At 38.6% G+C, this 72,089-nt stretch overlaps 1 non-coding gene across 1 annotated transcript; it reads right to left on the minus strand.

Moving 5' to 3' along the window:
• Positions 1–53,163: 53,163 nt before the first annotated feature.
• Positions 53,164–53,270, minus strand: LOC140870204 (small nucleolar RNA R71). The gene has a single exon (XR_012147176.1). It is a non-coding gene; the product is annotated as a small nucleolar RNA R71 (small nucleolar RNA).
• Positions 53,271–72,089: the final 18,819 nt, after the last annotated feature.

Here is a 72,089-nt window from a genome sequence, read left to right on the forward strand (position 1 = left end):
CATTTATTTCAATGTAAAACATACCCTTTGCAGTTCGCAACTGCTTGGGGTATTCCTTGCAGTTACGTTTCCAATTACCGGGTTTCTTGCAGTGATGGCAAACTTGTTTAGACTTGTCCAATTTTGCATGTAACATTTGGCCTTGAGATCATGGTCCAATCATTTCTCTAATTCGGCCAACCTTTCGGCAGTTACATCAGCCGGGGCTGTTTTCGGAGAAGCCTTTTCTAACACTTAGAAAATCTTTTTCCGAACTTAGGACAATCTTAACTTATGGAATCATTCTGTATTGTTTGCGTCAATAAGTTTGTTTTGTTCGAGGATCGAGAATAAAGGATTTCGCGAATTCATTGTATGAAATACTGAAAAGGAAAAACAGACATATATCAATGATTGTTTAACAATTTACTAAGACATAAAATAGGCGAATTTAATTTTATGAATCTCACTCCCACTATTTTAACGATTTCACCACCCTCTAGTGAAAACGGGAAACTTTTTCCTTAGTGAGAACATGGAGTCCAATTGACAAACTTATGGTCCCGAATAATATCAGCCAACCATAATTCTCAAAAGGTAGAGCCCAATTGCTTCCAAAGCAACCCCCATGTATTTACCTCATGTCCAATAAGGGCCCAATAATATGACGCCGTTTAAAGTGACATGTCAAGATGACCCATCAATATTAAGTTGTGATGGACGGTCGCCATGTGGATCCCCCAATAATATGAGCCGATCCCATGGGAGTTCCACCCAACTTACAACATTTGTCGATCCAATGTACAGCTTTCCGACGGACGGGCCCCCCCAATAATATGAGCCGGACCGTATCCGCGGGTAGCATCACATACATTGACCGTTGATGGAAGGTAGGAACATTTAAACAATATTTAAATTTCCTTTATTTATCTTGATATAAATTTTAAATCATATTTAAAATGAGGGATTTTATTTATAAAAATATTTGTCTCATCATATTTAATTTATTGCATGCATTGCCGGATTCACGCAATTTATGTCTAAACATGCATACAATCATAATATCACATATTATATAGGATGATCGATTCCATTTCTAATTGACCCGTGGTTGCCAATCACGGGTCTTAGTCCAATCCTAGGTAATATGCAGTATGCAAATGCAATCCTATTACATATGCTTCCAATTTACATTTCTTCAGTCTTCATTGTCTGCTGGGCCCACCATCTTCAAATCTTGATCTCCCACTAAATCTAATGTATTTATAATAAATAACAATGACAAGTAGGGGATACATTTTTAGGGGGTGGGAACGGGCTATAAACCAAGCCCACTTTTATTACATATGACATTCATATCGGGCCATAAACCAGGCCCATTAATAAAACCAACAACAATAAAGACAAAATGTAAATTCCTAACATACACCTACAAAATTGGTCATGGCAATCGATCATCATTATCCAATAACATTTAATTCAAAATTAATTTATTGGATAACATGCTGTGGCAATTCAAATTTAAACAAGATAAAATCATATTTTATATATAAAATCACATTTCACATATAAAATCATATTTTATCTCCATATTAAATAAAATCATATTTTATCTATAAAATCCAATTTTACAAATAAAATCATATTTTACTCAATATATCATAAGATCATATCTTATCATCAATTGTACCAAAATAATTGATTTCAAAATTCAATTTACGGATAAAATATTAAAATTTTCCAAAAATTCAAATTTATCCAAAATCAATTTTAAAATTTACGGACTCGAACAATTCGATCCGAAATCTCGTGAACCAATCAAAAACAATTTTTGACCGGACCAAAAATAAAATTTTAACATATTAAAATTAATTTTTAATAAAATATTAATTTTTCCCGCGGGCCACCCGGGACACTCCCGGGTTGGCCCGCACCCGGGGCGCGGGCCGGGGCAGCCCGGCTGCCCCCTTAGGGCAGCAACGCTTGCTGCCCTGGCGGCGCCTGGCGCCGCCCTGGGCGGCGACGGTCGCCGCCCTGGGCGGCGCCGTGCGCCGCCCCTGGGGGCAGCGACCATCGCTGCCCCTTCCGGGCAGCGATCCAATCGCTGCCCGGGTTTCGCCCCCGAAAAAAAAAATTTTTTTTTTTTATTAAAAATATTTATTTTGTTTCAAAAACCGAGACTCAAAAATTTTGTACAATTGATTAATTCAATCGATTGATCTGAGCAACCTGGCTCTGATACCACTGTTGGAAAACTGGCGAGTTCCCAGACCAATTACGATTGATACCCGGTGCAGCGGAAGTTTAAAAATTTTTTCATGGAACGTTTCCATGGTATGGGTATCAACCGTTCATCAATTGAATTACGTGTGTGTGTAAAATTTAAATAACAATTAAATAAATTTTACCTCAAATCTCGCAACGAGATTAATGGACACCAACAGAACAATTCTGCTCTTGTTGTCTCTCCCTGGAACCGATGAACGCCTTCAATCAGGTCCACGAACAGAGGTTTAATCCCTCTGATAGATTGCACTAGAAAATCTATCAGAAGTTTTCTGCGAAGAGAATACACGAATTTGATTCGCTATTCCAGACTGCAATTCAAAATCACAGACCGGAATTTCTCAGACAGAGAGGGAGGGGGGGCGACGGCCAAGCTTGAGAGAGGGGGCTAGGGTTTCGATTTTTTCTCTCAAAATTATGAGCTATCGTGTGTAATTTCTGTACTGAAATAACTTATTTATAATGCAGGCCACTAACACCTTAGGGCCCATTAGTCATAAGCTGGGGCCCGACAAGCAAAGCCCGCTCGTTCAGAAATTAATATAAAATTCATCGTGACTCCGATTGATGAAACGATTTCACCAATGTGCACAGAAACCATTTCTGCACGTTTTAAAGTCAAAATAAATTTTCCTGAATCCGAATTCAGTGGTTTCCAAAAATGTACATCCCTATGTCATTTTAGGAAATCCTACTCCCTTACTCTTAAGAAGTCCAACTTCTTTATTCATTAAATTTAACTCTTTAAATTTAACTATCTCAACGGGGATTAAAACTCCATTACACTGTGTGACCCTCAATGGTTCAGGGATACAGCTAGCCGTGGGCTCACAACTCCTTGTGACTCGGAACAACACTTTCCGACTTGCCCAACGAATCATGGTAAAGCGCCTAGCAACATCGCCCCATGATTCCCTAGGTATCACTGATAGTGCCTACAAGAACCAGTAGATTTTGGTTAGCGTACAGTACGGTCCCTTCATCCATATATCCCGATCGAATCAACAACCATTGGTATATCGAGAGTCGCTCAAGATCCGATAACTATGCAATGCATCTTGAAGATCAAATTAGTGACATCGCATGTGCTACTAAGAAACCATTTCTTAAATCACATCAAGTACTCTGGCCAGAGATTTGTCACACTAATATCTCCTCAGATCGCATAGGATATCCACACTCGCAAGTATGTGGTGAATCCTTGACAACAATGCATTGACTCCTATATGTGTCGTAACTGTACCCAATCTCGACACCTGATGACCCCCTCAGAGTCGGTAAACGAGTCAAAGCACAGTACTAGCATATAGAGTCTCCATGATGTTTCAAGTCGTAAGGACTAATGGTGTACAACCAAAACCGCGGACTTTATCCACTCGATAAGTGATAACCACTTGGAAAGTCCGGATAGGGTAGTTCGACTATTCATCCTATGAATATCCATTTGCATGCTTCGAACATCTCCATGTTCCCTACCAATGAAACGTGGTACTCCGCATCGCAAATGCTAGTCTCAAACTCGAGCGATCCTTATCCTTATTATCGGACGGCTCAATCGACTAGGAACGGTTTTAGAATATACAGTGACTATAAGATGTATTTCATGATAGACATCTCCATGTTCTACCACATCTTACATACACTATAGTATATTCAAGGTCTTTATCAAAACAACAATAGTATATCACAATATAACAATATGAAGTAATATAAAGTCATTGCCATAAAAGTGTAAATAATATTAAACAAAAGATTGTTTATACAAAGAGTCAACAAAGCCCATAGCCACACAGTTGGCTCACTGGGCACCCACTCTTACAAATATGTTCTTCTGTCTGGACTTAATCTTATGAGACCAGTTCTTATTGATTGAAGAAGAGGTTGATCAGCGCTTTATTATTATTTTATTTCCTCTGTATTGACGACCTTTTGGTGCTTGCACTTATGCTTATTGAGATTGAGGTACATTCTTGTTCAGAAAAATCACTTATAGCATGAGCATCGAAACAGCTGAAGACGCTCGAGACTCAATGTTTGATTCTGGATTTTGAGCTCGTAGCGATCTTATTGATTAGAAGATCTGGTATCTATTTTCTTACGAGGAGATTTCCTAAATCTTCCTGATCTTAGAAGCTATAGTACTGGTTTCGCCATACAGACTGGGTATGAGAAAAAGAAGATGATAAGAGGTACTGAGAATTTCCGATTGGAAATCTTTTCTATCCGAAGTAATTGAATGTAGAAGCTGTTGCTTTGAGCAGAAAGAACTGTGCTTATTTTATCTACTTCGGTAAATCGTTGTGATCGTTGATTGCTGCACTTTTGACCAGAGTTTGAAGCAGATAGGAGGTCTATCAGAACCTTGCTTTTAATAGAAACTTTCTTTTCACGAGCCTTTTAGCTCCACAGAAGAAACAACTATTATTTTTTCGATTAACTCGGTTTCTTTTGTTGTTTCTTTTGAAGTGCTATATCTGCAGCTTACTTTATCCTTAATCATTTATCTTTATACTTCATTGAAAGTGAAGTTGTCAAAAACGTACAAAATTCACCCTTCCATTCTTGAAAAACCTCGTTTCCAATATTCTTAAGGTGATTTTTTAACTGTAGTTATATTTTTTCGACATATTGCCTTAATGATTCCTAAATGACTACCTTAATGATCATCAAACATGCAATTTAATTTCTCATACCTTTCAATCTCCCCCTTTTCAAAAGAGGTACTCTAGTTCATAAAGGTATACTTGAATCAATTTTTATTGCAATATCTTTGATCATTATTCCAAGAACTATCAAGATGTTTACTTTTCCATAACTTGAAGTAACAAGCATCTTTGAAAGTAATAATAAAGTTGATGTGGACAATAAAACTAACAGAAATATTCATATAATAACTGAACAAAAAATTATCAATGAATTCAATATGCTCACAAAAATGCCCAAATAAGTAATATTAAATTCAAATAAAGGAAATTCCCATCTCAAGATACCGGACACTCCATTAATATTTCATCTTTGGACAAATTATTAACTTGTAAATGATATCTTGGTGTAGTAATCAAATACTGATCCTAATAATATATCAAATAATAAATCTTCCTTTGGGCCGATTTATTATTCATATGTAAAACCAAATAATAATCACATATTTATTACCACAACTGCACATGTAATTCTGTTAAATAATAACCTTCCTTTGGGCTGATTAATTATTCACATAAGTTACATGTACAAAACTTTTTTTTATATTCCAAAACAAATTAATTTTCACAATAGAGGGCGACATGATGCTTCAATCAATTTATCCCAAAATATATATACCTTAAAAGTTCCTTTATTCCAATTTAATATCAAAGAAAATTGACCCTTTTCTTAAAAAATAAATTTTAAGTATTTTTGGTCAAATTCAATTATTTAACCATTGATCGTACGACCAATGCTTACTGACGGGAAAATCAGACAATTTACTGGTCATGGGTGATCTTTTCGGGTTGGATTCCCGTATATTCAAAAAATTAACTGACCCATGTATATTGACCTGATAAACTTAATCCATAAAAAATAATCAATTAATTCAAATAATGCAAACCTCATAAGGGATACCGAAAATTGATAGTAAATAACATGTCAAATAATAATCTTCTTTGGGCCGATTATTATTCACATAAAAAACGAATAACTATCACAATTTTACCCTTATATAAACACATATGTAATCATATTAAATATTAATCTTCCTTTGGGCCGATTAATACTCATAAAAATTACATATACAAAACTTTTTATATTTCAAAATAAATTAACATCCACAAGAGATGTCACTTTGGTGACATGTTGTCTCAATTAATTCATTTTAAGATATATAAAATATAATGTTCATTATTTGAATAAATTGAATATTTAAACTTTAAACCCAAAATAAAATATTGGGTTTATAACCAAATCAAACTTTATCCAAAAAATATGTGATGGGTTAGAAAAATTTACCAAAAAAAAAATCTGAATTTTCGTTTCCTTGATTTTAAATTTTTTTTTTATTTAAATTTTCGAAAATTCGAAAATTGGCCAAAAAATGAAAACCCTAACCCATCATCATCTTCATCCAGCCACCGCCGCCGCCCTTCCTTCGGCCGATCACCACCAGCCGACGACATAACACAAGGCTGCGACCACAACTGCTCCATCACCCGTCCTTATTGCCCACTGAACGGCCGGAATTTCGTCCAATATGCTTCGAAGCTCACGACCAGATAAGGCGCGAATGAGGCTTCGAAATCGGACGATTTTTCGTTGAAATACGGCGAGAAACCTGTACTAAGTGAGGCGTCTGGACATGGGCAACAAAAAGCCTCACGTTTTTGTCGATTAGATCGCGGCATGCAGTCGAGCTATAGACTGACTGTAAATTTAGCGCTGACTGGGAGGCAACCCAGTGTTTCTTTCCCTTTTGTTTTTACTTGCTTTTATTGTTTTGGTTTATTTTTGTTTTATTTTTTTTTTCGGAATCTTGGAAATTTCAAAAATAATTTTTTTTTTAGTTTTGTGTGCTCGATCGCATTGAGTTCACGCGATCGAGCGCACGTTTTCCCCCTGTTCTCTGTCCGTAATTCTTTAAAAGGCTCGCTCAATCGCATTGAATTCACACGATCGAGCGCATGTTTTTACCCCAGTTCTCTGCCCTTATTTACGAGGCGCGCTCGATCACGGCGAACTCAATGCGATCGAGCGCGCTCCCCTGTGCCCGTTTACTTAACTCTTTTTCTCCATTTTTTCCTTCACTTTCTCTTCTCCCCTCTCGGTTACTTTAGAACCCTAACCCCCAAAAATTTGAATTTTCCAAATCTTCACCAATTTCTCTTCATCCATTACAGACATCATGAAAGGGAGTGCAATCATCATCCTTCCTCTCTTCTCCACTTCTCAAGTACCCAAATTTGCTCAGAAACGCCGGAATTCTTAGTGCTCGCCAAGTGTTCGATAAATTGCTCCGGTCAAGTTTCTTGCTCTTCTTACACTATTATGGGCCCAAAACGCACTCGAGAGCATGGCGAATCTTCTCGCCAAGGAACCAGAGATACCCACAATTCGCCCAACCTTTCTGGCCGATTCGTCAACCAAGCGGCTCGAGAACGGTACGATTATGCGAAGACCCATCGCTCCCCTATTACTGAAAGGGGTTTTGATATACAGCCCTACGACAGCACTGTGGCTACCCAACTCTTGAATCGTGGATGGGGACCATTTTCTCAACAACCGACCCCGGCTATTGTCCCTATTGTGAGGGAATTCTACGCTAATGCCGCGGAGCGTACTGACAATAAGGCATTCGTTCGAGGCATCTTGGTCTCCTATGCACCCAAGGATTTAAATCGCCTTTTGGAGACGCCCGACGTCGATGATAGTTTGTACCAGAGCATAGCATTCGCTCCAGATTTGCACGAGGTCATTCAGCAACTTTGCATGGCAGGGGCCGCTTGGCACGATCCAGTTACTTTCAAGTTCTTAAAGGAGAAATATCTGTTGATGGATCCAGCAACCTGGTATATTTTTGCAGCCCGCCGCCTCATGCCTATTTCACACACAAGCAAGGTCCATGTTGAAAGAGCCGTCCTACTTTATGCTCTTGATCTTCAGATACCGGTGAATGCGGGGTGCGTGATTCACGCATAGATGCGGCACTCCATCACTACACGGACATCGGGTCTCTTCTTTCCGATGATCATTACGCAGCTATGCTTGCGTGCCGGTGTGCCTCATCGCCCCGACGAGGAATGGCTGCCTCCCATGCGCCCTATTGACGGTGCGACTATCAATTCCAAGCATGCTTATCGGATGAGCCAATTCACGGTGGATGATCAATTCATGTCGGTCCCCGATCCCTTCCGCCCTCCGCCGCTTCCTCGTCAAACCACCACTATCACGGTTCGAGCGTTGGCCAATCAAGCCCAATATTAGAATGCTTTCAATGCGGCGGTGGCCTCGAATTTTCAGGCCTTGTACTATATTTTTCGAGGCATTTCAGAGCGGCTAGGGATCAACCCCACCATGCTACCACCAGCTACCCCATTTCCACAGCCTTTCGACTTTCCCGGCGCCTATCCTGTCCTTCCTCCTGAGCATGAAGAGGAAGACGACGCCGACCATTGAACCAAGGGGAGTTTCGTTTTTCCTTTTTCGCATAGCTTTGTGTTTATGTTGTTTAGTTGTGTTTTGTGTTGGGATGCATTGGGGACAATGCTTAGTTTAAGTGTGTGTGTGTGGGGGGGGGGGGGGGGGTTGCATTACATGCATTTTGTTTCCTTTGTTTGTTTTGCATTTTTTTGGCATGATGTTGTTGTTGTCTTTTGTGTTGTCCAAATGCATGAGTTGAGGATGAAATTGTTAGCCTATGACGAGATAGTTGAAAAATGAATTTTTGAAAAATTTTACTCTTGATTGGATTTGAGAAACCGTAGGTTGATTGTTGAATATTCTTAAGCACACATGTTTAACCGGTGAAGTGTAGCGATGCATTAGATATTGTGGATGTCTGTTGGACCATTGCACAACAATAGGTGTTTGTGGAACTTGATGGTTCTTAAGTCTTGATGATCCTGTTGATTTAGCATTTACTCTCTTGGGTATTTTTTGGAAGTAGGAAAAGAAAAAAAAAATCGGCTTTTATAGCATGTTTATGAAGTAATCAACTCCATCCGGGTTGCAAGCAAGATGTTTGAAATCCTACTCATCTTGTTTATGGCTAAGTCTGCGGAAAAAAATAAAATGGGGTTTAGCCTTGAAAAAATAAATTAGTAAGGCATCAGTTCCATCCGGGCTTGAAATGTGTTTGAAGTCCTATTCACTATTTCATAGCTAAGTATGCGGGTAATTATTGAGAATGCAAAAGAAATCACAAAGTAGTGCTTAGTTAGCTCAAAGAGAGTTGTGTTTTGTTGATGGATTGTTGAGAGGAGAGTTCTTGATTGTAAAGCTTACACTTAATTGTTTTTAGGTCGGCGAACAGTCTTGAAACCTTGTCTTTTGAAGTTGCATGTAACTGGGGTAACATGGAACACACACACGTTCGCATTCGACTGAAGGTGTATCATTGATGATTGAGAGTTGTTATGATCTTGTTTTTTATGAAAGTGGTTTTCTCTGAGTCTATGATATGCGTGATTCATCCTTGCTTATGTGTTTGTTCTGTTTCATTTTGTTTTTGCATGACTTGCTCGAGGGCGAGCAAGGATTAAGTGTGGGGGTATTTGATAGTCGTGTTTTGTTTGCATATTTTGTTGTTATTTTGTTATTAGTTTGCATGCATTTTATTGGTTTGTTCATGTTTTATCTTAGTTTTGTCTTTTGCATGCATTTACATTCATAACATACTCCCGGGTTTAATGTGTAGGAGATTTCAAGTTGAAGAAAATGAAGGCAGAATGTTGGCCGTTTTCCATGCGCTCGAGTGGACAAACTCGAGGCGATCGAGTGCGGGCCGAGGAATTTCAAGGCAGTGAATTGCATATTATTGCACGCTATATCAGACGTAATCAATGCGATCGAGCGCGCTAGCCTATTCGGGAATAATTTTATAATTTTGGAAATTTTGTTATTTTGGACTCTAGGCTTTATTAGACTCTTAATTCCATTTTTGAAGATTATTATCAGATTTTGGAGAATCTCTCTTGGAGGCTAGGTTTTGTTCTTCAATTTTCTCTCATGTTTTCTTCTTTTCTTTTGAATTTTTATTGATTTGGTGATGAATCGTTGTAGCTAAACCTTTTATAATTGGTTGAGGGAGACGAAACCTTGATATATTTTATTCATGAGATTCGATTCATAGTGTTTAATTCTTGTTAAGTATCAATAACTGATTTGGTTTATTTCATGTTTGTATGCGAGATTTTAGGATTGGCCATCTTAGGATTTTGTTTTGCAAGCTATAGCTAAATTAGAATTCAAATCTGTAATTGTTTGAATGAACTAATTTGCGAAGCAACTACGTTTGATATTTTCTGCTGTTGAATTTATTAAATTGTAGGATCAATTATTGACTAGGCTAAATACAACCGTTGGTGTTTGTGTTGTCTAGGTTCGTCAGTTTTACTAGTTTGAATACTACCGTGGATTTAAATCTAGATTGCTGTTATCTGGATTAATTTACTGGTAAGAGTTAATTTAGAATGCTGTTTTCTAATTAACTAAAATTAAGGTGAAACAAAAATTTGATTTTCAATGACGAATATTTAATAGGATTAATTATTTTTAGGGAATCGATGATTGAATGAATGAATATCAAGGGTGTAGTCGACTGATACCAAGTCTTGTCTCTTATTGATTTCTCCAGTTTAATTTTCAATCTTGCATGATAGTGATAATTTGAATATTTAATTTTTTTAATTTTTTAGTAGTTAATCTCAAATCTCAAAATCCCCTTTTGTTTACTTAGGACACACTAAATTTTCCTTTCCTCGTGGAAACGATCCCTACTCACACTACTACATTTTTAGTGATTATCTGATTGAGTTGGGTAATTTGGGCGTGACACGATTAAGCGCTACCAGACACTAACATGAACTAAATGCAACAACGCGACAAAAAACAAATGCAATGCATGAATGCACATGAAATGCAAAATGCATGAAACACCCCCCACACTTAAACTAAGCATTGTCCTCAATGCTCGAGAACGAAACTAAGAAACACAACCAACAAACCAAATAACAAAAATGTAAAAGGAATGCAATGCAAAGAAAAGTAAACAATACTCCCCTAGTTTATCGGTTGACATCGTCCTCCTCTTCATGCTCGGGAGGAAGGACAGGATTGGCGAGTGGAAACTCGAAAGGTGGTGGGAATGGTACAACCGATGGAAGCGTGGTGGGGTCGATTCCTAGCCTCTCGGAGATGCCACGACAAATGTAGTCCAAGGCCTAAATATTCGAAGTTGTAGCTGCTTCGAATGCATTTTGGTGCTGGGCGTAGTTGGCCAATTCCCTAACAGTAACAGTAGTAGTTCGGCGCGGAGGCGGAATAGGGCGTACGGGATCATGGACTGGCACAAACTGATTGTCCACCATTAATTGGGTTCTCGAATACGCTCGTTTGGCATCGATAGTCGCTTTTTTCAATGAGACGCATTGATTGCAACCACTCGTCGTCGGGTCGAGGTTGCACACCGACGCGCAGGCACAGCTGTGTGATGATCATAGGGAAGAAAAGACCCGCTGCCCTGGTAGTGATCGAATGCCGCATCTGATCGTGAATCACTCATCCCACATTGACCGTCAAATTAAGATCGAGAGCGTAGAGTAGCACGACACGGTCAACGTGGACTTCACTCATGTGGGAGATGGGAATCAGACGGCGGGCGACGAAGGTGTACCAAGTGGCCGGATTCAAAAGTAGGTATTTATCCTTAAAGCATTTGAAAGTCACAGGGTCCAGCCAGGCAGCCTTGACAAAACACAATTGATGAAGAACCTCGTGCAAATCCGGAGCGAGGGCGATGCTTTGGTATAAGCTATCATCAACATCCGGCTTCTACAGCAGACTATTCAACTCCTTGGGTGCATAAGAAACCAAAGTGCCTCTGACAAAGGCTTTGCCATCCACCCGTTCCGCAGCGTTAGCATAAAATTCCCTAACAATAGGGACAATGGCCGGAGGAGGTTGATTGCAGAATGTTCCCCACCCACGGTTCAAGATTTGGACAGCCACATCGCTTTTGTTAACTTCAAGATCTAAACCCCTTTCAGTAATAGCGGAGCGATGCTGTTTAGCATGATCATACCTATCCCGAGCCGTTTGGTTGACGAATCGGCCGGCGAGGTATTGTTAAGCGGTTGAGGCCCTTGCGCCCTGGTGAGAAGATTCGTCCACTTCTCTATTGCGTTTCGGAGCCATGATATCGCAAAGATTGCAAGAAAAATTGACAGGGACAATTCGTCGAACACGTGGTGTGCACCAAAAAGTCCGGCGTTCCGAGAAAAATATGGCGGCGAAGATGTGTAGATAAGATAAGAGAAGATGATTTCAAGCCTTAGAATGACGCATGCAAGAGATGAAGAACAATTGGTGAAGATTTGAGAGAATTCAAAATTTGTGGGATTTAGGGTTCTTAGGGCCGAGGGGATGAAGAGTGGAGAATGGGGAAAAGAAGAGAAAAGAAAAGGAAATAAATCGCGTAAAAGGGGCGCGCTCGATCTATTGAGTATGCAGGATCGAGCGCACCCAAAACTTTCGGGGCTGTAAGTTTAAGAATTCTGCGCGCTCGATCGCATGAGTTTGCAGGATCGAGCGTGCCCAAAATATTTTCGGGGCAGTGAGTTGGGGAAAATAGCGCGCTCGATCCTATGAGTTGGTGCGATCGAGCGCGCTCTTGAAAATTTTGGGCAGTGGGTGGAGGATTTTTGTCGCGCTCGATCCTATGAGTTTGCAGGATCGAGCGCGGTGACTCTGCAGTAAAAACCATGTTTTTAAATTTTTCAAAATTTTCCGAAAATCAAACAAAAGCAAAACAAACCAATAATTAAAATCAAACAAAAACAAAAGGGAAAGAAACATTGGGTTGCATCCCAGTCAACGCTAAATTTACAGTCAGTCTATAGCTCGACTGCATGCCGTAATTTACTCGACATTTGGCGGATCATCTAGAGTGAGATCATGCTCGTCCCCTCCTACATTCGCTTGGACTCCTTCATAGTAGTGTTTAAGCCGGTGGTCATTCACCTTGAATGTTTTGGATGTGTTCAAACTCTGAATTTCAATTGCACCATGGGGAAAGACATTAGTGACAACAAATGGACCATTCCAACGTGAACGCAACTTACCTGGAAATAACCGAAGTCGTGAGTGATAGAGTAAAACTTTTTGACCGACTTCGAATTCCCATCTAGAAATAATCTTGTTGTGGAATGTCTTTGTCTTGTCTTTGTAGATCTTAGAACTGACATAAGCATCATTGCAGATCTCTTTTAATTCTTGCAATTGGAGCTTCCGGTGCTCACCACTCTCATCCATCTGCATGTTAAAGTTTTTGATAACCCAATAGGCTCTATGCTCCAATTCTACTGGCAGATGATATGGTTTTCCAAAAATCAGCCGATATGGGGACATTCCAATCGGGGTCTTGAACGCGGTTCTATAAGCCCACAAGACATCATCCAAGCGCAAGCTCCAGTCCTTTCTTGTAGGATTCACGGTCTTTTCTAAGATGGACTTAATCTCTCTATTCGAAACTTCAGCCTAACCATTGGATTGTGGATGGTATGCAGTGGAGATCCTGTGCGTCACATGATATTTTTTAGCAAAGTGGCCACCGTTCGATTGCAGAAGTGCGTTCCTCTGTCACTGATGATGGCTCGTGGAATCCCAAACCTAGAGAAAAGATTGTGCTTGATGAACTCTGCAACAACTTTAGAATCATCAGTACGGGTGGCCTTTGCTTCCACACATTTCGAGACATAGTAAAAAACAAGTAATATATATATATATATATATATATCCATACGAGCTTGGAAAAGGTCCCATGAAGTCGATGCCCCAAACATCAAAGATTTCACAAACTAAAATAGGTTGCTGGGGCATCTCCTTGCGCTGAGATATATTACCTGTTTTCTGGCATTGAGCGCACGACTTACATAAAACGTAAGCATCTCGAAATAAGGATGGCCAGAAAAATCCGCAGTCCAACACCTTTCTTGTTGTCCTTTTCTCTCCAAAATGGCCACCACACGCATAAGAATGACAGAACGTGAGAATAGGGATTACCTCGCTTGCTGGTACACATCGTCGTATGACTTGATAAGCGCAGTGTTTCCACAAGTATGGATCATCCCACACAAAATACTTGGCATCGCTTCTCACTTTGTCCTTTTGCGCCTTTGAAAATTCAGAAGGAAACCCTTTAGTAACTAAATAATTGATGATATTTGCGTACCAGGGTAATTCTGTGCTTGCTGAAAACAGTTGTTCATCTAGAAATTCTTCACGCAAGCTCTGCTCCTCATCGATATGAACTAGAAGGTTCAAATGGTCTGCAACTCGATTCTCTGTTCCTTTCTTGTCCTTTATTTCCACATCGAACTCGCTCAAAAGAAGTATCCACCTTATTAGCCTTGGTTTTTCCTCTTTCTTCGCCATCAGAAAGCGAACAGCTGCATGGTCAGAATAAACAATGACTTTAGCACCAAGTAAATAAGAGCGAAATTTTTCTAATGCAAAAACAACATCCAAGAGATCCTTTTCAGTGGTGGAGTATTTCCGTTGGGCATCGTTCAGGATACGCAAAGCGTAGTAGATAGCATGCGATGCTTTCCCAACTTTTTGGCCCAAAACCGCGCGCACAACATAGTCGCTGGCATCAAACATGATCTCAAATGGTTTGCTCCAGTCCAGTGGTTGGATTATTGGTGCAGATGTCAATGAGTCTTTGAGTTTGTCAAAGGACATTTTGCATGGTTCATCAAACTCAAACGGGACATCTTTCTGCAACAATTTGCACATGGGGGATGCGATCTTGGCGAAGTCCTGAATGTATCTCTTGTAGAAACCTGCATGGCCAAGAAAAGAACGCACTTCCCACACACATGTGGGATAAGGGAGAGACTGGATAATATCAATTTTAGCTTTGTCTACCTCTATTCCCTTAGATGAAACGACATGACCCAACACAACACCTTGCCCAACCATAAAATGACACTTTTCAGAATTTAGGACTAGGTTGGTTTCGACATACCTCTTTAGGACAAGAGCAAGGTTAGACAGACAATTTTCGAATGAATCACCACAGACAGTGAAATCATCCATAAAAAATTCTAAGATATGCTCAATAAAATCCGAAAAAATACTAACCATATACCGTTGGAAAGTGGTCGGTGCATTACAAAGTCCAAAAGGCATCCGTCGATATGCAAAGGTGCCAAATGGGCAAGTGAATGTCGTCTTTTCCTGATCTTCCGGTGCAATAGAAATCTGAAAATAACCAGAATACCCATAAAAAAACAATAATAAGGATGACATGCCAAACGTTCAATCATTTGATCAATAAAGGGTAAAGGGAAATGGTCCTTTCGGGTTCCAGCATTTAATTTCCTATAATCTATACAAACCCTCCACCCATTTTGAATTCGGGTGGGAACCAATTCATCATCCTTGTTTTTCACCACAGTTATCCCGGTTTTCTTGGGCACCACTTGGACTGGACTGACCCACTAACTGTCAGAAATTGGGTAGATGAATCCAACTTCAAGGAGTTTCAGAATTTCAGCCTTCACCACCTCCATCATCGGTGGGTTCAACTTTATTTGCAGCTGGCGTGTGGGATTCGCTCCTTCCTCCATCAAAATTCTGTGCATGCATGTAGAAGGGCTAATTCCCTTGATGTCTGCTATGGTCCACCCAATAGAAGTCTTGTGCTCCTGTAGTACTTTGACTAATTGTTCCTCTTGGTCGGCTTCCAAACTATTGGAGATGATGACTGGTAATGTTTCTCCTTCTCCAAGGAAAACATACTTAAGATTTTTGGGAAGCGTCTTCAGTTAAACCACTGGCGCCTGCAAAACAGATGGAAGACGCCTAGTATTAGAGATTGGTAAAGATACGTAAGAGACATTACCTGGCTGAGGTAGCTCAGAAGCATTGTTCAGAATTCTCTCAATCTCTTTCACTTCTTCACTGAAAACAATTCCATCATCCTGCTGAATAGGTGCAACAATAGCCACATCTAGCTCATATTTTCCTGCATGCTCACAATAATATTGTGCCAAGTAATCCACAAATCAACAGAAAATACACAATCATTACTGTCAGGAAATTTCATGGCATCATAAATATTGAATTTCACAACTTCTCCATCAAATTCCATAGTAAGTGTGCCACTGTGAACATCAATTTTAGTCATGGAGGTTTTCAAGAATGGTCTGCCTAACAAAATAGGACTATTATTGAAACAACTACTACTAATAATAAATGCGAAATTTTTTTTTATTTAATTAAAATATATGTACACACATGCCCATACATATATGCACAGAAAAAAAATAGATTTAAAAATAAATATCTTAAATAAAAAGCAACATTTAATAAATTAAATGTCTGAGTCATGCATTAAATAAAAATATTGTTCTAAACAATTAAATAAAAGTTTGCATGCACTGAAAAAGAATAAAAAGAACAACATGTTTAATATTTCATAAAGACATAATCATAAAACTCAGACGACGACCGCGGGGGATCACTGCATGTCCGCTCATAGGTCCTCGCCTCCGGTGGGTACTACGTCCTCTACGTACTCACCTGCACCATACCAGTGTAGTGAGCCTAGAGGTCCAACATGCTAACATAACAAGGGTTTAAAATAATTTAAATCACTTTAATACTAATACATAACATATACATGAATGAGCATGCTTAAAATAATATCATGACATAACACAACTTAAATTAACTTAAATATCATAATCATACATAATACATAAACATTGTTGAGCAAAGTATTTTCTAACATCGCATGGTTGTATCCATAGTGTAACCTTAAATCATACATCAAATACTGATCAGCGGGGAAACCAACGTACGTGGCGGTGACGAATCACCTCTTAAATTGGCAGTAAACTGCCCTTCAATAGTTCACATATGGGGACGAGTCCCCCTTAAATTGTCACACTACTTCAACTTCCAACATAAAATATTTTCTTTTGCTCAACCTTAAACATTAAATCATGCATAAAAATTATTTCATGAATGCATGTACTTAAATAAACTGTGTGTCCCTCATATATATTTAATTTAATTTCATACTAACATATAAATATTAAAATAACTTCCATGCATAAAAATAATTAAATATATATTCAGGACACATGCAATTTCTCATGGGTTGTACTGAACTGCTGGCCCTAACACTCAAGCCCATTTACTTAAATCTGGCCCATTAACACTGAGACTGGCCCATTAACATACTTAAGCCCAACATTACATTTTTAAGCCCAATTAATTAATTAAAGCCCATTAAAACACTCCTGTCCCAATAACAACCTATTCTGGCCCAATGGGCCCAAAAGCCCAAAGACTGGCCCAATAACTTCCATGGGCTCCCAAGGCCCATAAAAATTAGTGGACTCACTTAATTAATTTAATTAAGCCCAATAATAATTAAATTTAACCCAAATAATTAAATGGAACCCAAATCATTTTATTTCTAATTAATTGGCCCAAAAACAATTAAATCATAAAATACTTTAAAATTAAAAAGACTCGAGCCCGGCCCACCTAACTCGGACCCGGACCAACTTAACCCGACCCACTACACTACTGACCCGACCCGGACCACTCAGACCCGGCCCAGACCACGACCCGTGACCCCCTCCCTTGCTTCCTCTCGGCCGCGAGCAGCAGGCCTTCTTGGCCTGCTGCCGGCCAGCTCCGGCCGCCCCTGGCCAAAGCCCCGCCGCCCAGACGTAGCCCATGTCTGGGCGGTCCAGACCTGGTCCAATCCCTGACCCCATGCACCTCCTAAACCAAACCCGAACCCCACTTCCCTCGAACCCTAGCTGCGCATCCATGGAGGCTGATCTGAACATGGTGGTTTCCTGGGCTCGTTTGGCTCGAACCACTCGAGCTACTCGAGTCCAGGCCACTCACACACACCCTCTGAACACCTACCAGCAGTCGTACAAGGCATGGAGGAAGAAAAACGTGAGCATGATGGAAGGAATACATGAACAAAGTGCATATCAACCAAAAGCAAACGTTTTCTGAAAATTCCTTGGAACAATCTGATGTCTACACATTCACACATATAATCCCTGATATGGCACGAAAATAAAGAGAAAGAATCATGCCTTGCACCGAAGTTTGATCGAAAATATGATACGTGATGCGTATACGATGTCCGGGACGAACAAATCTTTAAACCAAGCCAAAAACTTCAAGGTTTCGGGTATGGAGGCTGCTATAATCTGTTGGAACGTGAAGATGGTGATGGAGAAAGGTTGGAGGCGGCTAAGGGAGAGGGAGACGTGAGTTTAGGGTAGATAGGATAGATTTTTGGTTAATTAGAATTTAATTAGGATAATAACTTATTTAGGAAGATAATATACCCTAAAACAAATATTTAAAAACCCCTAATAATAATAATAATCTGATGGGAAAAGCTAAATCCCGAAATATTAAAATAGGGAATTTTTAAAATTTAATAAAAGTCATTAAAATGACTTATTTTGGCTAAAAATAAACCCCTAAATAAATATATAATTAAATACTAAAATTTTCTTGACAAAGTACCTTAAAATATTATTTTAAGGCTCATAAACTCATAAAATATTTTTGGCTAAGAATTTTGGTATCTCGTCCGTTCACGGTCCCGTCTACGCGATCAAAACAATTAAATTTCCACAAATCATGAAAATCACTAATTATGGGTTAAATGCTTAAAATAACTTAAAACATGCACAAATAATTTCACATAATTATTTAACCCATAATCTAAAATTCTAAATAAATAAATTTCCTAATTATGCATGCGAATTCACGTATTTAAAATACCGGGTGTTACAATTATGATCACCGTTTTCCATGTCTAGCACATAAAAATCTGTAGGAAATACCAAGTCATTTACTTGCACTAACACATCTTCCACTATTCCCCTCGGATATGCATTAGACCTATCAGCTAACTGAATAAAAATTCCAATTTTATTCAATGGACCAAGTTTCAAGAATGCATAGATAGAATATGACATAACATTTATTGATGCTCCTAGATCTAACATGGTCTTCTCAAGTCTAACATTCCCTATAGTGCATGGGATAGAAAACATACCTGGATTCTTGCATTTTGCGGGCAATTTTTGTTGGATCACAACAGATACGTTCTCACCAAGTTCCACTTTTTGACAACCCTTCAGTGTATGTTTCCTCTTTGCTGTGCACAATTCTGTTAGAGAATGCGGCGATCAGATCAATTAGGATTGATACCCGGTGCAGCGGAAGTTTAAAATTTTTGTATGGAACGATTCCATAATAGGTATCAACCTTACGATTAAATTGTGTGTGTGTAAAAATTAAATAACGATTATAAAATTTTTACCTTTAATCTCGAATCGAGATTTTGGACACCAACAGATTGCTCTGCTCTTGTTGTATATCCCTGGAACTGATGGACGAACTGTTCTTCAAACAGGTCGACGAACGGATATTTAATCCCTCTGATAGATTGCACTAGAAAATCTATCAGAAGTTTCTACGAAGAGATTAACGAATTTGATCCGTTAAACCAGACTGTAATTCAAAATTCACAGGCTGGATTTTTCGAGCAGAGGGAGGGAGGGGGCGGCCACTTATTAAAAACGCAGCTAGGGTTTTAAAAATATTTTGTGACCTGTTGTATCTAATTTCTGTACTGCAATAACTTATTTATAATGTAGGCCAATAACAGCTTAGGGCCCATTAGTCATAAGTTCAAGCCCGACAAGCAAAGCCCGCATGTTTAGAAATTAATATAAAATTCATCGTGACTCCGATTGATAAACCGATTTCACCAATGTGCACAGAAACCATTTCTGCACCTTTTAAAGTCAAGATAAATTTTTCTAAATCCGAATTCAGTGATTTCCAAAAATGCCCATCCCTATGTCATTTTAGGAAATCTTACTCCTCTACTCATAATTAAGAAGTCCAACTTCTTTGTTCATTAAATTTAACTCTTTAAATTTAACTATCTCAACGGGGATTAAAAATCCATTACACTGTGTGACCCTCAATGGTTCAGGGATACAGCTAGCCGTGGGCTCACAACTCCTTGTGACTCGGAACAACAATTTCCGACTTGCCCATCGAATCATGGTAAGAGCGCCTAGCAACATCGCCCCATGATTCCCTAGGTATCACTGATAGTGCCTACAAGAACCAATAGATTTTGGTTAGCGTACAGTACGGTCCCTTCATCCATATATCCCGATCGAATCAACAACCATTGGTATATCGAGAGTCGTTCGAGATTCGATAACTATGCAATACATCTTGAAGATCAAATAGTGACATCGCATGTGCTACTAAGAAACCATTTCTTAAACCACATCATGTACTCTGGCCAGAGATTCGTCACACTAATATCTCCTCAGATCGCATAGGATATCCACACTCGCAAGTATGTGGTGAATCCTTGACAACAAAGAATCGACTCCTATATGTGTTGTAGCTGTATCCAATCCCGACACCTGATGACCCCAATAGAGTCGGTAAACTAGTCAAAGCACAGTACTAGCATATAGAGTCTCAATGATGTTTCAAGTAGTAAGGACTAATGGTGTACAACCAAAACCGCGGACTATATCCACTCGATAAGTGATAACCACTTGGAAAGTCCGGATAGGGTAGTTCGATCATTCATCATATGAATATCCATTTGCATGCTTCGAACATCTCTATGTTCCTTACCAATGAAACGTGGTACTCCGCATCGCAAATGCTAGTCTCAAACTCGAGCGATCCTTATCCTTATTATCGGACGGCTCAATCGACTAGGAACAGTTTAGAATATACAGTGACTATAAGATGTGTTTCATGATAGACATCTCCATGTTCTACCACATCTTACATACACTATAGTATATTCAAGGTCTTTATCAAAACAACAATAGTATATCACAATATAACAATATGAAGAAAGATAAAGTCATTGCCATTAATAAAAGTGTAAATAATATTAAACAAAAGATTGTTTATACAAAGAGTCATCAAAGCCCTTAGCCACAAGTTGGCTCACCGGGCACCCACTCTTTCAATCTCCCACTTGCCCTAAAGCCAACTAGTCATACTACGTAGACCCATTGCTTCGCGATGTTTGTCAAATAATGGTCCTGGCAAGGGCTTAGTAAGTGGATCAGCGATATTGTCTGCAGAGGCCACTCTTTCGACAGTGATGTCTCCTCTTTCCACAATCTCCTGGATGATGTGGTATTTCCTCAGTACGTGTTTGGATCTTTGATTAGACCTCGGTTCCTTTGCCTGAGCAACGGCACCCGTGTTGTCACAGTACACCGGGACTGGACCAACAACTTCAGGAATGACGCCCAACTCTTGGACAAAATTCCTCATCCAAACGGCCTCTTTAGCAGCAGCTGATGCTACAATGTATTCTGCTTCAGTGGTGGAATCTGCTGTGGTGTCCTGCTTGGAACTCTTCCAAGAGACAGCACCGCCATTGAGCATGAACACAAATCCAGAGGTTGACTTCGAGTCATCCACGTCACTTTGGAAGCTAGAGTCGGTATAGCCTTCCAATTTTAGTTCTCTTCCTCCATATACCATGAACATATTCTTAGTCCTTCGTAAGTACTTAAGAATGTCCTTCACGGCTTTCCAATGCATTTGACCGGGATTAGCTTGATATCTGCTTGTGACACTCAGAGCAAATGCTACATCCGGTCTGGTAGATATCATCCCATACATGATACTACCTATGGCTGACGCATATGGTACATGTGTCATTTTCTCTATCTCTTCATCCGTCTTGGGACACATAGACTTGGATAGAGAAACTCCATGACACATGGGTAGATGTCCTCTCTTGGACCCATCCATTGAAAACCGTTTCAATATGGTGTTGATGTAGGTTGACTGAGTGAGTCCTATCATTCTCTTAGATCTATCTCTATAGATCTGTATCCCTAGAATATAGGATGCATCACCCAAATCCTTCATCGAGAATCTACCTGATAACCATATCTTTGTTGACTGCAACATCCCTACATCATTCCCAATGAGTAGGATGTCATCAACATAAAGTACTAAAAATGCCACAGCATCCTTAACTACTTTCTTGTACACGCATGGTTCCTCCGGATTCTTGATGAAACCAAAGTCTTTTATTATTTCATCAAATTTCTGGTTCCAACTTCTTGATGCTTGTTTTAGACCATAAATTGATCTCTGAAGCTTGCATACCTTATGCTCGCTTCCCATGGATGTGTACCCCTCAGGCTGCTTCATATAGATTTCTTCCTTAATGTCTCCATTAAGAAAAGCAGTCTTCACATCCATTTGCCATATCTCATAGTCATACCATGCAGCTATGGCAATAAGGATTCTTATGGACTTGAACATTGCAACTGGTGAAAAGGTTTCATCATAGTCAACTCCTTGTCTTTGAGTATAACCTTTTGCCACCAATCGCGCCTTGTAGGTCAATACCTTACCATCAGGCCCAAGCTTTCTCTTGTAGATCCATTTACACCCTATTGGAACAATTCCATCGGGAGGATCTACCTAAGACCAAGCTTGGTTTGTATGCATCGAATCTATTTCCGACTGCATAGCTTCAAGCCATAAATTTGAATCCGCATCAGAAATTGCTTCCTTGAAGTTTCTTGGATCACATCCAACATCGGGTTCATCTTGATCCCCTTCAAGAAGAAGACCATATCGAATAGGAGATCTAGAAGTCCTCTCGGATCTTCTAGGTACAGGCGTGTCTATCAATGGTTCCTGAGGTGTAGGATCGTTATTTTGTATTTCGGGTTCTTCTCGAATTTCTTCGAGTTCCATCATCTCGCCTTTCTTATCCAATAAGAACTCCTTCTCCAAGAAGGTGGCATTCCTTGAAACAAACACCTTTGTTTCAGCAGGATAATAGAAATAATATCCGATTGAATTCTTCGGATACCCTACAAAATAACATAAGCTGGATCGACTATCCAACTTATCTCCCACTGTCCGCTTCACGTAAGCAGGACATCCCCAAATCCTCAAGTACGAATACTTAGGAGCTTTGCCATTCCATAACTCGTATGGTGTTTTGTCCACTGCTTTAGTGTGGATGTTGTTCAACAACAATACCGCCGTTTCAAGCGCATAGCCCCAAAATGAAGGTGGAAGCTCAGTGAAGCTCATCATGGATCGAACCATGTCCAACAAAGTTCGATTACGACGCTCCGATACACCATTAAGCTGTGGTGTCATAGGAGGAGTCCACTGAGAGAGAATCCCATTCTCTTTTAGATAGTCCAAAAACTCGGTACTTAAGTATTCTCCACCTCGATCCGATCGAAGTGCTTTAATACTTTTACCTAGATTGTTTTCTACTTCAGCCTTGAATTCTTTGAACTTTTCAAACGCTTCAGACTTATATTTCATTAAATATAAATACCCATACCTCGAATAATCATCAGTAAAGGTAATGAAGTAGGTGTGGCCATATTGAGTACCAACTCTAAATGGACCACAAACATCTGTATGGATCAAATCCAACAGATTTTGACTACGCTCAGGTTTCCCCTTAAAAGGAGATTTAGTCATTTTTCCTTTTAGGAAGGATTCACAAGTAGGTAGAGAGTTAATATTAGACATATCAAACATGCCCTCTCCCACTAGCTTGTTCATCCTCCTTGAGGAAATATGACCTAGCCTAGCGTGCCAAAGGTTTGCCGGGTTTTGGCTATCGATTTTCCTTTTGTTTGTTGTTGCCGGTTTATCAACATAATTTATTGGAACGTCTTTTAGTTTTAAGTTGTATAGATCGTTTTCAAGTTGTCCATTTCCAATCAAACATTCATTCTTGTAAATATTGCAAATTCCATTCACAAAATTGCAAGAATAACCATCTCTATCAAGCATAGAAACAGAAATAATGTTTTTAATTAAATCCGGAACAAATAAAACATCTCTCAAAAGTAACTTAAAATCATTCTGAAAAATTAAATAAACATCTCCCACGGCTTTAGCTTCAACTCTGGAACCATTTCCGAGCCTCAGCTGGGTCTCACCCATTCTAAGCCTGCGACTTCTTGTCATCACCTGCAAATCATTGCAAATGTGAGATCCACATCCGGTATCCAATACCCAAGAAGTAGTATTAAGTGAAACATTTATTTCAATATAGAACATACCCTTCGCAGTTCGCAACTGCTCTAGATATTCCTTGCAGTTACGCTTCCAATGACCGGGCTTCTTGCAGTAATGACAAACATCCTTAGATTTTTCCATGTTTGAAGCCTTTGTCTTGTACTTCTTCTCGGGTTCGATTTTCTTGGGTGGGGCAGAACGTTTCTTGCCCTTTGTACTTGGCCCCTTCTTAGCATAAGAAGAGGAGCCCACCAAGAAAGCCGGTTTATCCTTCTTTAATGTGGATTCATATGTCACAAGCATATTGACCATCTCTTCAAGGGAGGCCTCTATTTTGTTCATATTGAAATTCACCACAAATCCGTCAAACGAAGAAGGAATAGAGAGAAGTAGTAAGTCCACGTTGAGTTCATGCTCCAACACCAAATCAAGGGTTAACAACTTCTGTATGAGCCAAATCACTCGTACCCCATGATCACGGACCGAAGTCCCTTCACGCATGCGACACGTCATTAGCTCCTTTACAGTAGCGAACCTTTCAGCCCTCGATTGAGCCCCAAAAAGTTCCTTGAGTTGAACGTGAATGTCAGCAGCATTCACGGTGTCCTCAAATCGCCTCTGGAGTTCATCAGACATCGAGGCTTGCATATAGCATTTGGTCTTGATATCATGGTCCCACCATGTATCAAGTTTGGCTAACTCTTCCGGACTTACGTCAGCTGGTGCTTCCTTCGGAGGAGATTTTTCTAACACGTAGAGCATCTTCTCCGAAGTCAAGACAATCTTCAACTTACGGAACCATTCCGTATAGTTTGAGCCAGTCAACTTATTTTGTTCGAGGATCGAGAAAAGTGGATTACGCGAATTCATCTTATGAAATACTGAAAAGAAACAGACAAATATCAGTTGATTGTTTAAGCAATTTACTAAGACATAAAATAGGCGAAATTTATTTTATGAATCTCACTCCCACTATTTTAACGATTTCACTACCCTCTAGTGAAAACGGGAAACTGTTTTCCTTAGTGAGAACATGGAGTCCAATTGACAATCTATGGTCCCGAATAATATCAGCCAACCATAATTTCAAAAGGTAGAGCCCAATTGCTTCCAAAGCAACCTCCATGTTTTTACCTCATGTCCAATAAGGGCCCAATAATATGACGCCGTTTATTGTGACATGTCAAGATGACCCATCAATATTAAGTTGTAATGGACGGTCGCCATGTGGATCCCCCAATAATATGAGCCGATCCCATGGGAGTTCCACCCAACTTACAACATGTGTCGATCCAATGTACAACTTTCCGACGAACGGGCCCCCCCAATAATATGAGCCGGACCGTATCCGCGGGTAGCATCTCATACATTAATCGTTGATGGAAGGTAGGAACATTTAAACAAATTTAAATTTCCTTTATTTATCTTGATATCAATTTTAAATCATATTTAAAATGAGGGATTTTTAATTATAAAATTTGTCTCATCATTTTTAAAATTTTGTATGCTTGTCGGATTCACACAGTTTTGTCTAAAACATGCATACAACTATAATATCACATATTATATAGGATGATCGATTCCATTTCTAATCGACCCGTGGTTGCCAATCACGAGTCTTAGTCCAATCCTAGGTAATATGCAGTATGCAATGCAATCCTATTACATTTGCTTCCAATTTACATTTCTTCTGTCTTTATTGTCTGCTGGGCCCACCACCGTCTTCAAATCTTGATCTCCCACTAAATCTAATGAATTTACAATAAATAACAATGACAAGTAGGGGATACATTTTTAAGGGGTGGGAACGGGCCATAAACCAAGCCCACTTTTATTACATATGACAATTCATATTGGGCCATAAACCAGACCCATTAATAAAACCAACAACAATAAAAACAAATGTAAATTCCTAACATACACCTACAAAATTGGTCATGGCAATCGATCATCCTTATCCAATAACATTTAATTCAAAATTAATTTATTGGATAACATGCAATGACAATTTAAATTTAAAAGGATAAAATCATATTTCATACATAAAATCTTATTTTATATACAAAATCATATTTTATCTTTTTATCAAATAAAATCATATTTTATCTATAAAATCCAATTTTATACATAAAATCATATTTTACTCAATATATCCATAAGATCATATCTTATCATCAATTGTACCAAAAATAATTAATTTCAAAATTCAATTTAATGGATAAAATATTTAAATTTTCCAAAAATTCAAATTTATCCAAAAATCAATTTTAAAATTTTCGGACTCGAACAATTCGATCCGACGCCTCGTGGACCAATCAAAAACAATTTTCGATCGGACCAAAAATAGAATTTTAACATATTAAAATTTAATTTAAAAATTAAAAAATTAATTTTTTCCCAGGGGCCGCCCGGGACATTCCCGGGCTGCCCGCGCCCTAATGGGGTCGGGCCGGGCAGCCCGGCTGCCCTTAGGGTAGCGACGATCGCTGCCCCCCCCGGTGCCCGGGTTTTTGCCCGAAATTTTTTTTTTTTATTTTAAAAATATTTATTTTGTTTCAAAAACCGAGGCCTAAAAATTTTTTTGTACAATCGATTAATTTAATCGCTTGATCTGAGCAACCTGGCTCTGATACCACTGTTGGAGAACGCGGCGATCAGATCAATTAGGATTGATACCCGGTGCAGCGAAAGTTTAAAATTTTTGTATGGAACGATTCCATAATAGGTATCAACCTTACGATTAAATTGTGTGTGTGTAAAAATTAAATAACGATTATAAAATTTTTACCTTTAATCTCGAATCGAGATTTTGGACACCAACAGATTGCTCTGCTCTTGTTGTATATCCCTGGAACTGATGGACGAACTGTTCTTCAATCAGGTCCACGAACGGATATTTAATCCCTCTGATAGATTGCACTAGAAAATCTATCAGAAGTTTCTACGAAGAGATTAACGAATTTGATCCGTTAAACCAGACTGTAATTCAAAATTCACAGGCTAGATTTTTCGAGCAGAGGGAGGGAGGGGGCGGCCACTTATTAAAAACGCAGCTAGGGTTTTAAAAATATTTTGTGACCTGTTGTATCTAATTTCTTTACTGCAATAACTTATTTATAATGTAGGCCAATAACAGCTTAGGGCCCATTAGTCATAAGTTCAAGCCCGACAAGCAAAGCCCGCATGTTCAGAAATTAATATAAAATTCATCGTGACTCCGATTGATAAACCGATTTCACCAATGTGCACAGAAACCATTTCTGCACCTTTTAAAGTCAAGATAAATTTTTCTGAATCCGAATTCAGTGATTTCCAAAAATGCCCATCCCTATGTCATTTTAGGAAATCTTACTCCTCTACTCATAATTAAGAAGTCCAACTTCTTTGTTCATTAAATTTAACTCTTTAAATTTAACTATCTCAACGGGGATTAAAAATCCATTACACTGTGTGACCCTCAATGGTTCAGGGATACAGCTAGCCGTGGGCTCACAACTCCTTGTCACTCGGAACAACAATTTCCGACTTGCCCATCGAATCATGGTAAGAGCGCCTAGCAACATCGCCCCATGATTCCCTAGGTATCACTGATAGTGCCTACAAGAACCAATAGATTTTGGTTAGCGTACAGTACGGTCCCTTCATCCATATATCCCGATCGAATCAACAACCATTGGTATATCGAGAGTCGTTCGAGATTCGATAACTATGCAATACATCTTGAAGATCAAATAGTGACATCGCATGTGCTACTAAGAAACCATTTCTTAAACCACATCATGTACTCTGGCCAGAGATTCGTCACACTAATATCTCCTCAGATCGCATAGGATATCCACACTCGCAAGTATGTGGTGAATCCTTGACAACAAAGCATCGACTCCTATATGTGTTGTAACTGTACCCAATCCGGACACCTGATGACCCCAATAGAGTCGGTAAACGAGTCAAAGCACAGTACTAGCATATAGAGTCTCAATGATGTTTCAAGTAGTAAGGACTAATGGTGTACAACCAAAACCGCGGACTATATCCACTCGATAAGTGATAACCACTTGGAAAGTCCGGATAGGGTAGTTCGATCATTCATCATATGAATATCCATTTGCATGCTTCGAACATCTCTATGTTCCTTACCAATGAAACGTGGTACTCCGCATCGCAAATGCTAGTCTCAAACTCGAGCGATCCTTATCCTTATTATCGGATGGCTCAATCGACTAGGAACAGTTTAAAATATACAGTGACTATAAGATGTGTTTCATGATAGACATCTCCATGTTCTACCACATCTTACATACACTATAGTATATTCAAGGTCTTTATCAAAACAACAATAGTATATCACAATATAACAATATGAAGAAAGATAAAGTCATTGCCATTAATAAAAGTGTAAATAATATTAAACAAAAGATTGTTTATACAAAGAGTCATCAAAGCCCTTAGCCACAAGTTGGCTCACCGGGCACCCACTCTTTCAAATTCTTTCAAGAACTTTGCGTATCGAGGTACCTGCTTAATAACATCTAACAACTGAATATTTACCTCACATCTACGAAAAGTCTCATAAAGTTCCTTTATCCCTTCATCTTTTCTAGACTCCTTAAGTTCTAAGGGAAAAGAGGCAACATGCTTATATTCAGAAAGTGGAGGAAACTTACCTATTGGCGCTTCTTCCTTAGATGCTTGTTCATCAGTCGCCTTTGGTTCTTCTTGTGGTTTTTCTTCTGGCGAAGCCTCAACTTCTTTCTCCTTAATCTTCAACTCCTTTCCATTCCTTAGAGTAATAACACTTGTGTTCTCTCTTGGATTTGGAATTTTTTGAGATGGTAAAGCATTGGAATGTTGTGCTTCCAACTTATTGATTGCAGTGGCGAGCTGTCCCATCTGGGTATTCAAGTTTTGGATACTTGCTCTTGTTTCCCGTTGGAAAGTTACAGTATTAGAAGCAAGATCTTTAACAATATTTTCAAGAAACTCATCTGGATTTGGAATATGAGGACGCTACTGCTATTGAGGATACGGTGGCCTATAAGCTTGATTTTGCGGTGGTGCTTGAGGCCCAGATTGATTTGTCTGAGTGTTCCCATATCTCAGATTTGGATGATCCTTCCAACCAGGATTGTATGTGTTGGAATAGGGATCATATTTCCGCTGTTGTGGTCTAGGAAATCCTCCAGTTGCATTGACCTGTTCAATGGATTCTTCTTGAATTGTGGGACACATATCAGTAGCATGTCCCACTGCATCACAAATCCCACATGCCTTTGCAGTTTGTCCATTCCCTACAGCCATCTGATGCACAAGAGACGTCAATTCAATTAATTGTTGCTCAAGGGAAGAGACATTTACCTCGGTGTTCTGAAAGAGTGGGTGCCCGGTGAGCCAACTTGTGGCTAAGGGCTTTGATGACTCTTTGTATAAACAATCTTTTGTTTAATATTATTTACACTTTTATTAATGGAAATGACTTTATCTTTCTTCATATTGTTATATTGTGATATACTATTGTTGTTTTTATAAAGACCTTGAATATACTATAGTGTATGTAAGATGTGGTAGAACATGGAGATGTCTATCATGAAACACATCTTATAGTCATTGTATATTCTAAACTGTTCCTAGTCGATTGAGCCGTCCGATAATAAGGATAAGGATCGCTCGAGTTTGAGACTAGCATTTGCGATGCGGAGTACCACGTTTCATTGGTAAGGAACATAGAGATGTTCGAAGCATGCAAATGGATATTCATATGATGAATGATCGAACTACCCTATCCGGACTTTCCAAGTGGTTATCACTTATCGAGTGGATATAGTCCGCGGTTTTGGTTGTACACCATTAGTCCTTACTACTTGAAACATCATTGAGACTCTATATGCTAGTACTGTGCTTTGACTCGTTTACCGACTCTATTGGGGTCATCAGGTGTCGGGATTGGGTACAGTTACAACACATATAGGAGTCGATGCTTTGTTGTCAAGGATTCACCACATACTTGCGAGTGTGGATATCCTATGCGATCTGAGGAGATATTAGTGTGACGAATCTCTGGCCAGAGTACATGATGTGATTTAAGAAATGGTTTCTTAGTAGCACATGCGATGTCACTATTTGATCTTCAAGATGTATTTTATAGTTATCGAATCTCGAACGACTCTCGATATACCAATGGTTGTTGAATTGATCGGGATATCTGGATGAAGGGACCGTACTGTACGCTAACCAAAATCTATTGGTTCTTGTAGGCACTATCAGTGATACCTAGGGAATCATGGGGCGATGTTGCTAGGCGCTCTTACCATGATTCAATGGGCAAGTCGGAAATTGTTGTTCCGAGTGAAAAGGAGTTGTGAGCCCACGGCTAGCTGTATCCCTGAACCATTGAGGGTCACACAGTGTAATGGATTTTTAATCCCCGTTGAGATAGTTAAATTTAAAGAGTTAAATTTAATGAACGAAGAAGTTGGACTTCTTATTTAAAGAGTAGAGGAGTAAGATTTCCTAAAATGACATAGGGATGGACATTTTTGGAAATCACTGAATTCGGATTCAGAAAAATTTATCTTGACTTTAAAAGGTGCAGAAATGGTTTCTGTGCACATTGGTGAAATCGGTTTATCAATCGGAGTCACGATGAATTTTATATTAATTTCTGAACATGCGGGCTTTGCTTGTCGGGCTTGAACTTATGACTAAAGGGCCCTAAGCTGTTAGTGGCCTACATTATAAATAAGTTATTGCAGTACAAAAATTACATACAACAGGTCACAATTTTCGAAAACCTAAGTATTTTCTATCAATAGTGGCCGCCCCCCCTCCCTCTCTACTCGGTAAAATCCATCCTGTGATTTTGAATTACAGTCTGGTTTAACGGATCAAATTCGTTAATCTCTTCGTAGAAACTTCTGATAGATTTTCTAGTGCAATCTATCAGAGGGATTAATTATCCGTTCGTGGACCTGATTGAAGAACAGTTCGTCCATCAGTTCCAGGGATATACAACAAGAGCAGAGAAATCTGTTGGTGTCCAAAATCTCGATTCGAGATTAAAGGTAAAAATTTTATAATCGTTATTTAATTTTTACACACACAATTTAATCGTAAGGTTGATACCCATTATGGAATCGTTCCATATAAAAATTTTAAACTTCCGCTGCACCGGGTATCAATCCTAATTGATCTGATCGCCGCGTTTTCCAACAGTGGTATCAGAGCCAGGTTGCTCAGATCAAGCGATTAAATTAATCGATTGTTCAAAAATTTTTTAAGCCTCGGTTTTTGAAACAAAATAAATATTTAAAATTATTTTTTTTTTTTTCGGGCAAAAACCTGGGAAGCGATTGGATCGCTGCCCGGGGTAGGGGCAGCGATCGTCGCTGCCCCGGGCAGCGCAGGGCAGTGCTCGGCGTTGCCCATGGGCAGCGATGTGATCGCTGCCCTAGGGGCAGCCAGGCTGCCCGGCCCGAGCCCTACGGGGCGAGGGCAGCCCGGGAATGTCCCGAGCGGCCCGCGGGAAAAATTATTTTTTTAATTTTTAAATTAAATTTTAATATGTTAAAATTCTATTTTTGGTCCGATCGAAAATTATTTTTGATTGGTCCACGAGACGTCGGATCGAATTGTTCGAGTCCGAAAATTTTAAAATTGATTTTTGGATAAATTTGAATTTTTGGAAAATTTAAATATTTTATCCGTTAAATTGAATTTTGAAATTAATTATTTTTTTACAATTGATGATAAGATATGATCTTATGGATATATTGAGTAAAATATGATTTTATGTATAAAATTGGATTTTATAGATAAAATATGATTTTATTTGATAAAAAGATAAAATATGATTTTGTATATAAAATAATATTTTATGTATGAAATATGATTTTATCCTTTTAAATTTAAATTGTCATTGCATGTTATCCAATAAATTAATTTTGAATTAAATGTTATTGGATAAGGATGATCGATTGCCATGACCAATTTTGTAGGTGTATGTTAGGAATTTACATTTGTTTTTATTGTTGTTGGTTTTATTAATGGGTCTGGTTTATGACCCAATATGATTGTCATATGTAATAAAAGTGGGCTTGGTTTATGGCCCGTTCCCACCCCTTAAAATGTATCCCCTACTTGTCATTGTTATTTATTGTAAATACATTAGATTTAGTGGGAGATCAAGATTTGAAGATGGAGGTGGGCCCAGCAGACAATAAAGACAGAAGAAATGTAAATTGGAAGCAAATGTAATAGGATTGCATTGCATACTGCATATTACCTAGGATTGGACTAAGACTCGTGATTGGCAACCACGGGTCGATTAGAAATGGAATCGATCATCCTATATAATATGTGATATTATAGTTGTATGCATGTTTTAGACAAAATTGTGTGAATCCGACAAGCATACAAAATTTTAAAAATGATGAGACAAATTTTATAATTAAAAATCCCTCATTTTAAATATGATTTAAAATTGATATCAAGATAAATAAAGGAAATTTAAATTTGTTTAAATGTTCCTACCTTCCATCAACGATCAATGTATGAGATGCTACCCGCGGATACGGTCCGGCTCATATTATTGGGGGGGCCCGTTCGTCGGAAAGCTGTACATTGGATCGACACATATTGTAAGTTGGGTGGAACTCCCATGGGATCGGCTCATATTATTGGGGGATCCACATGGCGACCGTCCATCACAACTTAATATTGATGGGTCATCTTGACATATCACAATAAACGGCGTCATATTATTGGGCCCTTATTGGATATGAGGTAAAAACATGGAGGTTGCTTTGGAAGCAATTGGGCTCTACCTTTTGAAATTATGGTTGGCTGATATTATTCGGGACCATAGATTGTCAATTGGACTCCATGTTCTCACTAAGGAAAACAGTTTCCCGTTTTCACTAGAGGGTAGTGAAATCGTTAAAATAGTGGGAGTGAGATTCATAAAATAAATTTCGCCTATTTTATGTCTTAGTAAATTGCTTAAACAATCACTGATATTTGTCTGTTTCTTTTTAGTATTTCATAAGATGAATTCGCGTAATCCACTTTTCTCGATCCTCGAACAAAATAAGTTGACTGGCGCAAACTATACGGAATGGTTCCGTAAGTTGAAGATTGTCTTGAATTCGGAGAAGATGCTCTACGTGTTAGAAAAATCTCCTCCGAAGGAAGCACCAGCTGACGTAAGTTCGGAGGAGTTAGCCAAACTTATACATGGTGGGACCAGGATATCAAGACCAAATGCTATATGCAAGCCTCAATGTCTGATGAACTCCAGAGGCGATTTGAGGACACCGTGAATGCTGCTGACATTCACGTTCAACTCAAGGAACTTTTTGGCGCTCAATCGAGGGCTGAAAGGTTCTCTACTGTAAAGGAGCTAATGATGTGTCGCATGCGTGAAGGGACTTCGGTCCGTGATCATGGGGTACGAGTGATTTGGATCATACAGAAGTTGGTAACCCTTGATTTGGTGTTGGAGCATGAACTCAACGTGGACTTACTACTTCTGTCTCTTCCTTCTTCGTTTGACGGATTTGTGGTGAATTTCAATATGAACAAGATAGAGGCCTCCCTTGAAGAGATGGTCAATATGCTTGTGACATATGAATCCACATTAAAGAAGGATAAACCGGCTTTCTTGGTGGGCTCCTCTTCTTCTGCTAAGAAGGGGCCAAGTACAAAGGGCAAGAAACGTTCTCCCCCACCCAAGAAAATCGAACCCGAGAAGAAGTACAAGACAAAGGCTTCAAACATGGAAAAATCCAAGGATTTTTGCCATTACTGCAAGAAGCCCGGTCATTGGAAGCGTAACTGCAAGGAATATCTAGAGCAGTTGCGAACTGCGAAGGGTATGTTCTATATTGAAATAAATGTTTCACTTAATACTACTTCTTGGGTATTGGATACCGGATGTGGATCTCACATTTGCAATGATTTGCAGGTGATGACAAGAAGTTGCAGGCTTAGAATGGGTGAGACCCAGCTGAGGCTCGGAAATGGTTCCAGAGTTGAAGCTAAAGCCGTGGGAGATGTTTATTTAATTTTGCAGAACGGTTTTAAGTTACTTTTAAGAGATGTTTTATTTGTTCCGGATTTGATTAAAAACATTATTTCTGTTTCTATGCTTGATAGAGATGGTTATTCTTGCAATTTTGTGAATGGGATTTGCAATATTTACAAGAATGAATGTTTAATTGGAAATGGACAACTTGAAAACGATCTATACAACTTAAAACTAAAAGACGTTCCAATAAATTATGTTGATAAACCGGCAACAACAAACAAAAGGAAAATCGATAGCCAAAACCCGGCAAACCTTTGGCACGCTAGGCTAGGTCATATTTCCTCAAGGAGGATGAACAAGCTAGTGGGAGAGGGAATGTTTGATATGTCTGATATTAACTCTCTACCTACTTGTGAATCCTGCCTGAAAGGAAAAATGACTAAATCTCCTTTTAAAGGGAAACCTGAGCGTAGTCAAAATCTGTTGGATTTGATCCATACAGATGTTTGTGGTCCATTTAGAGTTGGTACTCAATATGGCCACACCTACTTCATTACCTTTACTGATGATTATTCGAGGTATGGGTATTTATATTTAATGAAATATAAGTCTAAAGCATTTGAAAAGTTCAAAGAATTCAAGGCTGAAGTAGAAAACAAAATAGGTAAAAGTATTAAAGCACTTCGATCGGATCGAGGTGGAGAATACTTAAGTACCGAGTTTTTGGACTATCTAAAAGAGAATGGGATTCTCTCTCAGTGGACTCCTCCTATGACACCACAGCTTAATGGTGTATCGGAGCGTGGTAATCGAACTTTGTTGGACATGGTTCGGTCCATGATGAGCTTCACTGAGCTTCCACCTTCGTTTTGGGGCTATGCGCTTGAAACGGCGGTATTGTTGTTGAACAACGTCCACACTAAAGCAGTGGAAAAAACACCATACGAGTTATGGAATGGCAAAGCTCCTAAGTACTCGTACTTGAGGATTTGGGGATGTCCTGCTTACGTGAAGCGGATAGTGGGAGATAAGTTGGATAGTCGATCCAGCTTATGTTATTTTGTAGGGTATCCGAAGAATTCAATCGGATATTATTTCTATTATCCTGCTGAAACAAAGGTGTTTGTTTCAAGGAATGCCACCTTCTTGGAGAAGGAGTTCTTATTGGATAAGAAAGGCGAGATGATGGAACTCGAAGAAATTCGAGAAGAACCCGAAATACAAAATAACGATCCTACACCTCAGGAACCATTGATAGACACGCCTGTACCTAGAAGATCCGAGAGGACTTCTAGACCTCCTATTCGATATGGTCTTCTTCTTGAAGGGGATCAAGATGAACCCGATGTTGGATGTGATCCAAGAAACTTCAAGGAAGCAATTTCTGATGCGGATTCAAATTTATGGCTTGAAGCTATGCAATCGGAAATAGATTCGATGCATACAAACCAAGTTTGGTCTTTAGTAGATCCTCCCGATGAAATTGTTCCAATAGGGTGTAAATGGATCTACAAGAGAAAGCTTGGGCCTGATGGTAAGGTATTGACCTACAAGGCGCGATTGGTGGCAAAATGTTATACTCAAAGACAAGGAGTTGACTATGATGAAACCTTTTCACCAGTTGCAATGTTCAAGTCCATAAGAATCCTTATTGCCATAGCTGCATGGTATGATTATGAGATATGTCAAATGGATGTGAAGACTGCTTTTCTTAATGGATACATTAAGAAAGAAATCTATATGAAGCAGCCTAAGGGGTACACATCCATGGGAAGCGAGCATAAGGTATGCAAGCTTCAGAGATCAATTTATGGTCTAAAACAAGCATCAAGAAGTTGGAACCAGAAATTTGATGAAACAATAAAAGATTTTGGTTTCATCAAGAATCCGGAGGAACCATGAATGTACAAGAAAGTAGTTAAGGATGCTGTGACATTCTTAGTACTTTATGTTGATGACATCCTACTCATTGGGAATGATGTAGGGATGTTGCAGTCAACAAAGATATGGTTATCAGGTAGATTCTCGATGAAGGATTTGGGTGATGCATCCTATATTCTAGGGATACAGATCTATAGAGATAGATCTAAGAGAATGATAGGACTCACTCAGTCAACCTACATCGACACCATATTGAAACGGTTTTCAATGGATGGGTCCAAGAGAGGACATCTACCCATGTGTCATGGAGTTTCTCTATCCAAGTCTATGTGTCCCAAGACGGATGAAGAGATAGAGAAAATGACACATGTACCATATGCGTCAGCCATAGGTAGTATCATGTATGGGATGATATCTACCAGACCGGATGTAGCATTTGCTCTGAGTGTCACGAGCAGATATCAAGCTAATCCCGGTCAAATGCATTGGAAAGCCGTGAAGGACATTCTTAAGTACTTACGAAGGACTAAGAATATGTTCATGGTATATGGAGGAAGAGAACTAAAATTGGAAGGCTATACCGACTCTAGCTTCCAAAGTGACGTGGATGACTCGAAGTCAACCTCTGGATTTGTGTTCATGCTCAATGGCGGTGCTGTCTCTTGGAAGAGTTCCAAGCAGGACACCACAGCGGATTCCACCACTGAAGCAGAATACATTGCAGCATCAGCTGCTGCTAAAGAGGCCGTTTGGATGAGGAATTTCGTCCAAGAGTTGGGCGTCATTCCTGAAGTTGTTGGTCCAGTCCCGGTGTACTGTGACAACACGGGTGCCGTTGCTCAGGCAAAGGAACCAAGGTCTAATCAAAGATCCAAACACGTACTGAGGAAATACCACATCATCCGGGAGATTGTGGAAAGAGGAGACATCACTGTCGAAAGAGTGGCCTCTGCAGACAATATCGCTGATCCACTTACTAAGCCCTTGTCAGGACCATTATTTGACAAACATCGCGAAGCAATGAGTCTACGTAGTATGACTAGTTGGCTTTAGGGCAAGTGGGAGATTGAAAGAGTGGGTGCCCGGTGAGCCAACTTGTGGCTAAGGGCTTTGATGACTCTTTGTATAAACAATCTTTTGTTTAATATTATTTACACTTTTATTAATGGCAATGACTTTATCTTTCTTCATATTGTTATATTGTGATATACTATTGTTGTTTTGATAAAGACCTTGAATATACTATAGTGTATGTAAGATGTGGTAGAACATGGAGATGTCTATCATGAAACACATCTTATAGTCACTGTATATTCTAAACTGTTCCTAGTCGATTGAGCCGTCCGATAATAAGGATAAGGATCGCTCGAGTTTGAGACTAGCATTTGCGATGCGGAGTACCACGTTTCATTGGTAAGGAACATAGAGATGTTCGAAGCATGCAAATGGATATTCATATGATGAATGATCGAACTACCCTATCCGGACTTTCCAAGTGGTTATCACTTATCGAGTGGATATAGTCCGCGGTTTTGGTTGTACACCATTAGTCCTTACTACTTGAAACATCATTGAGACTCTATATGCTAGTACTGTGCTTTGACTCGTTTACCGACTCTATTGGGGTCATCAGGTGTCGGGATTGGGTACAGTTACAACACATATAGGAGTCGATGCTTTGTTGTCAAGGATTCACCACATACTTGCGAGTGTGGATATCCTATGCGATCTGAGGAGATATTAGTGTGACGAATCTCTGGCCAGAGTACATGATGTGATTTAAGAAATGGTTTCTTCGTAGCACATGCGATGTCACTATTTGATCTTCAAGATGTATTGCATAGTTATCAAATCTCGAACGACTCTCGATATACCAATGGTTGTTGATTCGATCGGGATATTTGGATGAAGGGACTGTACTGTACGCTAACCAAAATCTATTGGTTCTTGTAGGCACTATCAGTGATACCTAGGGAATCATGGGGCGATGTTGCTAGGCGCTCTTATCATGATTCGATGGGCAAGTCGGAAATTGTTGTTCCGAGTCACAAGGATTTGTGAGCCCACGGCTAGCTGTATCCCTGAACCATTGAGGGTCACACAGTGTAATGGATTTTTAATCCCCGTTGAGATAGTTAAATTTAAAGAGTTAAATTTAATGAACGAAGAAGTTGGACTTCTTATTTAAAGAGTAGAGGAGTAAGATTTCCTAAAATAACATAGGGATGTACATTTTTGGAAATCACTGAATTCGGATTCAGAAAAATTTATCTTGACTTTAAAAGGTGCAGAAATGGTTTCTGTGCACATTGGTGAAATCGGTTTATCAATCGGAGTCACGATGAATTTTATATTAATTTCTGAACATGCGGGCTTTGCTTGTCGGGCTTGAACTTATGACTAATGGGCCCTAAGCTGTTAGTGGCCTACATTATAAATAAGTTATTGCAGTACAAAAATTACATACAACAGGTCACAATTTTCGAAAACCTAAGTATTTTCTATCAATAGTGGCCGCCCCCCCTCCCTCTCTACTCGGTAAAATCCAGCCTGTGATTTTGAATTACAGTCTGGTTTAACGGATCAAATTCGTTAATCTCTTCGTAGAAACTTCTGATAGATTTTCTAGTGCAATCTATCAGAGGAATTAATTATCCGTTCGTGGACCTGATTGAAGAACAGTTCGTCCATCAGTTCCAGGGATATACAACAAGAGCAGAGAAATCTGTTGGTGTCCAAAATCTCGATTCGAGATTAAAGGTAAAAATTTTATAATCGTTATTTAATTTTTACACACACAATTTAATCGTAAGGTTGATACCCATTATGGAATCGTTCCATATAAAAATTTTAAACTTCCGCTGCACCGGGTATCAATCCTAATTGATCTGATCGCCGCGTTTTTCAGCAGTGGTATCAGAGCCAGGTTGCTCAGATCAAGCGATTAAACTAATCGATTGTACAAAAATTTTTTAAGCCTCGGTTTTTGAAATAAAATAAATATTTAAAAATAAATTTTTTTTTTTCGGGCAAAAACCCGGCCAGCGATTGGATCGCTGCCCGGGGCAGGGGCAACGATCGTCGCTGCCCCGGGCAGCGCACGGCGCTGCCCTGCGCAGCGCTGGGCGCTGCACAGGGCGGCGCACGGCGCTGCCCATGGGCAACGATGTGATCGCTGCCCAGGGCAGCGATCGTCGCTGCCCTAGGGGCAGCCGGGCTGCCCGGCCCGAGCCCTACGGGGCGCGGCCAGCCCGGGAATGTCCCGGGCGGCCCGCGTGAAAAATTATTTTTTTAATTTTTAAATTAAATTTTAATATGTTAAAATTCTATTTTTGGTCCGATCGAAAATTGTTTTTGATTGGTCCACGAGGCGTCGGATCGAATTGTTCGAGTCCGAAAATTTTAAAATTGATTTTTGGATAAATCTGAATTTTTGGAAAATTTAAATATTTTATCCGTTAAATTGAATTTTGAAATTAATTATTTTTGGTACAATTGATGATAAGATATGATCTTATGGATATATTGAGTAAAATATGATTTTATGTATAAAATTGGATTTTATAGATAAAATATGATTTTATTTGATAAAAATATAAAATATGATTTTGTATATAAAATAAGATTTTATGTATGAAATATGATTTTATCCTTTTAAATTTAAATTTCCATTGCATGTTATCCAATAAATTAATTTTGAATTAAATGTTATTGGATAAGGATGATCGATTGCCATGACCAATTTTGTAGGTGTATGTTAGGAATTTACATTTGTTTTTATTGTTGTTGGTTTTATTAATGGGTCTGGTTTATGGCCCAATATGATTGTCATATGTAATAAAAGTGGGCTTGGTTTATGGCCCGTTCCCACCCCTTAAAATGTATCCCCTACTTGTCATTGTTATTTATTGTAAATAAATTAGATTTAGTGGGAGATCAAGATTTGAAGATGGAGGTGGGCCCAGCAGACAATAAAGACTGAAGAAATGTAAATTGGAAGCAAATGTAATAGGATTGCATTGCATACTGCATATTACCTAGGATTGGACTAAGACTCGTGATTGGCAACCACGGGTCGATTAGAAATGGAATCGATCATCCTATATAATATGTGATATTATAGTTGTATGCATGTTTTAGACAAAATTGTGTGAATCCGACAAGCATACAAAATTTTAAAAATGATGAGACAAATTTTATAATTAAAAATCCCTCATTTTAAATATGATTTAAAATTGATATCAAGATAAATAAAGGAAATTTAAATTTGTTTAAATGTTCCTACCTTCCATCAACGATCAATGTATGAGATGCTACCCGCGGATACGGTCCGGCTCATATTATTGGGGGGGCCCGTTCGTCGGAAAGCTGTACATTGGATCGACACATGTTGTAAGTTGGGTGGGACTCCCATGGGATCGGCTCATATTATTGGGGGATCCACATGGCGACCGTCCATCACAACTTAATATTGATGGGTCATCTTGACATGTCACAATAAACGGCGTCATATTATTGGGCCCTTATTGGACATGAGGTAAAAACATGGAGGTTGCTTTGGAAGCAATTGGGCTCTACCTTTTGAAATTATGGTTGGCTGATATTATTCGGGACCATAGATTGTCAATTGGACTCCATGTTCTCACTAAGGAAAACAGTTTCCCGTTTTCACTAGAGGGTAGTGAAATCGTTAAAATAGTGGGAGTGAGATTCATAAAATAAATTTCGCCTATTTTATGTCTTAAAATTGCTTAAACAATCACTGATATTTGTCTGTTTCTTTTTAGTATTTCATAAGATGAATTCGCGTAATCCACTTTTCTCGATCCTCGAACAAAATAAGTTGACTGGCGCAAACTATACGGAATGGTTCCGTAAGTTGAAGATTGTCTTGACTTCGGAGAAGATGCTCTACGTGTTAGAAAAATCTCCTCCGAAGGAAGCACCAGCTGACGTAAGTTCGGAGGAGTTAGCCAAACTTGATACATGGTGAGACCATGATATCAAGACCAAATGCTATATGCAAGCCTCGATGTCTGATGAACTCCAGAGGCGATTTGAGGACACCGTGAATGCTGCTGACATTCACGTTCAACTCAAGGAACTTTTTGGGGCTCAATCGAGGGCTGAAAGGTTCTCTACTATAAAGGAGCTAATGACGTGTCGCATGCGTGAAGGGACTTCGGTCCGTGATCATGGGGTATGAGTGATTTGGCTCATACAGAAGTTGGTAACCCTTGATTTGGTGTTGGAGCATGAACTCAACGTGGACTTACTACTTCTGTCTCTTCCTTCTTCGTTTGACGGATTTGTGGTGAATTTCAATATGAACAAGATAGAGGCCTCCCTTGAAGAGATGGTCAATATTCTTGTGACATATGAATCCACATTAAAGAAGGATAAACCGGCTTTCTTGGTGGGCTCCTCTTCTTATGCTAAGAAGGGGCCAAGTACAAAGGGCAAGAAACGTTCTGCCCCACCCAAGAAAATCGAACCCGAGAAGAAGTACAAGACAAAGGCTTCAAACATGGAAAAATCCAAGGATGTTTGCCATTATTGCAAGAAGCCCGGTCATTGGAAGCGTAACTGCAAGGAATATCTAGAGCAGTTGCGAACTGCGAAGGGTATGTTCTATATTGAAATAAATGTTTCACTTAATACTACTTCTTGGGTATTGGATACCGGATGTGGATCTCACATTTGCAATGATTTGCAGGTGATGACAAGAAGTCGCAGGCTTAGAATGGGTGAGACCCAGCTGAGGCTCGGAAATGGTTCCAGAGTTGAAGCTAAAGCCGTGGGAGATGTTTATTTAATTTTGCAGAACGGTTTTAAGTTACTTTTAAGAGATGTTTTATTTGTTCCGGATTTGATTAAAAACATTATTTCTGTTTCTATGCCTGATAGAGATGGTTATTCTTGCAATTTTGTGAATGAGATTTGCAATATTTACAAGAATGAATAATTAATTGGAAATGGACAACTTGAAAACGATCTATACTACTTAAAACTAAAAGACGTTCCAATAAATTATGTTGATAAACCGGCAACAACAAACAAAAGGAAAATCGATAGCCAAAACCCGACAAACCTTTGGCACGCTAGGCTAGGTCATATTTCCTCAAGGGAGATGAACAAGCTAGTGGGAGAGGGCATGTTTGATATGTCTGATATTAACTCTCTACCTACTTGTGAATCCTGCCTGAAAGGAAAAATGACTAAATCTCCTTTTAAGGGGAAACCTGAGCGTAGTCAAAATCTGTTGGATTTGATCCATACAGATGTTTGTGGTCCATTTAGAGTTGGTACTCAATATGGCCACACCTACTTCATTACCTTTACTGATGATTATTCGAGGTATGGGTATTTATATTTAATGAAATATAAGTCTAAAGCATTTGAAAAGTTCAAAGAATTCAAGGCTGAAGTAGAAAACAAGCTAGGTAAAAATATTAAAGCACTTCGATCGGATCGAGGTGGAGAATACTTAAGTACCGAGTTTTTGGACTATCTAAAAGAGAATGGGATTCTCTCTCAGTGGACTCCTCCTATGACACCACAGCTTAATGGTGTATCGGAGCGTCGTAATCGAACTTTGTTGGACATGGTTCGGTCCATGATGAGCTTCACTGAGCTTCCACCTTCGTTTTGGGGCTATGCGCTTGAAACGGCGGTATTGTTGTTGAACAACGTCCACACTAAAGCAGTGGACAAAACACCATACGAGTTATGGAATGGCAAAGCTCCTAAGTACTCGTACTTGAGGATTTGGGGATGTCCTGCTTACGTGAAGCGGACAGTGGGAGATAAGTTGGATAGTCGATCCAGCTTATGTTATTTTGTAGGGTATCCGAAGAATTCAATCGGATATTATTTCTATTATCCTGCTGAAACAAAGGTGTTTGTTTCAAGGAATGCCACCTTCTTGGAGAAGGAGTTCTTATTGGATAAGAAAGGCGAGATGATGGAACTCGAAGAAATTCGAGAAGAACCCGAAATACAAAATAACGATCCTACACCTCAGGAACCATTGATAGACACGCCTGTACCTAGAAGATCCGAGAGGACTTCTAGACCTCCTATTCGATATGGTCTTCTTCTTGAAGGGGATCAAGATGAACCCGATGTTGGATGTGATCCAAGAAACTTCAAGGAAGCAATTTCTGATGCGGATTCAAATTTATGGCTTGAAGCTATGCAATCGGAAATAGATTCGATGCATACAAACCAAGTTTGGTATTTAGTATATCCTCCCGATGGAATTATTCCAATAGGGTGTAAATGGATCTACAAGAGAAAGCTTGGGCCTGATGGTAAGGTATTGACCTACAAGGCGCGATTGGTGGCAAAATGTTATACTCAAAGACAAGGAGTTGACTATGATGAAACCTTTTCACCAGTTGCAATGTTCAAGTCCATAAGAATCCTTATTGCCATAGCTGCATGGTATGACTATGAGATATGGCAAATGGATGTGAAGACTGCTTTTCTTAATGGAGACATTAAGGAAGAAATCTATATGAAGCAGCCTGAGGGGTTCACATCCATGGGAAGCGAGCATAAGGTATGCAAGCTTCAGAGATCAATTTATGGTCTAAAAAAAACATCAAGAAGTTGGAACCAGAAATTTGATGAAACAATAAAAGATTTTGGTTTCATCAAGAATCCGGAGGAACCATGCGTGTACAAGAAAGTAGTTAAGGATGTTGTGACATTCTTAGTACTTTATGTTGATGACATCCTACTCATTGGGAATGACGTAGGGATGTTGCAGTCAACAAAGATATGGTTATCACGTAGATTCTCGATGAAGGATTTGGGTGAGGCATCCTATATTCTAGGGATACAGATCTATAGAGATAGATCTAAGAGAATGATAGGACTTACTCAATCAACCTACATTGACACCATATTGAAACGGTTTTCAATGGATGGGTCCAAGAGAGGAAATCTACCCATGTGTCATGGAGTTTCTCTATCCAAGTCTGTGTGTCCCAAGACTGATGAAGAGATAGAGAAAATGACACATGTACCATATTCGTCAGCCATAGGTAGTATCAGGTATGGGATGATATCTACCAGACCGGACGTAGCATTTTCTCTGAGTGTCACGAGCAGATATCAAGCTAATCCCGGTCAAATGCATTGGAAAGCCTTGAAGGACATTCTTAAGTAATTACGAAGGACTAAGAATATGTTCATGGTATATGGAGGAAGAGAACTAAAATTGGAAGGCTATACCGACTCTAGCTTCCAAAGTGACGTGGATGACTCGAAGTCAACCTCTGGATTTGTGTTCATGCTCAATGGCGGTGCTGTCTCTTGGAAGAGTTCCAAGCAGGACACCACAGCGGATTCCACCACTGAAGCAGAATACATTGCAGCATCAGCTGTTGCTAAAGAGGCCGTTTGGATGAGGAATTTCGTCCAAGAGTTGGGCGTCATTCCTGAAGTTGTTGGTCCAGTCCCGGTATACTGTGACAACACGGGTGCCGTTGCTCAGGCAAAGGAACCAAGGTCTCATCAAAGATCCAAACACGTACTGAGGAAATACCACATCATCCGGGAGATTGTGGAAAGAGGAGACATCACTGTCGAAAGAGTGGCCTCTGCAGACAATATCGCTGATCCACTTACTAAGCCCTTGTCAGGACCATTATTTGACAAACATCGCGAAACAATGGGTCTACGTAGTATGACTAGTTGGCTATAGGACAAGTGGGAGATTGAAAGAGTGGGTGCCCGGTGAGCCAACTTGTGGCTAAGGGCTTTGATGACTCTTTGTATAAACAATCTTTTGTTTAATATTATTTACACTTTTATTAATGGCAATGACTTTATCTTTCTTCATATTGTTATATTGTGATATACTATTGTTGTTTTGATAAAGACCTTGAATATACTATAGTGTATGTAAGATGTGGTAGAACATGGAGATGTCTATCATGAAACACATCTTATAGTCACTGTATATTCTAAACTGTTCCTAGTCGATTGAGCCGTCCGATAATAAGGATAAGGATCGCTCGAGTTTGAGACTAGCATTTGCGATGCGGAGTACCACGTTTCATTGGTAAGGAACATAGAGATGTTCGAAGCATGCAAATGGATATTCATATGATGAATGATCGAACTACCCTATCCGGACTTTCCAAGTGGTTATCACTTATCGAGTGGATATAGTCCGCGGTTTTGGTTGTACACCATTAGTCCTTACTACTTGAAACATCATTGAGACTCTATATTCTAGTACTGTGCTTTGACTCATTTACCGACTCTATTGGGGTCATCAGGTGTCGGGATTGGGTACAGTTACAACACATATAGGAGTCGATGCTTTGTTGTCAAGGATTCACCACATACTTGCGAGTGTGGATATCCTATGCGATCTGAGGAGATATTAGTGTGACGAATCTCTGGCCAGAGTACATGATGTGATTTAAGAAATGGCTTCTTAGTAGCACATGCGATGTCACTATTTGATCTTCAAGATGTATTGCATAGTTATCGAATCTCGAACGACTCTCGATATACCAATGGTTGTTGATTCGATCGGGATATCTGGATGAAGGGACCGTACTGTACGCTAACCAAAATCTATTGGTTCTTGTAGGCACTATCAGTGATACCTAGGGAATCATGGGGCGATGTTGCTAGGCGCTCTTACCATGATTCGATGGGCAAGTCGGAAATTGTTGTTCCGAGTCACAAGGAGTTGTGAGCCCACGGCTAGCTGTATCCCTGAACCATTGAGGGTCACACAGTGTAATGGATTTTTAATCCCCGTTGAGATAGTTAAATTTAAAGAGTTAAATTTAATGAACGAAGAAGTTGGACTTCTTATTTAAAGAGTAGAGGAGTAAGATTTCCTAAAATGACATAGGGATGGACATTTTTGGAAATCACTGAATTCGGATTCAGAAAAATTTATCTTGACTTTAAAAGTGCAGAAATGGTTTTTGTGCACATTGGTGAAATTGGTTTATCAATCGGAGTCACGATGAATTTTATATTAATTTCTGAACATGCGGGCTTTGCTTGTCGGGCTTGAACTTATGACTAATGGGCCCTAAGCTGTTAGTGGCCTACATTATAAATAAGTTATTGCAGTACAGAAATTACATACAACAGGTCACAATTTTCGAAAACCTAAGTATTTTCTATCAATAGTGGCCGCCCCCCCTCCCTCTCTACTCGGTAAAATCCAGCCTGTGATTTTGAATTACAGTCTGGTTTAACGGATCAAATTCGTTAATCTCTTCGTAGAAACTTCTGATAGATTTTCTAGTGCAATCTATCAGAGGGATTAATTATCCGTTCGTGGACCTGATAGAAGAACAGTTCGTCCATCAGTTCCAGGGATATACAACAAGAGCAGAGAAATCTGTTGGTGTCCAAAATCTCGATTCGAGATTAAAGGTAAAAATTTTATAATCGTTATTTAATTTTTACACACACAATTTAATCGTAAGGTTGATACCCATTATGGAATCGTTCCATATAAAAATTTTAAACTTCCGCTGCACCGGGTATCAATCCTAATTGATCTGATCGCCGCGTTTTCCAACATGTTCTTCTTTGGTACATGATCATTCTTGATGGTGCCAAATTGTTGAGAATTGGCAGCCATATTCTCTATCAGATTCCTTGCTTGTACCGGAGTTTTGTACACAAAAACTCCTCCATCGGATGCATCTAGCATACTCCTATCATGAGGTAACAAACCTTCATAGCAAAATTGTATCAATTGATTTTCACTTATCTGGTGATGCGGACAACTAGCACAAAGCTTCTTGAACCGCTCCCAGTATTCATGCAGTGATTCCCCTGAGTATTGCTTGATTCCATAGATTTCCTTCCGGATGTTCGTGGCTCTAGAGGCTGGGAAGTATTTCTCCAGAAAAATTCTTTTCATCTCCGTCCAAGTTGTGATAGAACCAGAGGGCAAGTAATATAGTCAGTCCTTAGCAGCACTCTTCAAAGAGAAAGGAAAAGCTCTCAGCTGAATCTGCTCCTCTGTCACTCCATGGGGTTTCATACTCGTGCAAACCACTCGGAATTCCATCAAGTATTTATTCGGGTCCTCACCTGCAAGAACATGAAAAGAAGGTAATAAGTGAATCAATCCAGATTTAAGCTCAAAAGTAGCATTATTTTCTAATGTAGGAAAATTAATGCATAAAGGTTGTTGATTGGGATCAGGAGTTCCCAATTGTCTAAGACTCAGATTCGCATTAGCAGCCATCTCTTCTTCTGGGAATGCAGCTCGAGCAGCTTCCTCTTGTTGTTGCCTACGAAGTTCTCTCCTTCGCCTGTGCAAAGTCCTTTCGATCTCCGGGTCGTAGAGAAAGTCTTCTTCAGCAAAATCACCTAAAAGCATGAACGAGAGAGAACTAGAAACAAAGAAAAGATAGGAGAGTGAGATTAAACAAAACAAAACAAAAAGAAAAAGAACACAATAAATTAAACACCGTTCTCCGGCAGCGGCGCCAAAATTTGGTAGCGCTTAGTCGTGTCACGCCCAAATTACCCGACTCAATCAGAAAAACAAATAATGCAGTAGTGTGAGTAGGGATCGTTCTCACAAGGAAATGTATATTTAATGTGTTCTAAATAAACTAAAAGGGGGTTTTTTTATGTTTTGGAATTAACTACTAAAAACTTAAGAAATTAAAAAGTAATATTATCACTATCATTCAAGATTGAAAATTTAACTAGAGAAATCAATAAGAGACAAGCCTTGATATCAGTCGACTACACCCTTGATATTTATTCATTCAATGATCGATTCCTTAAAAATAATTAATCCTATCAAATATTCATCATTGAAAATCAAATTCCCGTTTCACCTTAATCTTAGTTAACTAGACATCAATGTTCTAAATTAACCCTTACCAATAAATTAACCCGGATTCCAGCGATCTAGATTTAAATCTAAGGTAGCATTCAAATGAGTGAAACTAATGAAGCTATACAACACAAACACCAGCAGTTGTATTTAGCCTAGTCAATAGTTGTTCCTACGATTTAATAAATTCAACAACAGAAAATATCAAACGTAGTTGCTTCGCAAATTAGTTGATTCAAATAATTATGGATTTGAATTCTAATTTAGCTATAGATTGTATAGCAAAATCCTAAGATGGACAATCCTAAAATCTCACATACAAGCATGAAATAAAATAGACCAACTATTGATACTCAACAAGGAATTAAACACTGAAAATCGAATCTCATGAATAAATTATATCAAGGTTTCGTCTCCCTCAACCAAGTATAAAAGTTTAGCTACAACGATTCATGAAAAACTCAAGAAAAATTCAAAAGAAAAGAAGAAAACTTGAGAGAGAGTTGTAATACCAAACCTAGCCTCCAAAGTGATTGTAAAAGTCTGATAATAATCTCCCAAAAACGGAATAAAAGCATAATAAAAACTAGAGTCCAAAATAAAAGAGTTTCTAAAATTAAAAAAACTTTCCCGAACCGACATCCGCGCTCGATCGCATGACTACGTCCGATCGAGCGCATGAAAAGTTGCAAAAACACTGTTTTAAAAATTCCTTGGCTGCGCTCGATCCTATGAGTTGGTCCGATCGAGCGCATGAAAAGTGGGGAACCTACTGCCTCAAAATCTTCAGATGTCGCGCTCAACTCAGTGAGTTCGTCCGATCGAGCGCATGAGAAAAAATCTGATTTCTTCTTAAAACTTGATAATTCCTACACATTAAACTCGGGAGTATGTTATGTAGCTAAATGCATGCATAAAACAAAACTAAGATAAAACATGAACAAAGACATATGAATGTATGCAAACTACTAACAAAATAACATTAAAATATGCAAACAAAGCACGACTATCACTTGCAAGAAAAAAAAATAGTAATAAAATATCCCCCACCCAAAAATCTCACAAGTCACTCCAAAGAAAATTCACTCAACAATCCTCTTTTTTTAACTAAAATATACGGAATAACTTATGCTTTGTGATTTTAAATATCAAACTCAAAAGTTCAAAACTTGTAAACACTTGTCAATCGACTCATGAAGATTGCACAAAAACAAGGAATTGAATTTATGAAGATTGAAAAACTTGGCACCAAAGGATGAACATGACACAAGAAAATTGATCACAAGTTATTTTGCTTCCTTTTTTTTTCGACAATTTCGGTCTTCACTTTTTTTTTTGACCGATTTTAAATCTCTTTTTTTTTTTTTGAATTTTCGATTTTTTTTAATTTATAATTTGTAGCACAAGACACGAGACTTCGATAACAAGTTTGAAAGAAATGACACAGAAATTTTATATGAGATAGACGAAGAACGAAGAATGAAGAACGCGGAACGATGAACGAAGAACGCGGAACGAAGAAAGAATATAGATTAAAGAATTATACGACTTACTTGAATAAAAAACCTTCTGTTTGATACCAAATGATATAAATATTTATGAATAAGATTAGCAAACACGATTATAAATTAAATCGCACCCTCTAACCAATAATCAAAGATCCAAAGAGTTTTTCCCAATCTTTGAAACAAGTAAAATTGATAGAATTTTAGATTTCCACCTTTAATCGACGGGACGATTAACAACAGAAATCACGATAATCGAAACCAAAGAAAACATTCAGATAACTTGTATCTGACAATCTTCAGTGAGAAATCAATTGACAAACGTTTTCAAGTAATTAAACTGAGAAAGTTTGATTCGAAAAGCCAAAGCAAAGCTTTGAATAAAATTCTAGAGAGAATTTCAATAATTTGTGTATAAACTGAATCTGAACTATGTTATTCAATAATGAATGTATTTGTTGTATTTATAATACAACTACAAAATAATAAAAGATATAGCAAAATTATATCTAAAGATATCAAAGATATCTCCTAAAAGTTTCCTAGTATAATTAGAACTCTCAAAAATAGAAAAATAATATCAAAATCTCGCACACACACACAACACACCGAGGTGTGTGTTTTTCCCGAAAAAACTCGCTCGCTTGAGCGGAAGAAATCCTCGCTCGAGTGGACGTTATACGCGCTCGAGCGAGAAACGCTCTGTTTCACAAAATCCTTTGAGCTCCCTCGAGCGGACGATACCCGCACTCGAGCGAGAAACTCTCTGCCCAAATTTTATTTTCTTCATTCTTTTTTACTCCTAGCACTTCAAGAACGCATAGGAAACTCCCAAACTGATCTTCAATCTCTTCAATTAGATTTCCATGTAATCCAAATCCTTCAATTCTCGAGGACAAATTACGAACCAAATTTTGGAACAATATGAATCGTTGAGCATCTCCTAGATTCATATCACAAGGTGTTGCCACCTAATGAGTTACCACATACTTGCTTAGAAGAGCGTCAAACTAATGATTACAAAAGTGGGTACCGTCATCACTAATTATTTCCCAAGGTGTACCAAACCTTGAAAAATATATTTCTTAAGAAAATTTACAACAATCCTAGAGTCATTAGTGTGACATGCAAGAGCTTATACCCACTTAGATACATAATCCACAGCCACTAAAATGTAATTATGCCCACAGGGAAGAGTCCCATAAAGTCAATACCCCATATGTCAAACACTTCACAAACAAGGATATTATTCAAGGGTATCTCATGCCTTCTTGAAATGTTCCCTACCTGTTGACATTTATCACAAGCATTCACAAAATTATATGAATATTAAATAGTAAAGGCCAATAGAAACCCGATTGAAGTACTTTAGCAACGGTTCTACCCGCTCCAAAATGGCCTCCAGTCGGTCCTTTGTGACAATGTGTGAGGATAGAACTTACCTCCTCTGCTGGAATGCATCTACGAATAACATCGTCTGTACAAATCTTAAAGAGTAAAATATCTTCCCACAAAAATATTTCAAATCACTAAAGAATTTATTTTTCTGTTGATAATTTAAATGAGGTTGGAGAAACTTACTTGACAAATAATTTACTATGTCCGCATACCATGGTAAAATCGTTACCTCAAATAACAGCTCATCTGGGAATTCATCGTGAATTGTCTGACCCTCGGTTTCTTGATTCTCCATACGGGATAAGTGATCTGCCACTTGATTTTCTGTACCCTTTCTATAAACGATTTTCATGTCGAACTCTTGCAACAACAGCACCCAAAAAATCAACCTCGCCTTTGCATCTTTCTTGCTTGATATGTGTCGTTTTTATGTGATTTATTGCATTGTTTTGCATTTGTTTTGCATGTTTTTGTGTAGTTAGGACCATTTATGTTTCATTTCTCTGTTATTCATGCATTCGGTTCACCCCTCTGGTTTCATTGGATAATTTGTAGGAATAATGAAGAATTTCAATGTTGGAGGCAGTATACCAGCGCGCTTGAGAAGTTAATTTATGCGCTAGAGCGCAAGAAGTGAAGAAAATTTCATCGGGCAGAGCAGAGGTGCGACCATTTTTTCTGCTCAAGCGCACCAAAGAAGAAAAACTTGCTCAAAAGCAGAGAAGGAGTGCGCTCGAGCGGTCATTTTCTGCGCTCGAGCCCGCCAGCGAAGCAAATTTCCCTTGAGATAGAGCAATCTCGCGCTCGATCGTATACGAGCGGTCACTTTATGCGCGATAAGGAAACAATTGTTTTGGCAGAGTATAAAAAATAAAAAAACTGACGAAATTAGGGGTTGAACACCATCAGATTCGAGAGCACGATGGCGGTTGAAGGCAAGCGAAGAAGATTGAAGCTTCGTCATATTTTCTGAAGTTTTTCTTCTTTTCAATTTTCAATTATTACTTCTGGAAAACCATTGTGGTTGAATACTATGATGAATTTTAGTCGCAAAGTTTATTTTTTTGGAATTTAGGGGATCTTACCACCGAAACACGCATGTGTGATTAAATTTTTGGACAAATTGTTTCTTCTATTCTGCAAGTACTTGTTTTCGTCATTGAATTCTTCCTCTATGTTGAAGTGTAGCTAAATTTTTCATAGTTTAATATTTTATAAATTATATCAAAAGGTAGATTCATAATTAGACATATGATATTGAATACATACTGATAATTATAGACCAATAGGTCAAAATTTATGAGATTTCAAGGAGCGTCATGCAATCAGTGATGATAAATTATCAAAGATATTTGGTTGTTTCATTAACTTGAATTAGGTTTCCATAACTTGAGAGAGTGTGTCAACAGTTTAGGAAATATTGTCAGAAGTATACGTAGGATTTGAAACTCAGATGTCCAAGTCAACTAAGTGGTAGGTGAACCGAGATTCCAACAAACGTCATCTTCATAAAATTTTATTTTAATATCAACTTCTTGGTTGATTCAATTTATTTCAGTTATTTATTAGTTTTTAATTGTAAACACTTGTCCAAAGTTTCGTGATTTGGATAGAGAATTTACATAAGCAAATTATTGTATGATATAGTCTCTGTAGACGATACTCATACTTAGTACATTATATTATTATTTGACTCGTGCACTTGCGATTTATTCGAGCTTAATTGATGGATATATTTGAGTTGAATTTCCGTGGTAGTAATTGTTCGATCAAGTTTTTGGCACTATTGCTGGAGACTATTAATAACTTTAATCTGTCTTATATATTTTTCTTCGTACCAATTTTAATCACTATTCTCACCTTTGAATCTTGAAAACGCAGAAACATTCCTATAGTGCATGCTACACTCATCTAACTCGGAACTCATACCTCTTGATCCTGAAATCGAAAGAACATTCCGTAGGAGAAGAAGGAAACAAAGAGAAGCGATGGCAGACGATGAACAAATACGCATTCACGGAGGTGACGATGAAGCTAATGCACCACTAGCATACAGATCTATGATGGATAGTGCCTTGCCATCCATCAAGGATTCTAGACCAAGCATCATCAGACAAATAGTGGAAGCAAACCATTTCGAGATAAAGTCTGCCATCATCCAGATGATCCAAAATTCAGTTCAATTTGGTGGAACCACAATTGATGACCCCAAATGCTCATATTGAAAATTTCCTGGAAACTTGTTATACCTTCAAACAACATGGAGTTTCTGATGACGCTATTCGCTTGCTTTTGTCCCTTTTTTTCTAATAGACAAGGCTAAAACATGGTTAACAAATTTACCAGCAGGTTTAATCACCATGTGGGACGATTTGACAAAATCTTTTCTCACCAAATATTTTCCACCATCCAAGTCGATGAAATTAAGAACTGACATCGCGATTTTTGCTCAAGGTGAACAAGAATCACTATATGATGTATGGGAACGATACAAGGATATGCTGAGGAGATGCCCGCACCACAAATTAACCGACTGGCTTGTGGTTCAAATTTTTTACTATGTTCTTTCAGATGCTAATCGCACCATGTTAGATGCAGCTGCAGGTGGAAACATCCTACGTAAATCACCCAAAGAGGGGTATGATCAGTTTATCGAGGAGGTGGCATCCAGTAGCTACCATCCTCAATAGGAGAGGAGCATGATGAGGAAGTCTAGGGAAATCCATCAAGTAGACGCGTTCACCTCAGTGGCAGCTCAGCTTGAGGTTATGAATAAGAAAATAGATGAGTTAATTGTAGGGAACTCTGCGATGCGCATTCAAGAGGCATTCTATGAAAAATGTGGAGGTGAACACTTCACTGAAGATTGCCAGACTGGAAATCCATTCTATCAACTAGAAGGAGTTATGGTAAACCATGTGGAAAATCAAAACCTCTCGGGGAATGACCCCTTTTCGAACACATATAATCCAGGGTGGAAGTAACATCCGAATTTCTCATGGGGAGGACAGAATAACATGCCATATGGGAATCAAAATCATGGAAAACATTATCGAGAAGAGAAGTCAAGTCTGGAGCAGATGATGCAAAAGTTCATATCATCCATCGAGACAAGGATTTAAAACCAAGATGCATCTATAAGAGGGTTGGAAAATAAGATTGGGCAGCTAGCCAAGATGATATCGAATCGAGAGCATGTGACCTTACCAAGTGACATAGAAACAAATCCAAAGGAGCAGGTCAAGGCAAATGAACTGAGAAGTGGGAAAAGTTGGAGACCGAGATGCCAGAACCAGAAAGAATAAAGGAAGATGAAACACCAGATACATCAATAGGTAAGTCTTCTAACTCTACACAACCACCCACAACACGGTCAAATATTGTTATTCCACCCCTTTTTCCTACAGCATTCAAGAAGGAAAAGATAGACGCTCAATTCTCAAAATTTTTAGACGTGTTCAAAAAGTTGAATATCAATATCCCTTTTGCCGATGCATAGATGCAAATGCCCAGTTATGCAAAGTTCTTGAAGGAGATTCTCCCCAACAAGAGAAAATTAGAAGAGCACGCATTGGTTAGCTTAACGGAGAACTGTTCAGCACTAGTTGAGAATAAGATACATCCAAAGCAAAAGGATCCAGGGAGATTTATATCCCTTGCATGATTAGTGATATTCAATTTCAGAAAGCTTTGTGTGATTTAGGTGCCAGCATAAACCTGATGCCATATTCTTTTTTTAAGAAACTGGGGCTAGGAGAACCAAAGTGAATAAGGATGTCATTGTAATTGGCAGATAGGTCTATAAAATATCTAAGGGGAGTCATAGAAGATGTGCTTGTGAAAGTAGACAAATTCATATTTTCGGTGGATTTTGTAGTACTTGATATGGAAGAGGATCTGGACATGACGCTAATATTAGGAGGACCTTTCCTAGCAGTTGGAAAAGCACTTATAGATGCCCAAAAGGGAGAATTACTTCTGAGAGTGGGAGATGAAAAAATCGCGTTTGACGTTTTTAATGCACTAAAGTGTTCACAATTTGATGATGAATGTTTTAAAATTTATGTCATTGATTCTCTTGTTTATAAATTTGCGCATGAAGCATTACAAGAACCATTGAAAGTTGCACTCACAAATGCACATCAGGAAGATGACGTCGGTGTAGGAAAAGAAGAGATGACAGCATATTTGGAAGAGAAACATCCATTGAGGAGAGGAGTTAGGCTTAGACTTGAAGATCTTGGAGAAAGGAAGGATTTAGTCCTCCAAAAATCTAGCCTTGAAGAACCACCGATACTTGAACTGAAACCCTTACCGCCTCATTTAAAGTATGTATTCTTGGGAGAAAACAATAACTTACCTGTTATCATCTCTTCTTCTCTGATAGATATAATGGAGGCCAAGCTTCTGACCGTTCTAAAAAATCACAGGTGTTCGCATGGAAGGTGGCAGATATCAAAGGAATAAATCCTTCCATCTTCATGCACAAAATCATGATGGAGGAGAAATTTAACCCTGTGGTCCAGCCTCAGAAAAAACTCAACCCAAAGATGCAAGAGGTAGTAAAGGCTGAAACTATCAAACTTTTAATGCCCCAAAATTATTTAATTTGATAATTTTTGGTATTTTGGATTTAAATTTGGAGTTTCAAAAATTTAGGGACTGAATTGAAGTTATTGAGTTTGACCGAGGACTAAATTGTAAAATGAGACTTTGACTTAGTCTTGACCAATCAAACTTAATATTTTTATGCAATTTCACTTAGCCATAACTGAGAATGAGTAGAGGCGGAAAATGAAGAAGCCATCGCCAATTTTTAACGCCATTTCCAGTCTTTGCAGCTCCAAAATGTCTTCATCCAACCGTTAGATTTTAAAGATAACTACATATTTGGAATCCCATCATCGAGGGCTACATTATATGTAAGTTTGGTAAGATTCTACCAAGTTCTAAAATTTGGATTATGTTGGATTCGAGATTTGAGTTTATAAATATGTTCTCGAGTTGATAGAGATGGTATATCTAAGAGGGATTGAGAAAATACCATCGTTTAAGCATGTTTATTATTTTGGTTGCATTTTTGAAAAATTCCAAATTTTTGGTGAAGGAGTTTCGAAAAGTATGTGATGTATGTGTGATGATTTGGAGTTGATATTGAGTTGTTATTGATGTATTATTGATGTTCAGATTTTGGGGATATCCGATTTTTAGCCGTTATGCCGCCGGTTTGATTTTCGTAAGAGTTTAATTTTATTTGTTGAGCCGAGAAGATTGAGAATGATATTGTGTATTTATGCTATCCATTTCAGACTTTGATTGGAGATTATATGTTCAAGTTTGCAAGAATTTGAGTTGTTGAGAAATTCAATCCAGGTTGGTTCGGTTTTATTTGTTTTAGAATGCTGAGTTGATCGAATGGATTTGTTTGAGTTTGATTGAGTTAAATAGTTTCAGGGATTTGGGCTTTTCCAGATTTTGGAAGATTCGGAGTTATGATCAGACAATGAAAGAATGAGATTGAATCCTCGAGACGGTCATGAGATTTCTCGAGCCATTAAACCACACACTTTCCTGCTTAAATGTTATTGATCATGAGATTTGATATAATAGCATGAATTATGTTTCTTCGATTTTAAGCTCAATGATTATCGATATTTACGTTCATGTTATTTACATGATTTGAATAAGATGACACCTGCGATTTAGATGATCATATTGAGCAGAGATTTCGATTTATTGATTTGCATCATCTCAATCATATTGAGCCATATTTCTTTGAGCTTGATGGAAAAGTTGCCTTTGTTGCAGCGGACGTTTGGGTCTATATTTGATTGGCATAGGATGCATAGCAGCTCCTATGACCAGAATACTCTATATAGTTGCGCCAAAGTCTAAGTTTGAAAAGCCAAACACCCACGCCGATCGGAAAAGTAGGTGGTACTGTTGCGTTTTCTTTTCTCTTGGGATCCCTATAGCCGAGATTCGGACTGAATGAGAGATTTGATAGCCCACATCTTATTTAGCATGCATTTCATTTATGCATTATCCATTTGAGATCACTTATGGATTTAGATTATTTTTATTTAAATGCTTATATGCTTCTGTCGTTCATACTGAGTTTATTCTCAACGATTTTCCGACTTTTGCTTTGTCTTGTGTGTGTGAATTGCGACAGGTGGTTCAGGGTTGAGCTTTAGAGGACCATGAGGGCTATGGGATTGAGATTAGAAGTGGAGCTCGGGTTTAGCTTTCAAATCGTTTGAATTTATTTTGGAAAAATTTCGAACATTATATTGCCGAACATGTTGTATTTTTATCTCGTTTTGATGGTGTTTGAACTCCTTTGATTGTAGGATTGAACCATGTATCGAGATTGAGCTAAGCCGGGTATTGACGTCCGAAATAAAAAAAAAAAGAGCAGCAACATCGCTATCTGAAGCACAGCAACGCTTCCCTTGTGCGAAGCCAGAGCGCTTCTGCGTTGCCAGAGGTGCGCAGAAGAGCTCCTCCTACGCAGCGATAGCGCTGCTGCGCTTCTACCCCTTAAAAAAAATTCTTTCCCGGTTTCGTTGCTTGTCATTTTTTAGATCGAACCCGAGGACTCCACAAAACTTCTGGAAGCAGGTATCATCTATCCCATATCTGAAAATGCGTGGGTAAGTCCTATTCAGTGTGTGCCAAAAAAAAGGTGGTATAACTGTAGTGACCCTGCATGGAATCACCTACTAACTGACAACTAATAGCATGCATTAAACTTAATACAACAAAATGCTTAACAGAGTAAAATGTACGGAAACATAATCCATAATTTACATATCAGCTTAGTAAAACAAGTCCAGACTTAATATTATAGTGATACAACCATATCGAAGAACTTAAAAGTAAACATTATACAGCTAAAAAAATCCTGCTGTAAAAAATCCCCTGAAAACTCCGGCTCCCTAGTCCTGCCTCAAACTACCGGCTCCGTCCATCCTGCGATCTGCCCCGTGGAATAGGGTGTCCAAGATAACAACTAGGACGTGAGCGCTAACGCCCAGTACATAAACATGAGTAAACATATGTATATAATGCATGCAACATGATGACTGGTAAAGGGTCATCTGAAAAGTCATGCTCAATACCGGTGCCACATGAGTGCTGCCACCGCACGGATCAACCTCTGGGTGCAACCACACTCATCTAGTACACCAAAGTAGTCAGACATACATGTCTCCGCCATCGCGGTACTCTCAGTGACAGACTATCGAGTATAGAGCTGAGCGGCTCTATAATCAGGTATGGTATAGGCTCAAAGTGTATATGCACATGAAATATGAATATAGAAAGCGGTAAATCATATATCATGCCATATAATAATGCCAAATAAATGCAACATATAAACATGTATACTCGCTGGCAATCTCAGTCAATGTGTACGTACCTCTAGGCTAGTTCAAGTCTAGTAGGATCCTAGGTTTCAAGCCTATATTCAAAAGTTCACCGTATCACGACACAAGTTCTATAAGCCTTAACTAAGATAATAAGTACTCCCAAAACTTAAATAGATTCTAGGACCATACCTTCGTCCGTAGTAAGCCCTTTGAAGTCGCTGACTCTGGATGACTATAACAACTTTTTTGTTATTCCAGAATCTCACTATTACCGATAGGGCCCTCTGTATAACACTTACTATAAACTGAACACTCGGAATACTTAATTTATATCTAATTTCTTGTCCGAATGGACCTATTTATAGGCAAAATCTGCCGGAGTTTGGAGCCTCCGAACTGGGGTTTGGACCCTCCGAACCTACATGTCCGACACTTGTCAAAAATCGCGGATTATTCATCTAGCATCGCTGGCTAAGGCAGTTTGGAGCCTCCGAACTTGACTAGGTTCGGAGCCTCCTAAGAGCTGGGTTTGGATCCTCCGAACTGGGTTCGATGGTCCGATCTTGTTATTTGAGTTCGGATGGTCCAAACTCATTTTGGTGCCTCCGAACTGTCCGAGACCCCCGGGACCCTTCCTACCATTTTCGGACATTCCGGAGCTGATTTTTCACTTATTTTCACCAAATAAGGACTTCTTAATCATGTTTTACCACTTTTACAATTATATGACATATCATAGCATGTAAAGTGGAACTTGGATACTACCTTTATATGTAGCAATCCATCTGGTAATTCTGAAGTCCTATTAAACCCCGAAATTGGTTAATTACTAACCCTTAATCATGTTTAATATATCATTATCTTAAAATGAAATCTGGGTTACTACAATCTCCCCACCTTTAGACATTTCGTCCGCGAAATAAAATCTAAAGACAAATCAAGATAACAATATAAAACATCAAACCATGTTTTATTACAACAACTGTAATCACATCTTAACATGGTAATCAAAAGTACAAAGCAAACAACTCAGGATATTCCGCTCGCATATGACTCTCGGTTTCCCAAGTTGCTTTTTCAACGCCTCAGCACTGCCATTGTACCGTCACAAGTGATATAGTCTTGTTCCAAAGAACTTTCTCCTTCCTGTCTAGGATACGGAGTGGTAGTTCAACATACGACTGATCTGGCTCTAGCTGAACATCAGTAGGCTGGATAATATGAGATTCATCAGCTATGTACTGTCGAAGTAACGACACATGGAAAAAATCATGTATACTGGAAAGATATGGTGGTAATGCCAAACGATAATCAGCATCTCCAATCTTCTCCAGTATCTGGAAAGGCCCAATGAAACGAGGTGACAACTTTCCTTTCACACCGAATCTCATCACCTTCTTGAAAGGTGATACTTGCAAAAACACATTCACCAGGCTCGAACTGAAGTGTCCTGCAATGAATATTAGCATAACTGGCTTGCCGATCTTGAACAGCTTTGATCCTTCTCTTGATCAAATCTACCTTGTCTACAATCTGCTGCACCAACTCAGGACCCTTGACTTGTCGTTCTCCTATCTCATCCTAGAAAAATGGAGTACGACACCGTCGACCATACAATGCCTCGAAAGGTTTCATATCAATACTAAGATGATAATTGTTATTGTAGGCAAATTCGATCAAAGGTAACTGATCCTGCCAAGATAAACCAAAGTCCATGACAGAAGAATGTAGCATATCCTCCAACGTACGAATAGTGCGCTCTAACTGCACATCAGTCTCCGGATGATATGCAATACTTAAACTCGGAGTGGTACCCAATGCCTGTTGAAAACTACCCCAGAAACGTGAGGTAAATCGCGGGTCTCTATCACTGACTATGCTCACTGGAATCCCATGTAATCGCACTATCTCTTGGATGTATAGACCATGCGATCATAAGAATACTCCCGGTTGTAAGGAATAAAGTGTGCTGATTTTGTCAAACGGTCAACAACGACCCAGATAACGTCACACTAACGTGAAGTCATAGGCAAGTGGGTGACAAAATCCATAGTCACGTGCTCTCACTTTCATTCAGGAATCTCAAGATTCTGCAGTAATTGACCGGCTAAATTGGTATGATTAAAAATCAACTGGAAAGCGCACCAGGTCAAATTATAATATAGTGGACAAAGGTCCAGATGTCTAGCTCACAGGGACTGTATATATATGATTACCAAAATATATTTATTTCTACTTAATCTAGACTAATGAATAAAGATGATTCAGATTTTAAAATAAAAATAAAAATTTCAATTAAAATTTAATTAACTAAAACGTAGCAGAAAACTTTGGATTAATTCAAATATGGGAAAAGTTCGATCAAGGACTCACGTAGGTACCAGACAATTCATGTAACAAGCAGTCCATCTAAAATATCAAACTTAATTTTCATTCACAGAATTTTTCTAATTTGTTCGAAGGACTATTTCTAGAACAATCAAACCTATTCGAATATTGATGAACCAATCTTTCGTAATTCTAATCAAATTCGAATGCATGAATAACTGTGAAAATTCAGTAAACACCTAAACCGCATAATGAAACCGAATTCTATTTCTACTTAGTTTTACACTATATTGAATATCAAAGTGATCGAATTCGAAACCTCCTCTGTCGACTTGGAATCGATTAACAAGAAAGCAAATAACTGGCCAAGAAATTTGCAAGATAAATATAAATTCGATAATCAATAAAATCAAATCAAGTCTAAAAATCTCAAATAAACAAACGAGTTTTATACATAAATTGTCTGGCCCAATCACGTGGCCTTGATCGAAAAAAAAACTACTCAATGAATAAATTCATGATCAAACAAGGTTTTTAATCATGAAAAGTAAAAATAAAATCAAAGAAAAGAATAAGAAAATCTCCCAAGCAGTATCAGTAGTCGCCTCTGCGTTGTGTTCTCTCTGCTGCGATCCGGAACCCTTTCTCACGTCTGAATGAGTCCCTTAAATAAGGGTTCAAAAAGCCCATGAAAATAGCCTGTAAAATAAGACTTTTTAATTTCCAAAATTCTAATTTTTTCTGATTCCCGACGCCTCTCTCGAGCGAGCACAAATCTCGTTTGATCATGCTCTCAACTTTTCATAATACACTTTCGATTTAACGTGAATGTATGTGTGTGAAATGTCATTCTAGTTTCATGAAACTTAGACCGAATTCATTTCAAATCTGCTTAGCGACCTATAACAAATCAGTGCAAGTTTCATTTTTCAAGTGCCCATTTCTTCCAACGACCTCTAGACATACCCACCTCCCTTGAGATAATGAATTACACACCTCCGAATTTTGCACCCGGTATTGCTTTAGCCCCAATAATTACCCGCTGACTTAGCTATAACTAGCTAGGATACGAAAAATCATTCTATTTTTTCTTTCTAATCCCCTCGTCTATAGCCCGGATGGAGCATCAATCCCATTTAATCCGCATACTTAGCCTTAAATTTAATTTTTATAGGATTTTAATCCTTTCAAAGCCCGGATGGAATTGAATAATTTTTTTTTTCTAGGTGCACCCAAGATCATAAGTGTCTTACTAGAGCCTCATCAAAATTCATAGAACACAATTAAGATCCACAAACCACCTATTTGAAAGAGTGGGTGCCCTGTTAGCCAACTTGTGGCTAAGGGCTTTTATGACTCTATGTAAAACAATCTTTTGTTTAATATAATTTACACTTTTATAATGGCATTGACTTTATCTTTCTTCATATTGTTATATTATGATATACTATTGTTGTTTTGATAAAGACCTTGAATATACTATAGTGTATGTAAGATGTGGTAGCACATGGGGATGGCTATCATGAAACACATCTTATAGTCACTGTATATTCTAAACTGTTCCTAGTCAATTGAGCCGCCCGCAAATAAGGATAAGGATCGCTCGAGATTGAGACTAGCATTTGCGATGCCGAGTACCACGTTTCATTGGTATGGAACATAGAGATATTCAAAGCATGCAAATGGATATTCATATGATGAATGATCGAACTACCCTATTCGGACTTTCCAAGTGGTTATCACTTATCGAGTGGATAAAGTCCGCGGTTTTGGTTGTACACCATTAGTCCTTATTACTTGAAACATCATTGAGACTCTATATGCTAGTACTGCACTTTGACTCGTTTACCGACTCTATTGGGGTCATCAGGTGTCGGGATTGGGTACAGTTACGACACATATAGGAGTCGATGCTTTGTTGTCAACGATTCACCACATACTTGCGAGTGTGGATATCCTATGTGATCTGTGGAGATATTAGTGTGACGAATCTCTGGCCAGAGTACATGATGTGTTTTAGGTTAATGGGTTATCCTAGTAGCATATGCGATGTCACTAATAGATCTCCAAGATGTTATGCATAGTTATCGAATCTCGAACGACTCTCGATATACCAATGGTTGTTGATTCGATCGGGATATTTGGATGAAGGGACCGTACTGTACGCTAACCAAAATCTACTGGTTCTTGCAGGCACTATCAGTAATACGTAGGGAATCATGGGGCGATGTTGCTAGGCGCTCTTACCATGATTCGATGGATAAGTCGGAAATTGTTGTTCCGAGTCACAAGGAGTTGTGAGCCCACGGCTAGCTGTATTCCTGAACCATTGAGGGTTACACAAGTAATGGATTACTAAAACCCCGTAGAGATAGTTAAATTTAAAGAGTTAAATTTAATGAAAGAGAAGTTGGACTTCTTAACTAAAGGGAGTGGGATTTCCTAAAATGACATAAGGATGGGCATTTTTGGAAATCACTGAATTCGGATTCAGAAAAATTATCTTGACTCTAAAAGATGCAGAAATGGTTTCTGTGCACATTGGTGAAATCAGTTTATCAATCGGAGTCACGATGAATTTTATATTAATTTCTACAACAACAGGTTTGGCTTGTTGGGCTTAAGTTATGGATTGTGGGCTTTAAGGAGTTAGAGTCCTGATACAATTATAACTAGAAATTATCTATAAATATATGTGCAGTGTTCGAAAATTGCATGCAATTCATTATTAGAATTTTCGAAAAACACTACAAAATATTTAAAGAGGATTTTCGAAATCTTTTGTCCCTTTCGGAGAAAATTCGGCTTGTGATTTTTATGAAAAATTACAATCTGAATTAACAGATCATATCTGTTTATTCTCTACGCAAACTTCTGATTGATTTCTAGTGCAGTCAATCAGAGGGTTTTGTTTTCTATTCGTGGACCTGATTGAAGAAACGTTCGTTCATCAGTTCCGGGGATATACAACAAGAGCAGATTAAATTCTGTTGGTGTCCATAATCTCGCTTCGAGATTTTAAGGTAAAATATTTAATTATGATTATTTATTTTACTTACACAAATTTAATCGTGAAAGTTTTGATACCCAGATATGGAATCGTTTCATATTAATATAAATTTTTTAAACTTCCGCTGCACCGGGTATCAATTCTAATTGATCTGAACACAGTTTTCCAACAGTGGTATCAGAGCCAGGTTGCTCAGATCAAACGATTAAATTAATCGATTGTACAAAATTTTTAAGCCTCGGTTTTTGAAACAAAACAAATTTTTTAAAATTAAATTTTTGACGGGCAAAACACGGGCAGCGATTGTCGCTGCCCAGGGAAGAGATCATCGCTGCCCAATGGGGAGCGACGGGCTGCCCGGGATTGTCCCGGGCAGCCCGGAAAATTAAAATTTTAATTTTTGAAAAAATTTTAAATTTTTGAAATTCTAGTGTTTGATCCGATCGAAAATTGTTTTTGATTAGATCACGAGGCATCGGATCGAATTGTTCGAGTTCGAAATTTTTAAAATTGATTTTTGGATAAATTTGAATTTTTGGAAAATTTATAAATATTATCCGTTAAATTAGATTTTATAAAATTAATTATTTTGGTACAATTGATGATAAGATATGATCTTATGGATGGATAAGATAAAATATGATTTTATCTTTTAATTATGATGTCATTGCATGTTTATCCAATTATTTAATTATTGAATTAATTATTGGATATAAGGATGATCGATTGCCATGACCAATGTTTTAGGTGTATGTTAGGTGATTTACATTTGTCTTATTGTTGTTGGTGTTTATTAATGGGCTTGGTTTATAGCCCAATATGATTGTCATATGTAATAAAAGTGGGCCTGGTTTATGGCCCGTTCCCACCCCTAAAAATGTATCCCATATTTGTCATCGAAATTTATTGTAAATTTATTAGACTTAGTGGGAGACAAAGATTTGAAGAAATGGTGGGCCCAGCAGACAATGAAGACCGAAGAAATGTAAATTGGAAGCACAATGTAATAGGATTGCATTGCATACTTACATATCACCTAGGATTGGACTTAGACTCGTGATTGGCAACCACGGGTCGATTAGTTAATGGGATCGATCATCCTTAAATAATATATGATATTATTGATGTATGCATGTTTAGACAAAATTGTATGAATCCCGCAAGCATACATAAATTGCATGATGAGACAAATTTTCAAAATAAAATCCCTCATTTTAAATATGATTTAAAATTGATATCAAGATAAACAAAAGGAATTTTAAATATTGTTTAAATATTCCTACCTTCCATCAACGATCAATGTATGTGATGCTACCCGCGGGTACGGTCCGGCTCATATTATTGGGGGGGCCCGTTCGTCGGAAAGCTGTACATTGGATCGACACATGTTGTAAGTTGGGTGGAACTCCCATGGGATTGGCTCATATTATTGGGGATCCACATGGCGACCGTCCATCACAACTTAATATTGATGGGTCATCTTGACATGTCACAATAAACGGCGTCATATTATTGGGCCCTTATTGGACATGAAGTAAAAACATGGAGGTTGCTTTGGAAGCAATTGGGCTCTACCTTTTGAAAATTATGGTTGGCTGATATTATTCGGGACCATAGTTTGTCAATTGGACTCCATGTTCCCACTAAAGAAAATGTTTCTCGTTTTCACTAGAGAGTAGTGAAATCGTCAAAATAGTGGGAGTGTAATTCATAAAATGAAATTCGCCATATTTTATGTATTAGTAAATTAATTAGACAAATCATTGATTATTGTCTGTTTCCTTTTCAGTATACTATTACAATGACTTCTCGCAATCCACTGTTTTCAATTCTCGAACAAAACAAATTGACTGGCGCAAACTATACGGAATGGTTCCGTAAGTTGAAAATTATTCTCACTTCGGAAAAAGCTTTCTACGTGTTAGAGAAGCCGCCTCCGAAGGAAGCCCCGGCTAATACAAGTCCGGAAGAGTTGGCCAAACTTGATTTATGGTGGGACCATGATATCAAGGCCAAATTCTACATGCAGGCTTCGATGTCTGATGAGCTTCAAAGGAGATTCGAGGATGCCGTGAATGCTGCTGACATTCACAAGAACCTCAAGGAACTCTTTGGAGCTCAGTCAAGATCGGAGAGGTATGCCACCGTCAGAGAGCTCATGACGAGCCGCATGCGAGATGGGACTTCGGTCCATGAGCATGGGGTGCGCATGATTGGGCTCATTGAAAAGTTGGTAACACTCGACTTGACTTTGGAGCATGAACTTAGCGCGGACTTGTTGCTTCTATCACTTCCTTCATCGTTTGACGGTTTTATGATGAACTTCAATATGAACAAGATAAAGGCCACCCTTGAAGAGATGGTCAATATGCTTGTCACATATGAAGCCACACTAAAGAAGGATAAACCGGTACTCTTGGTTGGCTCCTCTTCTAACTCTAAGAAAGGACCAAGTGGAAAGGGTAAGAAACGTTCTGCCCCGCCCAAGAAGATTGTACCAAATAAGAAGGGAAAGGCCAAGGCTTCAATTGAGATAAAAGATGAAAACGTTTGCCATTACTACAAAAAACCCGGTCATTGGAAACGTAACTGCAAGAAATACCTCGAACAGTTGCGAACTGCAAAGGGTATGTTTTACATTGAAATAAATGTTTCGCTTAATACTTCTTCTTGGGTATTGGATATCGGATGTGGATCTCACATTTGCAATGATTTGCAGGTGATGACAAGAAGTCGTAAGCTAAGGATGGGTGAGACCCAGCTAAGGCTCGGGAATGGTTCTAGAGTCGAAGCCAAAGCTATAGGAGACATTTATTTAGTTTTGCAGAACAATTTTAAGTTATTTTTGAGAGATGTTTTATATGTTCCGGATTTGGTCAAAAACATTATATCTATTTCTATGCTTGATAGAGATGGTTTTTCTTGCAATTTTGTGAAAGGGATTTGCAATATTTACAAGAATGAATGTTTGATTGGAAATGGACAACTTGAAAATGATCCATATAGCTTAAAATTAAAAGACGTTCCAATTAATTATGTTGATAAACCGGTAACAACAATTAAAAGGAAGGACGATAGTCAAAACCCGGCAAACCTTTGGCATGCTAGGCTAGGTCATATTTCCTCAAGGAGGATGAACAAGCTAGTGGGAGAGGGCATGTTTGATATGTCTGATATTAACTCTCTACCTACTTGTGAGTCCTGCCTAAAGGGAAAAATGACTAAATCTCCTTTCAAAGAGAAACCTGAGCGTAGTCAAAATCTGTTGGATATGATCCATACAGATGTTTGCGGTCCATTTAGGATTGGTACTAAATGTGGCAACACCTACTTCATTACCTTTACTGATGATCATTCTAGGTATGGGTATTTATATTTAATGAAATATAAGTCTGAAGCATTTGAAAAGTTCAAAGAATTCAAGGCTGAAGTAGAAAACAAACTAGGTAAAAGTATTAAGGCACTTCGATCAGATCGAGGTGGAGAATACTTAAGTACCGAGTTTTTGGACTATCTAAAAGAGAATGGGATTCTCTCTCAGTGGACTCCTCCTATGACACCTCAGCTTAATGGTATTTCGGAGCGTCGCAATCGAACTTTGTTGGACATGGTTCGGTCCATGATGAGCTTCACTGAGCTACCACCTTCGTTTTGGGGCTACGCGCTTGAAACGGCGGTATTGTTGTTAAACAGCGTCCACACTAAAGCAGTAAATAAAACCGAGTTATGGAATGGCAAAGATCCTAAGTATTCGTACTTGAGGATTTGGGGATGTCCTGCTTACGTGAAGCAGACAGTGGGAGATAAATTGGATAGTCGATCCACTTTATGTTATTTTGTAGGGTATCCGAAGAATTCAATCGGATATTATTTCTATCATCCTGCTGAAACAAAAGTGTTTGTTTCAAGGAATGCCACCTTCTTGGAGATGGAGTTCTTATTGGATAAGAAAGGAAAGATGATGGAACTCGAAGAAATTCGAGAAGAACCCGAGATACAAAATAGCGATCCTACACCTTAAGAATCATCACAAGACATGCCTATTACTAGGAGATCCGAGAGGACTTCTAGGCCTCCTATTAGATATGGTCTTCTTCTTGAAGGGGATCAAAGTGAACCCGTTATTGGATGTGATCCAAGAAACTTCAAGGAAGCAATTTCTGATGCGGATTCGAATTTATGGCTTGAAGCTATGCAATCGGAAATAGACTCGATGCATTCTAACCAAGTTTGGTCTTTAGTAGATCCTCCCGATGGAATTGTTCCAATTGGGTGCAAATGGATCTACAAGAGAAAGCTTGGGCCTGATGGAAAGGTATTGACCTACAAGGCACGATTGGTGGCAAAAGGTTATACTCAAAGACAAGGAGTTGACTATGATGAAACCTTTTCACCAGTCGCAATGTTCAAGTCCATAAGAATCCTTATTGCCATAGCAGCATGGTATGACTATGAGATATATCAAATTGATGTAAAGACTGCATTTCTTAATGGAAACATTAAGGAAGAGATCTATATGATGCAGCCTGAGGGATACACATCCATGGGAAGCGAGCATAAGGTATGCAAGCTTCAGAGATCAATCTATGGTCTCAAACAAGCATCAAGAAGTTGGAACCAGAAATTTGATGAAACGATAAAGGATTTTGGTTTTATCAAGAACCCGGAGGAACCATGCGTGTACAAGAAAGTAGTTAAGAATGCGGTAACATTCTTAGTAATTTATGTTGATGACATCCTAATCATGGGGAATGATGTAGGGATGTTGCAGTCAACAAAGATATGGTTATCATGTAGATTCTCGATGAAGGATTTAGGTGAGGCATCCTATATTCTAGGAATTCAGATCTATAGAGATAGATCTAAAAGAATGGTAGGACTCACTCAATCAACCTACATCAATACCATATTGAAAAGGTTTTCTATGGATGAGTCCAAGAGAGGACATCTACCTATGTGTCATGGAGTTTCTCTATCCAAGTCTATGTGTCCCAAGACTGACGAAGAGATAGAGAATATGACACACGTACCATATGCGTCAGCCATAGGTAGTATCATGTATGGGATGATATCTACCAGACCGGATGTGGCCTATGCTCTAAGCGTCACGAGCAGATACCAAGCCAATCCCGGTCAAATGCATTGGAAAGCCGTGAAGGATATTCTTAAGTACTTGCGAAGGACTAAGAATTTATTCATGGTTTATGGAGGGAGAGAATTGAAGTTGGAAGGCTATACCGACTCTAGCTTCCAATGTGACGTGGATGACTCAAAATCAACCTCTGGATTTGTATTCGTGCTCAATGACGGTGTTGTCTCTTGGAAGAGTTCCAAGCAGGACACCACAGCGGATTCCACCACTGAGAAAGAATACATTGCAGCATCAGCTGCTGCTAAAGAGGCGGTTTGGATAAGGAAATTCATCCAAGAGTTGGGTGTAATTCCTGAAGGTGTTGGTCCAGTCCCGATGTACTGTGACAACACGGGTGCCGTTGCTCAGGCAAAGGAGCCAAGGTCTCATCAGAAGTCCAAACACGTACTGAGGAAATACCACATCATCCGGGAGATTGTGGAAAGAGGAGACATCAGTGTCGAGAGAGTGGCCTCTACAGACAATATCGCTGATCCGCTTACTAAGCCCTTGCCAGGACCATTGTTTGACAAACATCACGAAGCAATGAAATTACGTAGTATGACTAGTTGGCTTTTGGGCAAGTGGGAGATTGAAAGAGTGGGTGCCCGGTTAGCCAACTTGTGGCTAAGGTATTTTATGACTCTATGTAAAACAATCTTTTGTTTAATACAATTTACACTTTTATAATGGCATTGACTTTATCTTTCTTCATATTGTTATATTATGATATACTATTGTTGTTTTGATAAAGACCTTGAATATACTATAGTGCATGTAAGATGTGGTAGCACATGGGGATGGCTATCATGAAACACATCTTATAGTCACTGTATATTCTAAACTGTTCCTAGTCAATTGAGCCGTCCGCAAATAAGGATAAGGATCGCTCGAGATTGAGACTAGCATTTGCGATGCCGAGTACCACGTTTCATTGGTATGGAACATAGAGATGTTCAAAGCATGCAAATGGATATTCATATGATGAATGATCGAACTACCCTATTCGGACTTTCCAAGTGGTTATCAATTATCGAGTGGATAAAGTCCGCGGTTTTGGTTGTACACCATTAGTCCTTATTACTTGAAACATCATTGAGACTCTATATGCTAGTTACGACACATATAGGAGTGTCGACACATATAGGAGTCGATGCTTTGTTGTCAAGGATTCACCACATACTTGCGAGTGTGGATATCCTATGCGATCTGTGGAGATATTAGTGTGACGAATCTCTGGCCAGAGTACATGATGTGTTTTAGGTTAATGGGTTATCCTAGTAACATATGCGATGTCACTAATAGATCTCCAAGATGTTATGCATAGTTATCGAATCTCGAACGACTCTCGATATACCAATGGTTGTTGATTCGATCGGGATATTTGGATGAAGGGACCGTACTGTACGCTAACCAAAATCTACTAGTTCTTGCAGGCACTATCAGTAATACCTAGGGAATCATGGGGCGATGTTGCCAGGCGCTCTTACCATGATTCGATGGGTAAGTTGGAAATTGTTGTTCCGAGTCACAAGGAGTTGTGAGCCCACGGCTAGCTGTATTCCTGAACCATTGAGGGTTACACAAGTAATGGATTACTAAAACCCCGTAGAGATAGTTAAATTTAAAGAGTTAAATTTAATGAAAGAGAAGTTGGACTTCTTAACTAAAGGGAGTGGGATTTCCTAAAATGACATAGGGATGGGCATTTTTGGAAATCACTGAATTCGGATTTAGAAAAATTATCTTGACTCTAAAAGATGCAGAAATGGTTTCTGTGCACATTGGTGAAATCAGTTTATCAATCGGAGTCATGATGAATTTAATATTAATTTCTACAACAACAGGCTTGGCTTGTTGGGCTTAAGTTATAGATTGTGGGCTTTAAGGAGTTAGAGTCCTGATACAATTATAACTAGAAATTATCTATAAATATATGTGCAGTGTTCGAAAATTGCATGCAATTCATTATTAGAATTTTCGAAAAACACTACAAAATATTTCAAGAGGATATTCGAAATCTTCTGTCCCTTTCGGAGAAAATTCGGCTTGTGATTTTTATGAAAAATTACAATCTGAATTAACAGATCATATCTGTTTATTCTCTACGCAAACTTCTGATTGATTTCTAGTGCAGTCAATCAGAGGGTTTTGTTTTCTATTCGTGGACCTGATTGAAGAAACGTTCGTTCATCAGTTCCGGAGATATACAACAAGAGCAGATTAAATTCTGTTGGTGTCCATAATCTCGCTTCGATATTTTAAGGTAAAATATTTAATTGTGATTATTTATTTTACTTACACAAATTTAATCGTGAAAGTTTTGATACCCAGATATGGAATCGTTCCATATTAATAAAATAAATTTTTTAAACTTCCGCTGCACCGGTTATCAATTCTAATTGATCTGAACACAGTTTTCCAACACTATTGTCGTGCAATGGTCAAACAGACAGAAACTTCATCAAATCTTTCGCTACAATTCACTGGTCTAACATTAGTGCTTAAAAATATTCACGGTTCAACCTACAGTTTTTCATGTCCAGTCAAGAGCAAAATTTTTTAAAAAACCATTTTTTTTTCAAATAAACTTCATCATCATTGGCTATTATGACTCATCCTACTCATGCAAGACAACACAAATGAACAAAAACAAACAATATGAAAACAAACACGAAACATGACAGATGCAACACAAAAACATAGATAATAATGCAATAACTAATCTACCCCCCCCCCATACTTATCCAAAGCATTGCCCTCAATGCTCCAGAACAATAAACAGAATGCAAGATAAACAAAAACACAATGAAAACGAAAATAACACTTCCCTGGTTTTCAATTCATCCTCTTCCTTCTTGACAGTATCTGCTGGGACGGTATCAGCAGTCTAGATATATCGGTGATCACGACCAACTAGCATGGGAAAAACAAAAAAAATTAAGTAAAAACAAAACAAAAACCGAAAACTAAAACAAAATAAAAGCAAAAACACTGGGTTGCCTCCGAGTCAGCGCTAAAATTATTGTCTATAGCCCGACTATAATCCACTCTTGAGTGGCGAAATTCAAGGTGGTTTATCCACCGTCTTTGAAAAACTCCGGTTAGTCCTGCACTTGCATGCTACACCATTAAAGACATTGTGCATTGGACCAATTCCTGCAGATAACTGCACCTGCTGACATGCATCACCAACAACATCAATCACATCAATCAAACGAATAGCAGAACAAGATTTTAAAATTGGGCTCTCAGTAGCCGACTTAAGCATGGTAAAAACTACTTGTTCATCATTCAGCCTCAGTACCAACTCTCCTTTCTCAACATCAATTAACGCCCTACTAGCAGCAAGAAAAGGGCGTCCTAAAATCATAGGCACCTCACAATCCTCATCCATGTCAAGAATAACAGAGTCTAGAGGATAAATAAATTGTTCTATCTTGACTAGGACATTCTCTACTACTCCTCTCGGATATTTAATAGATCCATCAGCAAATTTGAGAA

Source organism: Henckelia pumila, chromosome 4, assembly GCF_033568475.1.
Source record: "Henckelia pumila isolate YLH828 chromosome 4, ASM3356847v2, whole genome shotgun sequence".
NCBI classification, from domain to species: domain Eukaryota; kingdom Viridiplantae; phylum Streptophyta; class Magnoliopsida; order Lamiales; family Gesneriaceae; genus Henckelia; species Henckelia pumila.